Source organism: Thamnophis elegans, chromosome 1 (assembly GCF_009769535.1).
Source record: "Thamnophis elegans isolate rThaEle1 chromosome 1, rThaEle1.pri, whole genome shotgun sequence".
In the NCBI taxonomy this organism is placed as follows: domain Eukaryota; kingdom Metazoa; phylum Chordata; class Lepidosauria; order Squamata; family Colubridae; genus Thamnophis; species Thamnophis elegans.
In genome coordinates this window covers 5171041-5243129 of record NC_045541.1, presented here as the reverse complement: position 1 = coordinate 5243129, position 72089 = coordinate 5171041, and the positions used below count along the sequence as shown (strand labels likewise).

At 43.5% G+C, this 72089-nt stretch overlaps 1 protein-coding gene across 2 annotated transcripts; it reads left to right on the top strand.

Moving 5' to 3' along the window:
- The first annotated feature begins 15404 nt into the window (after window positions 1-15404).
- Window positions 15405-67073, top strand: LOC116503273 (neuropilin-2-like). 2 transcript variants are annotated; one of them, XM_032209571.1, is made up of 2 exons: window positions 15405-15831; window positions 66866-67071. In XM_032209571.1, the coding sequence occupies exons 1-2, from the start codon at window positions 15756-15758 to the stop codon at window positions 67045-67047; spliced, it is 258 nt and encodes an 85-aa protein (XP_032065462.1). In that variant the 5' UTR covers window positions 15405-15755; the 3' UTR covers window positions 67048-67071. The 2 variants fall into 2 exon arrangements, with proteins under 2 accessions (XP_032065462.1, XP_032065472.1); XM_032209581.1 differs by lacking the exon at window positions 15405-15831 and adding an exon at window positions 37230-37351 and having other exon boundaries at window positions 66866-67073.
- The last annotated feature ends 5016 nt before the right edge of the window (window positions 67074-72089 follow it).

Sequence of the window (72089 nt, the reverse complement as noted above, 5' to 3'; positions counted from 1 at the left end):
TGCACCAAATGTGTGCTCTACAATAAGATTCACACTTCTTATGGCACATTTTTGTGCCCCTTCTATGTAAAGAGCCACAAGGGACGTCCTTTTGGGCAGGAGATAACAGTTTTCATCTGACCTTTTGTTTTGATTACAGACCAGTAGGTTGTTTCAGGTTCACCACGATCTACCGTAGTTGTTTCATTTTCACCATGTCAGAACTAAATTTTGCATTAATTGCAATCCAGCATTCTAACTGCAATAGGACTCCATCTCCAAATTATATCTATTAATAGTTAAGCAATAGTACGGTTTTCCAAGTGCTATTTATAAATGCCCAGCTGAAACTTTCTTAATTAAAAGATTGTGCCACCTGGATGTCTATTTTTTTTTAAAAAAAATAGTCCAGGTATTAATTTAAAAATATTCTACCTGAAGGATAGCAAGGTGAAGGCACGCTTCTAACCAAGTGTCAACAAGTGTCACCCAGGAAACACTGGTACTAAGGTCAACACAAATTGATACACATACACTTGAATTTTGTATTGCTCATTAAAGGAATTTAACCACAAGAATTGTCAAGACGTTTCACATACTTGTAATTTACTCTCTGCCCTCATGAATAAGTTTTGTCTTACTAAATAAGCAAGTTGCCCAATAAACCTATTTGGATACATTAAGAAATTGCACAATGACCTTTGTCTAACTCTCTCTCCCAGAAGGCCCAGGATGAGGACAAACGTACGCAAACTGTGGATTAATATGAAATATTCTCCTTCAAAGTCAATATTTTCCCACATTGCCCATATTCAATATCAATTCAATTGGTTTATTATAGACTTTAGCCAGCAAACCAAACTGCCAGTGTAATAGCAATAGTAATAGCAATAGCAGTTAGACTTATGTACCGCTTCATAGGGCTTTCAGCCCTCTCTAAGCAGTTTACAGAGTCAGCATATCACCCCCACAGTCTGGGTCCTCATTTCATGTTGTAATATAGTTCCTTGTGTAGGTGTGGGTCACCCATGGCCCAGTTCATAACAGGGCATGCAGAGCCACGCTGAGCCACACAGGAGAAAACAAACTCCTAAAACGCCATAACATCCTGATAGTTCATAACATAACATCCTGAGATGTGCCCTACCAATGACGCCCAGGATTTGACCATATATAGACAGAACTTCCCTGAGCAGTAGATTAGAAATTGTACTTTTACAGGCTGTTTTTAACCACAGGCTATTGCTCCTCCTGCCTTTGTCCTATCTCAATAAAAGGGGCTCTCAGACCCCCAATCTGGGTCACTCCATCCCGAGAAAGATCGTGTCCTGTCTTTTCTCCACATTGGCCTCATGGACGAACCATGGGAACATTACAATTTCACCCACCTGGGAAGGATGGAAGGCTGAGTCAACCTTGAGCCGGTGAGATTTGAACCGCCGAACTGCAGATAGCAGTCAGCTGAAGTGGCCTGCAGTACTGCACCCTAACCACTGCGCCACCTCGGCTCCTTAAGGCACCCCAGCTGTAAATTAATTGACCCCACATCCATGTACTCTCTCTCTCTCTCTCTTTTATATGTGCCTGACTTCCTCCTTGCATGCAATCCTTGGCATCATCACTGAGTGAGAAAGAATAAAAAAATGAGATCCCATCATCAATGCCAGAAACGTATTTCAACAGCACCTTTTCTTACAATGGAAAGTTTGGGGTTTTTTTTTAGGAGTGGGAGAAAGTAATGCACTTCCACGCTGGGTTGTTGTGCCAGTTGACAATCAGCTCCAGGCCTGTCCACTCTCATATCGTCAGTTGATTCCAAATGGCTGGGTTGATTTATTATTGGCTGTCTACACTAGATTTGAAATTGCAGTCAAGCTGATCTTCTTGCTTGAGATATTTCAGTTCTGCAGAGCTTGTAGGTGGTCCATTTCCCCCCACTGCCAGGAAATCTTGCCTCATCCTTGCTCTTTTCCCTCCCTCCCTCCCTCCCTCCCTCCCTCCCTCCCTCCATGGCATTGTTTTCATAGCTTCAGAAGAGGCCGAAATGAAGGTGACAATGAGTCAACTTCGCACAATCTGAGAAAGCCTGAAAAGTTGAAATATGGAATTCTATCCAAGGTATGTCATACAGAAAAATCGAAGCCTTTTGTGACCTAGGAGCAAGGAGAATATAATAGCTTAGCTGGACTTAAAACATGCGGTATAGTCATTCTTCCAGATCTGGAAGAATTTTCACTGTGTTTACTTGATGTACTTTACAGGCAATCTGAGATGCCACACTGAACTCCATAATGAAATGTATGTATGTATGTATGTGCCTTCAATTCAGTGTTGACTGCCACTCGCCCCTACCTATTTTTTTCAGAAATAGTTTGCCTTTGTCTCACCTAGGACCAGAGGTGGGTTCCTACCAGTTCGCACCTATTCGGTAGAACCGGTTCGTCAAATCTACTGAACAGGTTAGAAGAGGTTCCATCAGTGGACCCAGAAAGCAGCCCACATCTACAGAAGAGGTTCCAAAATGTTTTGAAACCCACCACTGGTCCTTGGATATGATTATTCTACACTATCATGCTCCTATTTATAAAACTCAGGGCCTCTGTGAAAGGTAAGGATGACTACTGCGTTTGTGGTGCAATCAGAACATTGCGTGTGTTGAAGTTGTTTTAACGCAAACCAAAGATGCCTTTTAAAAACAAGTTGACATCCTATTCTTATGCATGCCAGTGCTGTGGGTGAGGTAATTTAAGGTGGTTCTGACAAGTGTCGTCGGCATCTTCATATCCGGTCACATGGGCAGCAAGCCACTCCCATCCAGTCACATGGGCAGCAAGCCACTCCCACAAAGGAGGCCACACCCACAGAGTACGTTCGAACAATTTTTGAAACCCACCACTGCCTAGGACTGAGAGAGAGTGACTGGCCCAAAATCAACCAATTGGCTTCGTGCCTACGACAAGACTTAAACTTACTAATCTCCCTGTTTTCTAGCCTGGTACTTTAACCAATTCTCCAAACTGGCTTTTCTATAACAAAATGTGGGGAAGCAAAGGAAGCAAACACATTACTGAAAGGATTTGTTAAACGTGTAGTGAGTTCTTTCAGCATACGTCTTCCTTACTCATCTTATAAATTCCATTGTTTGCTCTATGTTTCCATTAAACCATTTATCTTTCTCAGGTTTTCCCTTTCCTCTCGCTCAAGGTTTCCAAATTCATGGCTCACAGGCCAGATGTGTCACATGCCGTCCACACCCACACCCAGTTCAGTGAAGGAGGAAAAAAGTCCCAATACATCACATGACACTGCTGTGATGATGCAAGTTTGACACCTCTGCTCTAGCTTCTAATTTGGACATGTAACCAACATAAATTGAGTCCCAGCCATGGATTTCTTTCTATTCTATTCTATTTATTAAATATATAGGCCACCCAATCCCGAAGGACTCCGGGCGGCTTACAGAAATAAAATTTTAAGAGAAGGTTAAAAAGACAAACAGAAGAGAACAGATTAAAAGAAACACATCATGCACCCCGTCTAAGCGGGGCAAGACCTCAATCCAGAGGTCAACAGCCCCCGGCCTGCCGGAATAGCCAGGTTTTAATAGCTTTTCGGAAGGCCATGAGAGTGGGTAGGGTCCGGATCTCTGGGGGTAGTTCATTCCATAAGGCCGTAGCGGCAACAGAGAAGGCCCTCCTCTGAGGCGCCGCCAGCCGACATTGTCTAGCTGATGGCACCTGGAGAAGGCCCACCCTGTGCGATCTTATCGGTCTTAGGGAGGTGTGCAGCAGAAGATGGTCTCGTAGATATATATGTTTCTCAGAAACATATATCCCACTTTAACTATTTGATGAAGCAAATCAAATCAATCCATCCAACAATTCATTGGTAGCCTTTCCCAGCTACGTGCTTTCCAGATACAGAATTGTTGGGCTGCAAAAACCTGTTGGTCCAATTATTTCAAGAAAGGTAGTCCACCAATCTGCAGGACACCAGGTTGTTTCAACCCTTCTACTTAGTGCAGCCCAGAGGTGGGTTCCTACCAGTTCACACCAGTTCGGTAGAACCAGTTCGTCAAATCTACCGAACCAGTTAGAAGAGGTTCCACCAGTGGACCCGGAATGCAGGCCACACCTACAGAAGAGGTTCTGAAATTTTTTGAAAACCAACACACACACACACACACACACTCACACACAGAGAGAAAGAGAAATAAAGGAAGAAATAAATAAATAAAAAAGAAAGAAAAAGTGAGAGAGGGATGAAAGAAAAAAGGAAAAAGGGACAGAGAGACAAAAGGAAGGAAAGAGAGAGAGAGAGAGAGAGAGAGAGAGAGAGAGAACACATGGCCGGCAAGCCACTCCCACAAAGGAGGCCACACCCACAGAGTAGGTTCGAAAAATTTTAGAAACCCACCACTGGTGCAGCCCCACTGCTCAATGAAGAGGAGAGAGACATACAGTTTGCTTTGTGACAGAAACTTACCCAATCTGAGCAACATGGCAATCTGCATAACTAGAACCATAGACTCAACCTCTCCTCTCTTCTTCCCCCGTGCGGAATGGCTCATTCTAACAGAGTTATTGCTTGACTGTTTGAAAAAGTGAAGGAGTTAATAAGCCCTCAGTTATTTTTGTTAGGTATAATTACTGATTGTACAGTTGTAGAGATTAACCTGATTTTGCATTTAATAACCGCAGTTAGACTGTTGGTGGCGCAATATTGGAAGAAGCCTACTATTCAAGAATGGAGGGGGGGAGGGTGGGAGGGGTTGGGGGGAGGGGTGGGAGGGAGCGGAGTTTACTAAGTTGGAGGAGGGATGTTGGACTTTAAGGTATTATGATTGTACATGTATACTGCTATTTTTTTCTTTTTTATGTATATTGAAATGGAATTATAAATACCATCAACACAAAAGGGAGTTTGCCCAGAAGCTGAAGTACACCAAGTGAATTAGAGGAAGAGTGGGAAGCAGAGGAGAGAAGAAAGATAGGAAGAGAGGGACAGGAGAGAGGGTGAGGGAGGAAGATGAGGTGTACAAGGAGGAGTGGTAAGGGGAGAGAGGAGAAGGAGAAAGGAAGGGGAAGTAGAGGAGAAAATGATGGAGGGAAGAAAGGATGTAGAAGAGGGGGAAGCAGAGGAGAGAAGAAAGATAGGAAGAGAGGGACAGGAGAGAGGGTGAGGGGGCAAGATGAGGTGTACAAGGAGGAGTGGTAAGGGGAGAGAGGAGAAGGAGAAAGGAAGGGGAAGTAGAGTAGAAAATGATGGAGGAAGAAAGGATGTAGAAAGGGGGAGGAGAGAGGGGGAAGAAAGTGTCGTATAAGGTATAAATATGGTGTATGGAGAGCAGAAGAGCCAATAATTGGTTTTTTTCCCTTTGGTAGTTGATGGTAAGATGAATTGATGTAATTATTTAATAATACAACATGATATTGACTATGTAATAGTATACATGTGATTATATGCTATGAAAATGGAAAATAAACAAATTTTCTATCTGAAAGAATGGACATTGAAAGTAACAAACCTAGCTGAGATGGCTAAAATATCTGCATATCTTAAGGACCATTCAAACGAGAGATATAAACTGGAATGGAAAAGATGGATTGATTATACTCAAAATAAATACGGGACTAAGAAATTTCAGATAGCTTATGACTAAAGAAACTAGGAATGATATAAATTGTTTAGAGCTAGCCTAGCAAGGAGGAGTTAAAGCCCAAGTGAAAGATGTTATTAACTCTCTTTCTTTTTAAGCTTATTTTAGAATGTTTTTGTTAAAGATTTATACCCTGTATTAGTTCTGGAAAGTCAGGGGGGGGGAAGGTTGGGGGAGGGCAGGGGGTGAGGGCAGGGGGTGGGAAGTAAATATTTGTAAAAGTTTGTTTTTCACAATTTTCATTTTAAAAAAAAAGTGAAGGAGTTGTGTTAGACTTTCACATATATATGACAAGACTGAGAAGCAGGATATAAGCATCATCCACTCTTGTGGCTTGTCCCACCACGGAAGAATGGCGACAGGTTATTAATTCTTAAGACAAATTCTTAATATTCTAGAACAGCGTTTCTCAACCTTGGCAACTTGAAGATGTCCGGACTTCAACTCCCAGAATTCCCCAGCCAGCGAATGCGAATGCTGGCTGGGGAATTCTGGGAGTTGAAGTCCGGACATCTTCAAGTTGCCAAGGTTGAGAAACACTGTTCTAGAAAGAACAAAGAGGTGAGATGAGAAAGAAGAAATCCATCCCACCAGGCAGGAACTGAGAAAGGGGCAAGACAGGTTCCCAAATTGAAGATAACCCTTTTGTGAGAGGAAATTCTTTCCCCTAAAAACTTCAGCCAGCATTTTGTCCGTGACATTCTTCCAGCTAAAATTTATTCCAGATGCTGAAGTAAACAAACTATTAAGAGCAATTAAATTACAGATTGTCCTATTTTCTGTGAGGTTTTATGCAGGATTTTCATACCCTGAAATGGAAAGGTTAGGGGAGGGAGACTATTAGTGATGGTGTGTTAAGAATTAGGCTTTAATTCCAGTGAAAGTTACACGGGCTAGCCTTCCCTGCCCATTTTAAATGAGGAATCTGCTGAAGTCAGTGTAAATGCAGACTCCAGATCCAGGCCAAACTCAGCAGCTCCCACCAATCATCTCTGCAGCTGCTCTGCACCCAATACAGCTCTAGGCACGTAGATTCCCACAAAGCAGAAAACTGATAAAAGAATGTAGTTGTACATAGCCAACATATCTAATGTGCATAAACTTTCCAAATCTAAGCAGGACTGGGAAAGGCCATAACTCTATGGTAGAGTAAATGTTGTGCATGCAGAACAGCTATGGTTCAACTGAGAAAGATACCTCTAAACCTCTGCTAACAGTGAGAGTGTCAGCGTTCCAAGTATCATGTAGAATTAAATCAGAGTCCAAGGCAAAACGATCCTTAAAGTTCCAATTTAATAAAGCAGACATTTTAGCACGTCTGTGTTAATCCCAATTCTGGAAATGACATCAGAATCCCACCCAGTTAAAAGTTCATGATCTTGTCCCCACACCCACAATCCATCACATGGTCCAATCTTCTTCTTCCACACTGGCATCTCCACCCAGCTGCTTCCAATCAGGTGTAAGAGTGCGGAGACAAAAGATGACCTTGGCTTCTAGAAAAGAATGACAACAATACATTCCACAATCCTACTCCTGTCTATTCCCCCCTCACATCAACTATACTAATGGAACAGCATAATGAAATAAGAGAAAGTGTGGCAGGCCAAAATTCTAAAAGGAATATAGCAATATCAATAGCAGTTAGACTTATATACCGCTTCATAGGGCTTTCAGCCCTCTCTAAGCAGTTTACAGAGTCAGCATATCGCCCCCACAGTCTGGGTCCTCATTTCACCCACCTCGGAAGGATGGAAGGCTGAGTCAACCTTTGAGCCGGTGAGATTAGAACCGCTGAACTGCAGATAACCGTGTGATTGTAAGCCGCCCTGAGTCCCCTCAGGGAAAAGGGCGGCCTATAAATCTTAATAAAATATAAAAAATATAAAAATATAGCTGAAGTGGCCTGCAGTACTGCACCCTAACCACTGCGCCACCTCGGCTCCTCAATATAATTGCAGGCCTGACAGAGAGTTGCAAAACATGAGCTCTATAGGGAAGGCTTATTTGATTTAACATAGCTTTAACACAGCAGGGGTTGGACTAGAAGACCTCCAAAGTCCCTTCCAGCTCTATTCTGATTCATTAATTAAGCTTCCTGGGCTCCTATTACTTCCCACAGCCATAATTGCTGCTCTCCTCCCTTCCTCTCACTTTTTCTTTCTCTGTATAGTAGAAGATGGGGGCAATTCTGGAGGCCCAGGCAGGGAGTGTTTTGGAGGTTTCTCCCCTCAAAATCTTAAGCCTACAGGAAATTTCATGCGCATATTTTGACAGCATGTGTGCTTTTTTGTGGTATAGTTTTGGGAAATTCTGGGAATGACAAAATGAGAGTTGGCACTGTATGTTGCCCATTTCCTCTTTGTGATGTGTCCGTCATTCATTGTATAACACCCTAAATACAAACTTTGCACTACTAAATCTGTTATTTCATTTGACAGATATTTATTTTGTCATCCTAGCATATAAGTTTAGGATTATGCCAGTTTTAATTATGACGTTCCTTCACTCTCCTTCTTAATGGTTGCATTTCACCAATCTCAGAAAATACGTTGTTGTTATTACAGATAGAAATTTAGAGGAAGTCGTATATAACGCGCAAAAACTATGTCATAGTTTCTTAGAGCTATTTATAAGTGTATAAACAAACAAATAAGCCATGCATGGCTAGCTTGAAAGGAATCTAGCCATAAGTTAGCCATTAAAATGTCATACTTTCGTGTTGAAAATTCACTCAGTTGTGCTCCCGTTTTCATTAACAAACTATTGACAAACTATTAATGGCAGGTGAGAGAGGGAAAATTGAAATGTCTATGTGTTTAAGAAAAAAAAATCAAGGCAAAATTTACAATTATTTAACAAAAATCTGCTTAGGGATTTCAGTTAGAAGGAAGTGCATGGATGATAGTAAAGTTTCCTAAGTGTCTTCTTTATATGATGGATCACAGCAATATATAGATTTTATTAGTAAGAATCAACTAACACAATTGCAGTTTTTGTTCATCAATCCAAATAAATACCACTGACTTCAAAATGCATTGGTTTCATTTGTGTCTTTTAAAACTTTCTATCATGCAGGGGAAACGGGTTATTAAATCTCATCTCTTCAGGTGTGCCGAGCACGATATGTGCAACCTCTAAGGAACCAGAAGAGTTAAAGTTACATTACCAGCTCTTTCAGGTGTCCTGATCTTAGATTCCTTGCCTTTCGCCCTCAATAATAGGTGTGAACTTTCCAAAAACAACATGCTTGTTAATTAGTTAATGTCTAAATCACACACACATCCAGCCTGTTAAATTATTCTTGGTTCAGAACAAAACTGAACAGTAGATGATATAAAAAAAAAACTCCCCTTAGACATCTGTGACAGAGTTTGCAATGTCTCAAGTGAACAGGTGCAATTGTCATAAAGACAAAAATATAACATTATCAGATGGTTTTAACAGAAGAACTTTTTTATAAGCTGTACTAAAAATGGGCCGCATCAGTTGGGAAGTTCTGTGCGGTGCAAAATTAAACTCCCAAAGAAAAACAGTGAGTCATCCTGGGAATAGCAATAGCAATAACAGTAGACTTATATACCGCTTCATAGGCCTTTCAGGCCTCTCTAAGCGGTTTTACAGAGTCAGCATATTGCCCCCAACAACAATCCGGGTCCTCATTTTACCCACCTCGGAAGGATGGAAGGCTGAGTCAACCCTGAGCCGGTGAGATTTGAACCGCTGAACTGCTGATCTAGCAGTCAGCCTGCAGTGCTGCATTTAACCACTGCGCCACCTTGGCTCATAAATAATCACCACTATTTGCTAGGTTTAAAATGTTGGATAATCCCAGTAATCCTTACAGGTCATCCAATATCCCCCCCCCCCACCTCCGTCCCCACTCCTCCAAAGAAGAGAAATGCCTAAAGTAAGTAGTACAGCTTACGTCCCTCTGATGTAGCTAGAAATTCTACAAATTCGTTGAAGAAAGAGGTTTAATTGTGCAGCATTTTTAACAAAACAACGAAAAGTGTTGTGTAGTATTCGTCAAAAAATAGGTGGAAGGGAAGGGAAGGAGGTGGAACACTGTCAAGGTTGATAAAAGCTGGAGAGAGAAGGCAATAGATATGATGCAATTGTCCAATAATCTTGCTTTTTCCTACAATCACAAAGTGTTTTGCCTAGTTTAGCTTTGTAATGGATTTCCTACTAAATGCTTAATTAATTTAATTTAATTGTTTTTTGCCTAGCTTTCTACCACAAGACATCCAAACTGGCTAATGAAAGTGAGATATACAGTGTGTAAATATGGTAAAAGGTTCAATAATGTAAAACAGAAGGGACAATATTCTCCGTTACAAAGCTAGTAGGGTCTGGAGAAAGACTGGAGATCTTCACCGGGGTGCAATCAGGTGTCAAAACTTTTCAAACTTCAAGGAACAAGAAACTGCACAAGAGGGAAAGGAAGGGGAAGAGCAACCATGTTGCCACCAGTTTAGTTTTAGGAAAAACTTTTGCAGCTCTTCAGAAAACTAATTTGAGAACAAGCAATCCTTACATTTGGCCTAAACTTTCATGTAACCCTTTATTGGTAAATCTTTCTGGATGCTATTGTAGACAAAGCAAGAATCCAATGAAATTAGCATATGGAGATGTGAAAGGATCATTGTGGAGCCTGAATAGTTTTCCCCCAAAACTGGTCCTTTTACTAAACTAGCAATAGCAATAGCAAGTAGACTTATATACCGCTTCACAGGGCTTTCAGCCCTCTCTAAGCGGTTTACAGAGTCAGCATATTGCCCCCACAGTCTGTGTCCTCATTTTACCCACCTCGGAAGGATGGAAGGCTGAGTCAACCCTGAGCCGGTGGGATTTGAACCGCCGAACTGCAGCTAACAGTCAGCTGAAGTGGCTGCAGTACTGCACTCTAACCACTGTGCCAACCTCGGCTCATGGTGATCTCTTTTACTCTCTGCAAATGTTTAGATATTTACATAAATGCTTTTTTTTTTTAAAAAAAAGGGGATACCATTTGGAAAAGGCCTTAGGGATTCTGATAGGATCCCTGAGCAGAGAAGAGGACAAGAGAAGCTGGAAGGGGCCTTGGAGGTCTTCTAGTCCAGCCCCCTGCTCAAGGAGGAGAACCTATACCATCTCAGACAAGTGACTATCCAGTCTCTTCTTAAAAACCTCCAGAGTTGGAGTGCCCACGATTTCTGGAGACAAACTGTTCACTTGTCCTCATGTTAGGAAATTTCTCCTTAATTCAGGTTTCCTTGATTAGTTTCTTACCCATTTGTTGCTTGTCCTGCACTCCGGTGCTTTGAGATATTTGACCCCCCTCTTCTTGGGGTAGTCCCTCAATACTGGAATACCGCTATCATGTCTCCCCTAATTCTTCTTTCTTTAGCCTAGCCAGACCCAAAACTGTAGCCTTACTCAAATGGTTCAGTCTCCAGGCCATACTGTATATTAGAAAATAAGAGAAAGAAGAAATTAAATTTGACTGATAAGCAGTAATATAGGGAAATGTGCTCCTTCCGTTGTAAATGTGCCCAAACCAGGGAAAGAGCTACAGAGTGTTCTGCTGTTTTAACAAATTTAGCAAGTCATCAGACGTAAGAAATAGGTGTACCAGACATAGCTCCCCATCTCTCTTGAGTGTAGCATACATTACAGATTTTGATTGAAAATACTGAAATGCACCCTTGAAATTAAAACAAGAAAATATGGATATTAATGTGTCCTTAGGAGACTCACACCTGTTTAAAAAACACGAGAACTATGACGCATCTTCCCCAAAGGTGTGAGATTTCTCATCAATTTCAGTTACCTTGGCCAAATATTTTAGTCTAGTAAATCTGGAAAGTGTCAGCTTGGGGAAGGATTAATTTAAGCCATCTGTCTTCCAATCCTTTTTAGAATATTTGTAAATATTCTAGGCCAGTGTTTCTCAACCTTGGCAACTTGAAGATGTCCGGACTTCAACTCCCAGAATTCCCCAGCCAGCGAAGACTGAGAAGCAGGATAAGCATCATCCACTGTTGACAAGAAGACAAGACTGAGAAGCAGGATATAAGCATCATCCACTGTTGTGGCTTGTCCCACCACGGAAGAATGGCGACAGGTTATTAATTCTTAAGACAAATTCTTAATATTCTACAACAGTGTTTCTCAACCTTGGCAACTTGAAGATGTCCGGACTTCAACCCAGAATTCCCCAGCCAGCGAATGCGAATGCTGGCTGGGGAATTCTGGGAGTTGAAGTCCGGACATCTTCAAGTGGCCAAGGTTGAGAAACATGTCCTAGGCACACTCTTCCTCAAGACGGGCTCAGCTTCTGGTGACTATCTGGCCTTATCGGCATTGTTTTCTTAGCACCAACAGGGAGATAGTTTGCCATCGCCCTCTTCTGGTGATGTTTTTAGACATCTTCTCAGTCAACTGTGAGATTTCATGGTGAGGTTTTATGGGTAGCCGTGAAGCACTTGAGCTTTTGAGCTCATAGCATCATGGACTTTTTTTTTTCTTAGCTCAGTTGCTAAGACACTGAGGTTGTCAATCAGAAAGGTCGGCGGTCCGGCGGTTCGAACCCCTAGTGCCGCATAACAGAGTGTGCTCCTGTTACTTGTCCCAGCTTCTGCCAACCTAGCAGTTCGAAGCACGTAAAAAATGCAAGTAGAAAAATAGGAACCACTTTTGGTGGGAAGGTAATAGCATTCCGTGCGCCTTTGGCGTTTAGTCATGCAGGCCACATAACATGGAGAGGTCTTCAGACAGTGCTGGCTCTTTGGACTGTGCTCTGCGAGCTGCACTGGCTCCCTATTGGTCTCCGAGCATGATTCAAGGTGCTGGTTATCACCTTTAAAGCCCTACATGGCTAGGACCCGGATATCTCCCATGGCCCTTATCTGCTTTTCTTGCAGTCCCAGTGGAGTCAGGTAGATGCTCTGCGTGTGTGTGTGTGTGTGCGTGTGTGTGTGTGTGTGTGGTGTGTGTGGTGTGCGTGTGTGTGTTGGCACAGCAAGGGGCAGTGTATGATGACAGAGTAAGTAAAATTATTTTTGATTCGGACTTTGGATGAAAAATGCACAATGGCCGTATTATGCCATGACTTATTTCCTCTTATTTCCTCTTGCCAAAGGTAGAGTTTTTGTATAAATGGCAGCCCTGTTTTTTTATCGAAGCAAAAACCAAATCCACCCCCCAAAAAAATATCGGAGTCCATTCTTTTTTTTTTTCCCCCAACCACCACAATTATTTAAACCAACCTCGGTCTGAGGCTGAATCGTTATCATTTTCCCCAGGGATAAATTAATTTACTACGCTGCTGGCAAGATTTATGCAATATACATATACATATACATATCATATACATATACACACACACACACACACACACACACACACACAGATATATATAATATATATATATATATATATATATATATAATATATATATATATATATATATATATAAAAAAAGATTTTACAACCCCTGGTAAGCCCCAATTATGGGAGGAAGCTAACTGCTTCCATTATCTGTCAATCGGCTCGCACAAGAGTCCATCACGACAGAAACCCAATATTTTTACTGTTGCCTTTGTTATATTTGTGGTTTTTTTATTTGTGCTGATAAATAAATAAAGGGAGACTAGTATAGATCTAATTCAAGCTATTTAGCTCCATCAGCTAGCCATACCCTTACTGGGATCAGTAAAAATATTGGGTTTCTGTCATGATGGACTCTTGTGATGAGCCGATTGACAGATGATGGAAGCAGTTAGCTTCCTCCCATAATTGGGGCTTACCAGGGGTTGTGACTCTAAATATATACCTTCTTCCCTGGCTGGCTGATAAGGAGTCGAGCTCTGTGGCTCAATGATTAACACATCTGCCTTAGAGGCAATACAGCACAGGCTCGATTCCCAGTAAGGGTATGGCTAGCTGATGAGAGCTAAATAGCTTGAAATAGATCTATGCTAGTCTCCCTTTATTTATTTATCAGCACAAATAAAAAACACATATATAACAAAGGCACAGTAAAAATATTGGGTTTCTGTCGTGATGGACTCTTGTGACGAGCCGATTGACAGATGATGGAAGCAGTTAGCTTCCTCCCATAATTGGGGCTTACCAGGGGTTGTAAAAATCTAATATCTATCTATTATCTATCTATATCTATCTATCTATCTATCTATCATCTACTACCTACCTACCTACCTACCTACCTACCTACTACCTACCTAACTACCTACCTACCTACCTACCTACCTACTATACATACTACATACATACATACATACATATATATATATATATATATAATTATATATATATATATTCCACTACGTTGTAGCGCATAAGGTATCTCCTGCCAGCCTTTTTAAGTGTTATTTTGTGTCTCTCTCTTTGTGTGGGTGGTTGTGGAGCGCGAGAACTCCGGTTTATAGTTGGAGAAAGCTGTTAAGCATTGTAGCCACCACCTTCCGCCGACAGCCTGCGCGTACAATTTTAAATACCTGTCGCTTTAGGGAGGGATGCAACATGTAGCACGTTCACGCGACCTCCCGAGAGCTGCTGGGGGAGAAGCTTCTCCTCCTCCCCCCCAAAAAAACACCAAGACGCCCAGCGAGAAAGAGGCCTCCGCGCTGGACTTGTTGCTTCTGCCAAGAGAGCCTGGCGTGGCTTGCAGCCGAGCCGGCCCGGTGCAGCAAGAAAGGACGGAGAAGGCGGCTTATTACGCAGCCTTGCCGATCGCTTCCTCCGTTGGATCCCGGCCGAGTTCTGAACGTGGACTGCGCGGCGCTTCGCGGGTTCGATTCCCAACCCCCTTCCTCCCCCCGCTCCCCCCCCTCTCGGGTGTGTTTTGTTGAAATGGGGAACATAGAAGGGGCGGGCCCTGGGCGAGCGTGTAATCGGATAGCTGCCTTTCTGTCTGACATCCACATGCGGGCTCTGCCTGAAAAGGATCTGCGAGGGAAGGAAGCGAGGCGGAGGCAAAGAAAGGAAGAAGAAGAAGCCGCCAAGCCCGCACCGCCGTCCGCACGGCTTTCAGTCCAGGACCCCACGCGTCGGAGGGAGGAGGAGGAATGGCAGGAGGAGGAGGAGGGGGCGGCGGCGGCGGCGGGAGGGAGAGCAGCACTCGAGTCGTTCGCGGAGCGCATCCGGAAAAAAAAAAAAAAAAAAAAAACGCCTCGGGCGCGAAGGCTGCCGCAGACGCCCTCGAGAGCGCCAAATGGCCAGCGTTGTTGGGTGGGAAAGGGGAAGCAGCCGGGCGCCGCGGGCTGGGAAATCACCACCCTCGCCGGGAGCTCCGTTGAGTTCGTCGCTCTAGCTCTTGCGCAGCCAAGGCTCGGGCGAGGGCCTCGAAGGGGGTGCGCGAGGCTGGTTGCGTGCGATGCCAAGGCGGCCCGTTTTTTCCCCGGAGGCTTTGCGAAGAATTCGGCCGCGATGGGTATGAAGGCAGCGGCGCTTAAAGAAGGAGTCCTCTCTCTCTCTCTCTCCCCTTCCCTCCATCTCTCTCTCTCTCTCTCTCTCTCCCCTTCCCTCCATCTCTCTCTCTCTCTCTCTCTTCCCTCCATCTCTCTCTCTCTCTTTCTCACTCTCTCCTCTCTCTCTCTTCCTCCCTCCTCCCCTTTTTCCCTCCATCTCTCTCTCTCTCTCTCCCTCTCTCCTCTCTTTCTCTCTCTCTCTCCCTCCCTCCATCTCTCTCTCTCTCTCTCCCTCTCTTTCTCTTCTCTCTCTCTCTCTTCTCTCTCTCTCTCTCCCTCTCTTTCTCTCTCTCTCTTTCTTCTCTCTCTCTCCCTCCCTCCCTCTCTCTCTCTCGTGCTTCTGGTGTGCGGGGTTCTCCTGCTCCGAGGGTCGCCGGCTGTGCGCGCAGGGCTGCCGGGCGCTTTTTTTGCCCCCCAACCCGCGGAACGTCAGGAGTTCCCTCCAAGCTCGGCGATCTTTTTGGGGGGGAAGTGGGTTTATCGCGGAGCCGAAGCCCCGGCACGGATTGGAAACCTCGGCAAGGAAATTCTGGGACGGAATCCGGAATCGTCTCGGGGACTTGCGAAAGAAACCCGCGCGTCGGGCTTGGAGAGGAATCGCTCTTTTTTCCCATCTCGGTTTTTCTCCAGCCTCCCCGAAAATGGATACAGTTCCTCTGCTCTGGGGATTTCTCCTCCTTCGTTTGGCCGGATCGGGAGTTTTGGGGCAAGCGGCAGGTAAGACTTAAGGGTCACCCCCCCCCCCTTCTACTTTAAAAGCCACGTCTCCAACCTGCCTCTGTCAACCGGTTTTCTTTCAAGGGAGACGGGGCAGCGACCAATCCGGGGTTACTCAGCCAGATTCTGCTTATGTCTACGGCCGTAATTCTGCTCCTTTACTGAAAAAAAAAAAAACCACTTAAATCCCGCTTGGGTTGGTTGCAAAACGGATGGTGACTTTGAACAAACTGAAAAGTCTGTTTTTAGCTGTTGCATGTCACATATGGAATAAATCAAAGATCTAAACATACCACAAAGTCCCCCTTTGCTATGTAATTTTTGCGGAGGCGGAGAGAAAATATAACTTTTTTTCCCCCAAATCTGTCCCTGTCTGACACAACACACAAAGGCATATCACTCCTAAATGTGAGGCGCGTTTCGGATTTGCGTTTCTAAAATAAGACAGTTCTGGCTGGGGTGGTGCTGGAGGGAGATTCCCTTCTAGAAATAAAAAGAGTTTTGGGTTTTCAAAGTGAGTGAGTGGCTTGGATTCGGGAAAGAACAGCCAACCGCACCTTTTTTGCTTAATATCTAAGAAATAGAGTAACCGCGAGGTCCTTTGCATGTGTTCCTCCACGCGCACGCACGCACCACACACAGGTGTAGTTTCTTCCATGGGGAGAAAGAACTTTATACAGTTTGGCTGAAAACCCTTGCAAAACGGTTTAGAAACTTTTCTGGATGAAACTTACCGGCTAAAAAAAAAACGAGGCAACCTATATGGCTCATTTCAGGTGTCTCCCCCCGCCCCCCCCCCGGTCCATTTCAAAGCGCAGTGAATTGTTAAAACCACCTATTGCTTTTTTTTAAAAAACTCCCCCAGCCTTGTTACTGAAAGAAAACGGAAGCTGGAACCGATGTCTGATTCCTGGCGAAGAGGGCGCGCTAAACCCACCCGCCTTAATTACTCCTTTCCATACATCAGGCGCTCCTCTCTCTCCTCTAAATTGATTGCTGAGCGGTCGGTGAAAAGTCTGATAAGGCAGATCAGATCCACAAGCCACAGGATCGGGGAGGGAAGAAGAGCCAGCGACACCAGCTTCATCCAGCCAAGTGGACGCACCTTAAGATAGTTTCGAAATGATAAAAGAGGGGAGGGGGCGTCTCCTGCGCCTCTAGCGCGAAGCGAATACGAATTGTGTATTCCAGTGGAGTGGATTCCAAAGTGGATTCCAAGAGGGGCTGATTCAATTATTCAATTCGAGGTCTGCTTGGGAGCCGCGCAATTCTTGCGCACCGTCCCTGCACTCAAAAAAGTCTCCGGGAGTTACACCAGCATTCAGGGTGGCTCCTAACAAACCAGGTTAGAATCAGGCTATGGTAGGTTTTTTTCCACGCAGATGGCTTCCTTTTACCCCACGAAAGAATCCCGCCACTCGCTAGGCCTTCAGCCGAGCGCCAGGGGGTTTCTTTGGCACCAAAGCTTTCCCCAAGGGGGGGGGCTTGAGCGTAAGCAGAGCCCAGAAAAACACCACCAAGTCCCCCGCATCAAAGCCCGGGGTCTCTAAGTGGGTTTCAAACCCGGCTCTTTGACCTCCGGCAACGGAACGTTTGGAGGGCTGCAGCGGGTGGGCGAGGACCAACTTCGCCCGGGAGGCAAGGCAGGGTGGCAGGCGAGACCTCAAAGTGCCCATCCGTACCAACCCCGCCGGAGAAAGGGTCGCTACCGTGTAAGGGCGGCGAAGTAAGGAGCGTTAAGAGAAGGATGGGCGAAGTAAGGAGCGTTAAGAGAGGATGGGTTGCCTCCTTTTTAACGTTCAGGTCGTTTCGCTCTCTCCCGACCCTCCTCCTCCTCCTCCTCGGTCGCAATAGCAGCAACGCTGCCAGTTTGGCTGTTCAAATCCCACCAGGCTCAAGGTTGACTCAGCCTTCCATCCTTCCGAGGTGGGTAAAATGAGGACCCAGATTGTTGTTGGGGGCAATATGCTGACTCTGTAAACCGCTTAGAGAGGGCTGAAAGCCCTATGAAGCGGTATATAAGCCTAACTATTGCTATTGCTATTGCATTCTCCTGCCTGCTCAACGGGAGGAGGCAGAGCCCGAGATCTTTCGCCAGCCAAAGGTGGCACCGACTGGCTACATTGCCCGGGTCTCGCCGGGGCGGCGCTTCCCGCAGAGTCCAGGCCGTGCCACACGCCGCCACCGCTCTGGCTTTTGGCGACCGCGAGCCTTGCGGCAGCGCCCGCCGCCCCTCCGAGACAGCAGGCAGAAAGAATTGCCGCGAGTCCCACCAGACGAAGCGGGCTTGCTCTGCCGCCCCTCCGCCAGTCTCGCCCACTTTTGCGGACCTTCGGCGCTGCCCCCCCTCCGCCCCGCCCTTCCTATTTAAACAGCCGGCTAGAAACCCCCCTCGGGAGCCCGCGCGGCATCCGTGAGCCCCTCCCGTCCTCCGGCAATCTTCTCCAGCCGAATTCCCCGAGGTCAGTTGGGCCAGGCGGTGCCTTAGCAATAGCAATAGCAGTTAGACTTATATACCGCTTCATGGGGCTTTCAGCCTCTCTAAGCGGTTTACAGAGTCAGCATATCGCCCCCATCTGGGTCCTCATTTCACCCACCTCGGAAGGATGGAAGGCTGAGTTAACCCTGAGCCGGTGAGATTAGAACCGCTGAACTGCAGATAACAGTCAGCTGTAGTGGCCTTTAGTACTGCACCCTAACCACTGCGCCACCTCGGCTCTTCGCTTTGGGCGGCCTGAGGGTTTGCGCCTGAGCTTCCAGGTGAAGCCCGACTTGCCAGGCCGTCCCGTCGCCCGACCTGGCCTGCTATGTTCTCTCGAACGAGTCTCTCCCACCCTGGCTGTGGGGGAAAGAAGCCCCCAAGGGTTCGGGCTAGGCGCATCACAAGACCCACAACTATTAGGCGAGCGGGTGCGGGGCAAAGCCTGGCTGAAGTGCGCTAATGCTGGCCCCAGGTTGCGCTGTCTGGCTCCCCCTTGCTTCCAAAAGGGACCGCCGGGGATACCCACCCTGGAAGCTGCAGCGGATGGAAATAGACTCCCCTTCCCTCCCTCCCTCCCTCCCGCCCCAGCCTGGGAAAATCCGAAGTGGCCCTTGAGGTGCACGGCAAACCCTTTCCGTTCTTCAGTGGTGCTGGTTGTCACCATGATAAAAACAAGAGCCTCAAATGAAGGGACAAGAAAATAGACCCCGAGTAACTGCTAAGTTACGCTTTGCCTAAGAAGAAGAAGAAAAGGCAAGTGGAGCATTCCCATCTGTTGGTTGAGCCCTTAAAGGGTTGGAAGCCCTGGGATGAGGCTGAAAAGAACCCTTTGAGGTCCCTTATCCTTGCAGCCCCTGAGCTGTCTATGGCTATTTCAGCTACAGCGTTGAGGAGTCTCCCCAGAGGAAGTTCTCCCCCCTCACCTCCCCAGCCAACCTAGTGATTTCAGGGAAATCAGTGAACTCAGCAATATGGTCGGAGTAGTGGAGGGAATAAGAGGGGAGAAAGGGTGATGAACGTCTCGTAAATCCTGGCTTGCTTCTGAATTCTTGGCACTGGCGCCTTTGCTGCAGAGATGGTGGCTGCCTTGAAGGCTGCAGTAGCCCTGTGTTTGACAGCAGGCTGGGTTTTTAAAATCTCATCTCCGCCCGAGGTTGAGGGCACAGGAGCTGGGGACTGACAGATGTGCGTGGCTGGCGTAGGTTTGCAGAGAATGCCCCTCTCATCTCAGCCCATCTGTAAGCCCGGGGCATCCATGGAGGCTGAGCAATCAACGCAGAGAGCCTTTTCACTTCCAGGGCTCGGCCCGTTCTGGCAGCCATTCGGGCAGGAAGAAATGAAATTTCACAAAATATATATGAAGAAAATGCCCCAATTAATTTAACAACAAATGACAGATTGTGCTAGTGTGCACATTGTGTGTGTGTGTGTGTTTAATTTGAATCCATATTGCCACACTGAAACAAAATGTCTATCCTAACCATCAGAAGTTTCTCTTTGGGGAACTAAGAAGGATGAATAGGCTTGTTTACTGGCCTTATGGGGGGGGATTATTTCAACAGCCCCCCCCCCATATAGCATTTGCATAGGCAGGGCTGTGGATGGGTTTCGAGTTTCGAGTTTTATTTCATTTGTATGCCGCCCTTTTCCCTAAGGGGACTCAGGGCGGCTCACAACTCAAAGAAGGGAAAGGGGGATACAGACAGTTTAACAACAACACAGAACAATACATAGTTAAAAAATGCAACAATCATACCATTCGAAAGGGGCGACGGATCTTTAGCCCCAGGCCTGTCGGAACAGCCAGGTTTTAAGGGCTTTGCGGAAGGCCTGGAGGGTGGTGAGGGTTCGAATCTCCACGGGGAGTTCGTTCCAGAGGGTCGGAGCAGCCACAGAGAAGGCTCTCCTCCGGGTAGTCGCCAGTCGACATGGCGGGCGGATGGAATTCGGAGGAGGCCTAGTCTGTGAGATCTGATTGGTCTAGTGGAGGTAATTGGCAGCAGGCGGATGGGGAAGGAGTGTGGAGATTTAGCAGGTGGGGGTTGGCAAAAGTAGCTTTTTGGTCCCTCCCAGCTGTTAGGGTTCTGTGAATAAGGAGGCTCTTCCCCTTTTCCTCTTGCAGCTGTTGTCTTCTGAAAGTCCCTGCTGGTGCATTTGCTGGAAGAACTGCAGATGTAGGAATTCTGGTTCTCCTCCCCCCCCCCCCCTGCAATCCGATGATCTAAATTTTCTGGGGACTAGGAGAAGTTGTCCATATTGTTAAATCCCGTCAGAACTTGATGGAACCAAATGGCATTGTTAACAGGTTTAGAAAAGTAAAAGCCTTGGACTTTTGCCAATGGGATTGGTGGAAACAGTCACTGACGCTGCTTTTCAGTGCTGCTTGTGGGATAAAACCTGGCAATTCAGGAGGGAGATGCATTGGAAGATCCTCTTTGCCCTATGGGAATCCTTTTGCAAAGTGGGAGGGGAGAGAAGCAGGCGAGAGACTATCCCTTGTAGGGAGAATCATCTTTTGCCCCTTGGCATTGATTTGCAATTAAGAGACAATCTTCTTACTAATGTTTTTTTTTTTTTTGCAGAGTTTAACATTTTGAGTAAGAGGCATAGTGGGAGGGGGGAGAGACAAGAGGCATTTTGGGTTGCTTGCAAAGCCTTTGGACATTTTTGGGATATTGGAAAACTTTTTCAGATATGATCAAAGTGAAGATTCCTTGCATGTTGTGCTGGCCATCAAACAGTATATCGGTGTAGGAATCTAGACATTGTGGAATCTCGCCTTGAACTGGGGTTGGGTGGCAAATAAATTTGACAAGTCAACAAAACACGTCTTTGAAGCTAGTTTCAGCAGGCTATGGTTAAACAAGCTTCCTATAAAATTTGAACTCCGCAAGGGTCTAGTTTTCAGAGAGTTTAAAAAATTTCCAAAAACTGAGAAAGATGAGGTAGAATGAAGAATGTCTCCTTCATATTTTATTAGCTTCCTGTTTTGTAAATCTTAAAACACTGGGCTTTTTCAAGGACTTGCCTTGCGTTAGCTTTGCTGCTGCTGTAGGAGTAAGGAGTAAGTAAAGTGTGTTTAGCATGTCCAGCTGCAGTTTAGCATTTGCTGTGTTCAAGAAAACGATACACAAGTGGTATTCATTATGGGTAGCCATGGAATGCAAGGTAGCCGTAGCATTTACAATGCATTTATTTCCATTATGGGCTTCTGTGCTGCTAATTTGTAAGCCCACTGATTTAAGGATAAGTGTAAGAAATGCACAGAAATTTCGGTATGTACTCTGTGGAGTGGGTGGGATTGGGGAACGTAGAAGGAGCTCTCTCGTTTGGGCACTTGAGCTGATCTCGGTTCTTGTCACCCTTAGGAGCAATTTAAGTTGCAAATGAACCTCTGCCTGTTGTTGCATTTCCCAACGAGGAGGAAATTGTGGCTAATGCTTCATTTCAGCTGATTGATTTCTCCTTAATACCGACATAAAGTTAATAGAGGAGAGCAGAGCTGTGATTAAGCTATATAGCCCCAATTGCTTGACTCGGTTTGATTGAATCTCTTTTCTTTACAAAATATAATCAAATAAATCCGATGCTTCTTTGGAAGAAGAAAGCTGTTTAATGGTAAAGGGGAGGATGAGGGCAACTTGCAGGCCAAGCTGGTTTTAATTCTACCGACTTTGATACATCCACACCAATGTAGACGATTTAGGAAGTCATCCCCTAAGGGGGCATAGTCAAAACAATTCAAATGGGTGCGAATCATTGCTTAGTACTCTGTAAACACTCCTCAGTATTTCCATGCAGGAAGTGAGGATTCGAAGGTTGATTTCCTAGCAATATGAAACACTAGTTGTGCGAGACCGCCTACTGCCACACTCCTCCCAGCGGCCGGTAAGATCCCACAGGGTTGGCCTCCTTCAGATGCCGTCAGCCAGACAATGTCGGCTGGCGGCTCCCCGGAGGAGAGCCTTCTCTGTGGCTGCCCCGACCCTTTGGAACGAACTACCCCCAGAAATCCGGACCTCACCCACTCTCATGGCCTTCAGAAAAGCTGTCAAGACCTGGCTATTCCGGCAGGCCTGGGGCTGTTGACCTCATTGTTGAGGTCCAGCCCCGACTGAAATGAATGTATTTGTCGTTTTAACTTGTCTTATTTATTTTTACTTTTTTTAAAATTTTCTTTCTCTTCCCTTCTGTAAGCGCCCGGAGTCCTTCGGGATTGGGCGGCCTATAAATAAAACCTTTAAACCTTTACAGAATTGGGTATGAGAGTGGGAATCATGACAGGTTAGCTAACTTTCTCTACAGTTAGTGCAGAAGGAAGGCACAGCAAGAACATGGTGTATATCTGCCTAAGGAAAGTTGAGTACTTAAAATGTTGTATCTTCCTTAGCCAGATGAAACAGGAGGGAGATTTTCAGTCTCCATTCTGTCTCTTAACACAAGTAGCCCACAGCTTCCTTATGCCCCAATTTTAACCCAGATTACTTCTCCGAGAGAGGAGGAGGTGAGTGAATCTTCCTCCAGAGCCATTTAATCCCTGCCCTTGGGATCATTCCTCCAATTAGTTCTTGTAATAGGGAGGACATCTGCTGGTTTAGGGCATCAGGTACAAGCTACGAGAAACTCATACGTTGCACTCAGTAGGGTAACTTTGCTGGCAGAACCTACAGGGTTACAGGTTCATTCTTTCGTTCCTAAAGAACTAAAGAGAGGTTTTTAACTGTATTTGTTAAAAACCTATACCGTTTACGTGCTCTGGGAAGTGGGGGGGGGAAGGGAGGTGGGGGTGTTAGGGGGGAGGGGGGATATATAGTATGTGTTAGATTTTAAAGTAACACGACTGCACTTGTATACTGTTGCTCTTTAATTTACTTTACTTCACTGTAAAAATAGGACAAGCTGAATATATTAATAGATAGTAGAAATACACTGAAGGGAGGAGTAGAGGGATAGAAGAAAGAGGGGTAGAGAGGGTGGGAGAGAGGACGGGAGGGGGGGAGAAGGAAGGGAGGGAGTGTACTGGGAGAGAGGAGTGGTAGAGGGGGAGGGGAAGTAGGATAGAGGGGAATGGTGGTGGGAAGATGGAAAGTTGGAGGGGGGCGAAAGAAAGAGGTGTATGGAGGGTCGAAGAGGTACATTGGGTTTCTATTTTGGGGGGTATTGTTGACAAGAGGAATGGCTGTGTTTATTGTTTATTGTTATATGGCCCCGGTTATGCACAGTATATATGTGACTGTACGAAATGAAAATGGAAAATAAAAACACATTTACAAGAGAATATCAAAAAAAAAAGAACTAAAGAGATGTGGGGGGAGCTTCTGAAGATCAAAACGCCACATAACTAAAAATACTGGATGGGGGAGGGGTGTTTGCTTTTATTTACTTAGGCAATGAATTTTTAAAATGCCTTTCAAAGCCGTTACGGGTAGGACTCTGCTATCAGGAAAACAAGCCCTTAAATCAATTTTAGACAAAGAATGAACCGAGCCTTAATCAAATGCAATAGAAAAAAAAACACCATGCCAAGTCCAAAACATTATTAATCAACCCAATTACTAAAGATGATTAAAAAAAATGATGATGGAAACTCAAACAATAGAAATGAGAAGGAAACAGGGCTGCTGCAGGAAATATTCAGGTTCTGCCTTGGTCTGATTCTAATACAGCTTCCTTTGTCCGAATATATCCCTTTATTTGATTTTGTTTGATTATTTGCTTTTCTGAACAACTGCCCTATAGCCATATTGGCCCAAAATCCACAGTAAGGCAGCTAACCTTGAAAAAGTCTGAATAGGATTGGGGCTGGTTGATAATATTTGGATGGGATATTACTAGGAAATTTCTACTAAAACTGCGTTTTTATATACTAAATGTCTCCAAAGGAAAGTATAGACAAATCACTCTTGTATGGTTACCAAGTAAGTGTTTATGAAATCTCTAGGTTGAGTTTCAGCGAGAAAATCTTTATCTTCCCCTAAGGAGGTTCAGGCTTGGGAGTTTCCAAGCCAGCGTAGTTAACAATCCAGCTGTAAGGGAGACCCAGGTGATAAGACCCCCCCCTATTTTCTCTTAGAAGGAAAATGTCGTGGCTGACGTTTTGATTTGTAACAGCTTAGAGTTTTAAGTGCACTTATGAAGATTCCCAGACTTGTGTACAATTGTAGGGACAGGAGAAGATCATTATACCAGGGACTCTTCCAAAGTTTGTTAGGAAGAAAAAATAAATAATCGGCCTTTGTCATTATGGAAATGTAAAATGTTTAGCCATTAAAGTAAACTGGTGTGCACACTTGAGCTCTATGCATCCTTTGGTTGGAAAATAGTAAAAGCATAATTGACTAGATGTGTGTGTGTGTGTGTATATATATATGTGTGGTGGTGGTGTGTGTGTGTGTGCGTGTGCTGATAAATAAATAAAGGGAGACTAGTATAGATCTATTTCAAGCTATAGTATAGATCTATACTAGTCTCCCTTTATTATTTATCAGCACAAATAAATAGATGATAGAGAGATAGTAGATAGATAGATAGATGATATAGATAGATATAGATAGATATAGATATAGATATAGATAGATAGATAGATAGAGATAGATAGAGATATAGATATAGATATAGATATAGATATAGATATAGATAGATAGATAGATAGATAGATAGATAGATGAGATAGAAGATAGATAGATAGATATAGATATAGATATAGATATAGATATAGATATAGAATAGATATAGATCTATATATATATAATGACAAAAGGCAACAGTAAGAATATTGGGTTTCTGTTGTGATGGACTCTTGTGACGAGCCGATTGACAGATAATGGAAGCAGTTAGCTTCCTCCATAATTGGGGCATACCAGGGGTTGTGACACTATATATATATATATATATATATATATATATATATATATATATATATATATATATATATATATATATACACCAGGGGTTGTGACAGTGTATATATATATATATATTATATATATATATCTATATATATAATATATATATACACACACACCAGGGGTTGTGACAGTATATATATGATATATATATATATATATATATATATATATTATATATATATATATATATATATATATATATATATATATATATATATAAATCCCAGTAAGGGTATGGCTAGCTGATGAGAGCTAAATAGCTTGAATAGATCTATACTAGTCTCCCTTTATTTATTATCAGCACAAATACAACAAAATGTAACAAAAGGCAACAGTAAAAATTTTGGGTTTCTGCCTGGATGGTCTCTTATGACAGAGAGTGAAAGTAGTGATCTTCCTCCCATATTTGGGCATACCGGGGTTTTTAAAAATCTAATATATATATGTAAAAATCTACTATGAATAGTTTCACTAAGTAAAAAAGGTCAGTCAAGGCCAGTTTTGCTAGGATTATCTAATAGTGGGAGATGATGCCATTTGTGAAAATGCAAAGCATTAAAGATACAACCCCCTTCTTCTGCGTGGGCTTTTCTGTTAATTGATTATGTTCAGTATTTATTAGTCACATTGAAGCACAAGAGCAGTCATGTTGATCCACAAGGGAGAAAAAAAAAGAAAAAAAAAAAATCCATACAAGACCCTCTTCGCTAGAACAATGGAAGGTTTATACCATCTTTCCTAGGGAAGGTTTCTTGGAAATTTGAAAGCTTGCAACTTTCTGTCAATCATCCGCCTGACCTAATGAAGACATTATCTCAAAATGAGTTAAGGAACAGTGTCTGCAGATAGCTGACCAGGAAAGCAAATTGGCTTCGTGATTTAAATCACTAAGAAGAGACGAGGTGGCGCAGTGGGTAGAGTGCAGTACTGCAGGCCACTTCAGCTGACTGCTAGTTCAGCAGTTCAGCGGTTCAAATCTCACCGGCTCAGGGTTGACTCAGCCTTCCATCCTTCCGAGGTGGGTAAAATGAGGCTGAGTCAACCTTGAATCAGTCAGAATCGAACTCCTGGCAGTGGAATGCAATTAGCCTGCAGTACTGCATTCTCACCATCGTGGCTCTGATAACATGCATTATCTTCTAGAACCCACCCTCACCTACATGAAGTTCCTTGGAGGCAAGAGAGTTATGAAAGTTATGAAAGGTGGCTTGTTGTTGTTGTTGTTGTTGTTGTTAAAGAAAGTTCAGAGAGGATACTGCACAGTCATTTTTCAACCAGGCACAGCCTAAGTCCACAGGCATGTTGCTTCAATAGTGCTTCATAGTGGCCTAGGCCCTGGGTACCCTGCGAGACCGTCTTCTGGCCACAATACCTCTTGTGCAGGGATGTTCCCAAAAGAGCCATTACGGTAATGATACTGGGGAATCTGGAGGCTTGATTAGTCTTGCTGTTGACTGATGAGATTGACTGTTCCTACCAGCCCTTTCTCAGCAACTTGAGCTGGTCATTGGTCTCTGGGGGGAAGGAGGAAGGAAGGAAACCCATATGAGTACCAGATTCCTGTGAATCACTACGGAATCAAGAATGATTTTGCTGTAAACTAATGCTAAGAAAGAGAACTTGTGCTTAAAATAGGGGGATACATGACAGTTGTGGTTAATATCTCCATGAGATTGAGAAAATTTCCCAGCCTCTTCCAGCATAGGCACTAAGTACCTGATAATATAATGTGGCCCTTGGATGATTTTCTTTTTATTTATTGTCCCCATTCCCTTCTTCATTCGCCAGCTGTTTTCCACTGCCCCTCCCTCCTCCCTCCTAGTTGGAATTACCTACCTGAAAAGGTTTTGAGCTATATAAAACAAGCTTCAACTAAAAAAGGATCTGCTGTGGTGTTAGTTAAGATTTAATGGATGAACTTTATATAACCCTTGGAAGTTTTAAAAAAAAATCTAATGGAATTGATCTATTTGCTTTTAAATTGCAATATGTTCAACTGTCCTTTGCTCTCCTGCATCACATGGAATGGGCTGAATGTTTGTTTTCTTTTGTCAATACAACTGGCTTGGAATACCAGGACACCATGACACAAATATGTAGACATGGGTGCTCTCCAGTGGTAGGATTCAGCCGGTTCGCACCTATTCGGGAGAACCGGTTGGTAACTTTCTAAGAAGTTCAGAGAACCGGTTGTTGGAAGAAATCTCCTTTTGCTTTTCCCCCACTTTACATGGCTATCCTGTAAGGAAGGCAGGAAGGAAACATTCTGGTGTTGTTTTCTAGCCTCATCTTTATTGCCCTGCTTACAGAAACTGCCTCTCCAGTTAACCCTTATTACCATTGTAACAACTAAGGCGAAGCGCCCATCGACCTGAGTGACGTTGAGTTGGCCACGCCCACCCAGTCACATGACCACCGAGCCCCACCTACCGAGCTGGTCATTAGGGCAGAGAACTGGTTGTTAAATTATTTCAATCCCACCACTGGTGCTCTCTGATCTGATTTTATCCAGAAGACTTGTAGACATATGGAGGATTTATTTGGAATTATTTAATTTATTACCTATTATATTTTAATCTGGGTCTTCTACCGCGCCATCCCCTCCCCCCCCCAATCGCCTTTTGTCACTGTCCACTTTTCCCCCTGTTATTTCAAAAGTAAATGAGGGCCCTTATTATATTTCTAAGTTCTTAAACAATTGTATTAATTTTAGATCTATAAGTTGATCCATCTGAATTGGGGCTATAGATGTATATCAGTTTAGCCGAGTGGTTAAGGCAGCAGGCTAGAAACTGGGAGAAACTGTGACTTGGGACAGCCACTCACCTCAGCCCAATTCATGAGCCGAGGTGGCGCAGTGGTTCAAGGCAGCACTGCAGGCTACTTCAGCTGACTGCAGTTCTGCAGTTCGGCTGTTCAAATCTCACCGGCTCAAGGTTGACTCAGCCTTCCATCCTTCCGAGGTGGGTAAAATGAGGACCCGATTGTTGTTTGGGGGGCAAAATGCTGACTCTGTAAACCGCTTAGAGAGGGCTGAAAGCCCTAGGAAGCGGTATATAAGTCTAACTGCTATTGCTACTGCTATCTCATAGGATTGTTGTTCTGGGGGAAAACAGGAGGAAGAAGGAGCATTAGATGCGTTTGCTGCCTTAAGTTGTTTACAAAAAAAAATAAGGTGGGATATAAATAAATAAAATAAATAATGGAATGTAAGATAGGATTCTTATAATTTCTCTCAGTTCATTGCCTCCATTATATGTAAAATGTGTTCAGGGCCATATTTTTTTTGGGGGGGGGGGGGAAGGATCTACCAGCAATTGTACCTGCAAGCTCTTATTAATAGAGCCGAGGTGGCGCAGTGGTTAGAGTGTAGCACTGCAGGCCACTTCAGCTAGGCTGCTATCTGCAGTTGAGCGGTTTCTAATCTCACCGGCCTCAGGGTTGACTCAGCCTTCCATCCTTCCGAGGTGAGTAAAATGAGGACCCAGACTGTGGGGGCGATATGCTGACTCTGTAAACCGCTTAGAGAGGGCTGAAAGCCCTATGAAGTGGTATATAGTCTAACTGCTGTTGCTATTGCTATTATTACTTGCCAAAATAATTCATTTTATGCCAAGTGCATTCTCCGTGTTATACATATTTCTCTTGAGATAACAATCTGCATTTCTTAGCTATTTTGTGGCTTTATCTCCCGAGAAACCCAAAGTTAAAAATAGATTGTGATGATAGCATTTTGCAAAAAAAAAGGACACCGCCACAACTTCCCTATAAGGCTATGAACTCCTTTTGCCATAGCAGATGGCACTACCAAGTTGGCTGGGCTTCATCGGAAAAAAATGAAGCAGGGTCAGACTTGATTATCCCAGACTTGGATAGGTATCTACCAAGAAATCCCCAGACTGTAGATTAGCCTAAAGTAAAAAATAATAATAATCCAAAGTAGAGAATGACAAACTATTATTATTGCCAAAAAATCTGCACAGCAGCATTCATATGGTTCCACCACAAAACCGCGTTCGACTAAAGGGCGCTTGACGAAACCGCGTAGCTGACGTCATCACAGCGCGACAACAGCTCGGAGAAAAAAAGCACGCTGTAAACGCTAAACCTAAAATTAACCCCTAAACCTAAACCTAACCCCCTAAACCTAATCCTAAACCTAACCCTGAACCTAACCCTAACCTAACCCTAAACCTAACCCTAAACCTAACCCTTAACCTAACGCTAAACCTAACCCTAACCCTTAACCTAACCCTAAACCTAACCCCAACCCTTAACCTAACCCCAACCCTTAACCTAACCCTAACCTAACCCTAAACCTAACCCTAACCCTAACCTTAACCTAACCTAAACCCAACCCTAACCCTTAACCTAAACCTAACCCTAACCCTAACCCTTAACCTACCCTAAGCTAACCCTAACCCTAAACCTAACCCTTAACCTAACCCTAAACCCAACCCTAACCCTTAACCTAAACCTAACCCTAACCCTTAACCTAACCCTAAAGCTAACCCTAACCCTAAACCTAACCCTTACCTTAACTTAAATCGGCTTGCTTTCAAAGCGCTATTTAAAGCGCCCTTCTTTCTCCGCGCTCGCTGTTGTCGCCCTGTTGATGATGTCAGCGACGCGGTTTAATCGGGCGCGCTTTAGTCGAGCGCGGTTTTGTCGTGCCACACATTCATATAGTCACTAGAGGTGAGCATATCTCTAGATTAAAAGACAAAATGTGCTTAGGGAACACGTAACCCCCTGCCTCCAGTTACTTAAAGCAACTGTGTCCTGATTTAAGGAGTTTCAGAGACATGGGGGCCTATGCTTGCAACAAAAGCACTTTTTGACTTTGAATCCAAAGTCCTTTCACTGCTTCCAGCAGTCATCAAGTTTAACTGGAAAGAAGCTTTGCCTTTTACCTCCGGAGTTAAAGGTAGATGTTTCAGCAAAGTTTGTTTTCCTGGTCCCAATAATGCAGAAATAATCATGATAGCTTCCCCCCCCCCCCCCCCCATAGATAACAAACGGGTCTTTCAGTTGAAGAGATTGAGAAGATGTTGAAGAAAGAAAGGGCAAAGTGAGAAGCTGTTAATAAACAAACCTGAAAGATCGAATAATGTGTATACAAAAGTAAACTTTCTACTGGCTTACTCAGCTGGAGTCTCTTTTCTCTTCCAATCTGATGTGTTGCAGTTAAGCAACACTTATTATAAGCATAACACTTTATTGCATGAAAGGCTCAATATATTTTACAGGAGCAAACGTAAGCATTCCCAACAAATCTATTTTAAGTTGCTTTCTTTGCCAAGCACCACTCCCTCATAGGGACATTTAAATAAATAGGAAACCAAAAGGAAAGAGTTCTTGTTTCCTTTACTGTCAACACATTTCTTGTAACAGGAAGTTGGAAGAGTGATTTATTTATTAGAAGTACCGTTGAAACAAAAGGCTGGGTTTCAGTATGGTACAAAGCCTTGGTTGGTGGTTGGTTGGGTTGGTTGGTTGGTTGGTTGGTTGGTTGGTTGGTTGTTGTTGTTGTTGTTGTTGTTGTTGTTGTTATTATTATTATTGTTATACAATTGTATCACAGCGACCAGTTGTTTCGCGGGATTTGGCATTGGTTACTAGTCGGGCCCCACCCAGGGGCCTAGGACGTCGTAACATATTTTCGTAATATGCGTGCAGATCCAAGCAGTGCGGCTTTTTGCATTTGACTGATGGTGATTTTGTCATTTTTAACTGTTTTAATGTAATTCCAGTGCTTTTGGAATAGCACCCCAGTGTGCCAATTACCACTGGAATTACCACTGCTGGTTTGTGCCATAATAGTTGAATTTCGATTTTTAAATCCTGGTATTTTGTTATTTTTTTCATGTTCCTTCTCGGCGACCCTGCTATCACCTGGTATTGCGATGTCTATGATTGTGACCTTGTTTTTCTCAACCAGTGTGATGTCTGGTGTATTATGCGCCAGTATTTTGTCCGTTTGTATGCGAAAATCCCACAAGATCTTGACCATCTGATTTTTGGTGACCTTTCAGGCTGATGTTCCCACAGTTTGTTGCTGTTTTAATATTATAATTTTTGCACAAATTCCAATGGATCATTTGTGCTACTGAATTGTGCCGCAATTTATAATCAGTCTGCATGATTTTTTTACAGCAGCTGAGTATGTGAGCAACAGTTTCATCAGCTTCTTTGCAAAGTCTGCATTTGGCATCATCATCATCATCATCATTATTATTATTAAATTATTATTGCCCCCGCTTTATATCTGAGAAATTGCTCAATGTCCATATTGATCTCCCAGCCCCAGATTTTATCCTTGCAACATCTCTGAAATCGGTTGAGAAACCGATTGATCTCAAGTCAGAGATTCCCCAGTTCTAGTCCAGCATTTTGATCACTGTATTATCGTACTTACTCTGAATTGAAAAAGCCAGAGTGGTAGAATTGCCAAATAACACTAAGCCATAAACCACACGGCTTGGGTTCAAAGACTTTTTCTAAACCAAAGTAGAAGAGCTACATTATGACATGCTGTGTGTGATTGTACTGTATTTTGTGACCTCTTTCTAAAAAAGTATTTTGATGAAGATACCATGGCAGTTTCACAGCAGAATCCAAGTACTGTTACTGAGAAGTTCAATTGAGCTCACTCTAGTAACTCTTTTAATATAACTGAGGTCCAAATGGTATGATGCAGTGGTGGGATTCAAATAATTTAACAACCGGTTCTCTGCCCTAATGGCCATCTGGGTAGGTGGGGCTCGTTGGTCATGTGACTGGGTGGGCATGGCCAACTCAACATCACTCACATTAAGGGCGCTTCGCCTTAGCTGTTACAATGTAATAAGGGTTAACCAGAGAGGCAGTTTCTGTAAGCAGGGCCATAAAGATTAGGCTAGAAACACCACCAGAATGTTTCCTTCCTGCCTTCCTTACAGGATTAGCCCTGCAAAATGGAAAAAAGCAAAAGGAGATTTCTTCCAACAACCGGTTCTCCGAACTATTGTTATTCGGGAGTCTTTAGTACCTCGTAGGATCCCTGCTCCGGAGCTTGTAGGTGTGAGTCCCTACTGGTGAAGCTGGACCTCAGGGTCAAGTGGGCCTGCTGCTAACATACCTGCCCTCCCAACAGCGTCTGCAGCAGCCCTCCCCTCGCTCCTCGAGTCGGTAGCCGAGCTGGCAATTGAGTTCCCCAGGCTTATGGTCCTGGGGGATTTCAATTTGCCTACGCTCGGTGAACACTCTGATGGGGCGCAGGAGTTCATGGCTTCCATGACAGCCATGGGCTTGACCCAGATAATTCGGGGCCCAACTCACTCTGCGGGTCACACGGCTCGACCTCGTATTTCTTTCGGAGCAGTGGATTTGTGATCTTGGTCTGAGGGGTAATGAGATCATACCCCTGTCATGGTCAGACCACTGCCTACTGAGGCTTGACTTCCGAAGACCAAACCCCCACTGTAGGGAGGAGGAACCGACCAAGTGGTTCCGCCCCAGGCAACTTATGGACCCTTTGAGGTTCCAGACGGAGCTTGGGGTTATTCCTGATACTCTCGCCCACAGTCCAGTAGAGACTCTGGTTGCTGCCTGGCATTCGGCAGCATCGGAGACCCTCGACCGGATTGCGCCACTACGGCCCCTCCGAGGCGGCGGATCCCGGAGGCCTCCTTGGTTCACCGAGGAGCTCCGGGAGAGGAAGCGCCGGAGGAGACGCCTAAAGCACCTGTGGAGGTCCGATAAATCCGAATTGAACCGAGCACTCTTAACAACCTGCACCAAGGATTAATCAGGGCACTTAGGGCAGCAAAGAGATCTTATCTTGCCACCTTGGTTGCGTCCGCCGAGTCCGTCCAGCCGCCCTGTTTAGGATAACCCGTTCCCTCTTAAATAAGAGGGATACGGGGGACCCCTTGCAGGGTAGGGCTGAAGACTATGCCCAGTTCTTGGCGGACAAAGTTGCTCGGTTTCGGTCGGATTTGGACTCCACCTTTGCAGAGCCGCCGAGAACACGAGAGGACGATTTGGTAGACCATCGCTGGGTTGAGTTTCAGGATGTTACCCCCGGGGACGTGGACAAGGCCATGAGGGCTGTGAGTGCCTCCCACCTGTGTACTGGACCCCGTGTCCCTCCTGGCTGGTGCTAACAGCAGGGAGGTGACACGGGGCTGGATCCAAGCGGTTATTACCGCCTCGCTTCGGGAGGGGCACTTCCCCGCCGCACTTAAAATGGCGGTGGTGAGACCCCTCCTGAAGAAACCATCTTTGGATCCAGCCGTACTTAACAACTATCGTCCAGTCTCCAACCTCCCCTTTATTGGGAAGGTTGTTGAGAAGGTGGTGGCCTACCAGCTCCATCGGTCCTTGGAGGAAGCCGACTACCTGGACCCCTTCCAGTCCGGCTTCAGACCTGGTTACAGCACAGAAAACCGCTTTGGTCGCATTGACCGATGATCTCTGGAGAGGCCAGGGATGGAGGCCACGCCTCCATCTTGGTTCTCCTTGACCTCTCGGCGGCTTTCGATACCATCAACCATGGTATCCTTCTGCGACGACTGCGGGAGGTGGGGGTGGGAGGCACTGTTTTGCAGTGGTTCTCCTCCTACCTCTCGGACAGGTCGCAGTCGGTGTTGGTCAGGGGACAGAGATCGACCATGAGGCCCCTAACATATGGGGTGCCGCAGGGGTCGGTCCTGTCCCCCGTACTATTTAACATCTACATGAAACCGCTGGGCGAGATCATTCGGAGGCACGGGATAAGATACCACCAATATGCGGACGATACGAAACTGTATCTGGTCTGCCCCGTGCCAACTCAATGAAGCGGTGGACGTGATGAACCAGGGACTTGCAGCTGTTAGGGACTGGATGAGGGCTAACAAGCTTGTACTCAACCCAGAAAAGACCGAGTGGCTGTTGTGTTTCCCTCCCAAAAATTTGGTTGGTGTTTCCATCGCTCAGGCTGGGGGGCCAAATTTTACACCCCTCAGAAAGGGTTCGCAACTGGGGAGTCCTCCTGGATCCACAGCTGACCTTTGATTACCACCTGTCGGCTGTGACCAGGGGGGCATTTTCCCAGGTTCGCCTGGTGCGCCAGTTGCGACCCTACCTGAATCGGGAGGCTCTCACAACAGTCACTCGCGCCCTCGTGACCTCTAGGCTGGAATACTGCAACGTGCTCTACATGGGGCTGCCCTTGAAGAGCATCGGCGGCTTCAGCTAGTCCAGAATGCGGCCGCGCGAGTGATTGTGGGTGCACCTCGGTTCGCCCACATAACACCTATCCCTCCGCGAGCTGCACTGGCTACCTGTTGATCTCCGTGTGACGCTTCAAGGTGCTTCTTACTACCTATAAAGCCCTTCATGGTAGTGGATCTGCGTACTTGGGAGACCGCCTCCTGCCAATCACCTCCTCTCGACCCATAAGATCTCACAGATTAGGCCTCCTCCGAGTGCAATCTGCCAGCCAGTGCCGGCTGGCAACTACGCGGAGGAGAGCCTTTTCAGTAGCAGCTCCGACCCTCTGGAACGATCTCCCCATGGAGATTCGTACCCTCACCACCCTTCAGACCTTCCGCACAGCCCTCAAGATCTGGCTATCCTGCCAGGCCTGGGGGTAAAGACCATAGTCCGCCCCCACCCGAATGTGTATGAATGTTGGTTGGTTTTAATTATACATTGTGTTTTATGTTATTGTATGTCTTCCCCTCCCATACAAGTTGTTAGCCGCCCTGAGTCCCCTCAGGGAAAAGGGCGGCCTATAAATAAACTCACTACAACTACAACTACTACAACTACTTAGAAAGTTACCAACCGGTTCTCCCCGAATAGGTGCGAACTGGCTGACTCCCACCACTGGTATGATGTGAAAAGAAATTGTGTTGCCATGATGTACAGATTCTGTTGAGAGCTTAGATGCTAAAGCTGAAAAGTATCTTATTGTTGCTTCTGTAGTCCAATCAATGTATTTCAATAAAGTAGGCTTAGGTTGGAATAATCGTCATTCTGATACTGGGTGTAACCTGTGTGCACAGCCTCCCCAGAGTTCCTCTAAGGGTGAAGTTAACCCAGGTTATGGCTGTCATAGCATGTATCTCTCTAAGGGTGAAGTTAAGCCAGGTTATGGCTGTCATAGCATGTATCTCTCTAAGGGTGAAGTTAAGCCAGGTTATGGCTGTGATAGTAAAGCATGTATCCTCCTGACTATTTGTGTTATTATTCAAGAACCAAAGTGTTTCTGACCCTTCCAGTAACACTTTTATGTCCAGTCTTAATTTTCTCCCCAGTTGTGTAAGACATTCTAGACAATAATGCAGTGTTCTCAACCTTGTCAACTTGAAGATGTCTGGACTTCAACTCCCAGAATTCCCCAGCCAGCATTCGCTGGCTGGGGAATTCTGGGAGTTGAAGTCCAGACATCTTCAAGTTGACAAGGTTGAGAAACACTGCAATAATGCCTGTAGGTTTTCGTCACCGTTGTGTCATGCTTTCTGAAGAATGACTGTTTTGTTCTGTTCCTGCGTTATGTTGAATGACATATTTGAATCAACGCTATCTGTTTGGTTCTGCATATCCAGGGAATTGAGTTCATCTTTCCCCATTGGAAAGATTCAGTTCTATAAGAGAGAGTAGCAACCGCCTTCAAAATGTGCCAATGTTCTGTGTTCAGCTTATGTGGGGTCTGCTTTGAACATCTATGGAGGCAGGGTGGCATAGTTGACTGTGTGAAAAAGCAAAGATTACGAGGCTCATAGATTTTCACCAGCTAGCCTGTTTCTTATACAAGGAAAGGAAACTCGCTAGGTGACGGGTGACGCTTTGCAAGACAATAATAAAGCAGTCGGAAGAGATAAAAGGAGTTGGGGGAAAAACTCTGACTCGCTTGTTGCTCTCTTCTTACAAATATTTATCAGGATAAACAATTCAAATCTTTAGCTGTGAGACATTCAGCGTTGAATAATCTATGATCCCTGGTATGTGCAAATGGCTCGTTGTCTTTCTTCCCAAATAGGCCACGTTAAGTCCATGTCAATCACCTCTTGTTTGACAAAGATACAGACTTAAGAGTGGATTTGGTTAATTCACCTGTAATTTTATTTGTATTGGTCCGGCTCTGTCTTCGGAGAAATGAGTGTGATACCTGAGATCCAATAATGTGACTTCAGTACCTAATCTAGCGAAGGGATAAAGATAAATTGTGACAAGGAAGAAGCCCTGACTTCCCCACAGATGGCTTTGGTAATTAACCAAGCAGGGTAAAAACACATGTTAGATGTAGATAAATTTATGCCCGGAACTGGTGTGTTCATCCATAATGAAAGCCTGTTTCAGTTCCCCAAAGGGATGTCAAATGTGAAAGGGAAGAGTTTTAAATAGAAAATAGTCTGGTGCTCTACATGGAGTGAAAAAGCCTCCTGTAGTTCAGATACATTTCCTAAAACTGGAAGGGGGGGAACAATAGCAATAGCAATAGCAGTTAGACTTATATACCGCTTCATAGGGCTTTCAGCCCGCTCTACAGCGGTTTACAGAGTCAGCATATTGCTCCCAAACAACAATCCGGGTCCCTCATTTTACCCACCTCGGAAGGATGGAAGGCTGAGTCAACCCTGAGCCGGTGAGATTTGAACAGCTGAACTGCAGAACTGCAATCAGCTGAAGTAGCCTGCAGTGCTGCATTTAACCACTGCGCCACCTCGGCTCTGCAGCATGTATGTAGCCATGCGGTTTTGAGGAGATGGTTTAGGGCGGGTGAATAGGAGACCAAGGATAAATCAGATGCTTGGGCTACCAGCTATTTCAATCTCCCTTTGACTAGATATGAAGAGAGCCAAAACAAACAAAATCCAGTTTGGATGGATATGCGCATAGCAATTCAAATATTGTTTGTGCAACTTGGAGCAATATGTGCTCATACAGACCTTGAATGCTTTGCTAAAAGCTAACATTTGTAGAAATGACTTCAATAAATCTAGCAAAATATATATAATATATTGCAATGGGGAAACGGCAAGCCTGCAGCAAATATTTGGTAGCTGTTAACTGGTTTCTTTGGCGGAATTAAAGTTTTTCTTGGAAATGAGGGTTCTGAAAAGGAACTGGATGATTGTCAAAAGCCTCTTTGAAAAATGTAAGCTTGCCTTTAATTAAGAATGCTATTTTGCCTTATTTGGTCATTGATACAATTCACTGGTAACTTTTAAAGCCCAGAGCCTTGAGATTGGCTATAGCAGGTATATATTGCTTCCTAAGAGAAATTATCTAGGGCAGTGGTTCCCAAACTTGGCAACTTTAAGACTTGTGGACTTCAACTCCCAGAATTCTCCAGCCAGCAGAGCTCTGCTGGCTGGAGAATTCTGGGAGTTGAAGTCCACAAGTCTTAAAGTTGCCAAGTTTAGGAACCACTGATCTAGGGCATGTTTTGAAAAGGCTTAGTTCTGTTTTATATTTGGGATTTTGTGTCCTCCTTACTTTAAGAAGCTGGACTTGAACAGCTCTGAAGGATGGGCTGAATTGGAGTAGCTCCATTTAACGCTAATTGGAATGTTGCCTTTCACAAGATTCCCTGTCTTATTCCTATAATAAGATGCAAAAACATTCGTAAAACTCGTTGATTTCAGCAAGAGAGTTCACTACAGTATTTAAACTGCTCCAATTGAAACCAGTGAATTAAATAGGCCTGGCTTTACATAAGTGAAGGTTGTGGGGGAAGAAGTGTATCTACATGTTTCTAAGGAAGTTATCATATTTTCTGACCTTTTTCATACTCGCAAATGGGTGACTTAAAAATAAAGAGAGATTGGATATCAGGCGCTTCCTTTGTTAAGTAGATCGTTGGTTCCTTGAGTATTTTGATGAAGAGTATTTCCTTGAGTATTGCGCTCTACATGGGGCTGCCCTTGAAGAGTGTTCGAAGACTTCAACTAGTCCAGAATGCAGCCACGCGAGCGATTGTGGGTGCACCTCGGTACACCCACGTACACCTATCCTCCGCAAGCTGCACTGGCTGCCCATTGGTCTCCGGACACGCTCAAGGTGCTAGGTCGGTTACTTTTAAAGCCCTACATGGTATCGGACCTGGTTACCTGAGAGACCGCCTCCTGTCAGTCACCTCCAAAGACCTATTAGATCCCACAGACTAGGCCTCCTCCGGATTCCATCTGCCGGCCAATGTCGGCTGGTGACTCTCTGGGGGAGAGCCTTCTCTGTGGCTGCTCCAGCCCTATGAACCGATCTCCCCGTTGAGATCCAGATCCTTACTACCCTTTCCGGCCTTCTGCAAGCAACTAAGACCTGGCTGTTCCGGCAAGCCTGGGGCTGTTGAATTAATCCAGCCCATCAGATGTTACGGACTGTTGTTGAATTTTAAATTGTTGTTTTTTTATTTTTGTACCCCCTTCCCTTTTTATTGTTAGCCGCCCTGAGTCTTCCGGGAATAGGGCGGCATACAAGCCAAATCAATCAATCAATCAAATCAAGATTTGAAATGGAGGAAATATTTAGAAATATTGCTCTAAAACAGTATGTAAGACTTTAGAAGAACTCTCAACTGGCAAACTCCATTGGGGAAACCTCTGTTTTTTAGATAAATATATGTAAGGAAAAAGAAACAGTTCCCAAACTATCAGTAATTGTGTGGTAGACAATATAAAACAGTTATTGTCTCATATTTCATTTGTCTTTTTCCATTGGTAAGTACTGGCTATAAATTTGCAGGCAGAATTCAAAGCTTCGTATCACACTTCCCAGTGGCCTCTTTGTCAATATGGACTCAGTTTTTTACAAACTCTAGTCTGCAAAAGATAGACTAAGTCTTTTGGTGTGGTGAGAGGTGGATTGAACTGAAATAGAAGACATGAAAGATAAATGATAATTTTGACCAAAATATGGACATGCTCCTATAGAAGAATGTAGTAGAACATTTTAAAAAGGAATATAACATTTCAGAACAAAGCAGAATGGTTTAATTTATTAATGACTAAAGTTTAAATTGACCTTAGAAAAAGGATATTCAGATGTTGTGATGGGTTTATAGCTACAAAGATTGGAATCATGCAAGCTATGGTATTCCCTGTGATACTCTATGGAGTGAAAGATCTTGTTTGAAGAACAAGATAGAAGAGTGTTAAGCTTTTGAATTTTTGGTGTTGGAGACGGCTTCTGAGAAGTGCCATGGACAGCCATGAAAACAAATTGCTGGATCATAAGGAAGGAAAGGAGAGGAGGAAGGAAGTAGTAGAGAAGGGTGGGACGAAGGAAGGGGAAAGGAGTGGAAGGTGGAATGGAGAGAAAGAGAAGGAGAGATAGTAGGAAAGGAAGAGGAAGAGTGGAGGAGAGGTAGGGGAAGAAGAAAGAGGTAAGGAGAGGGTGGGCGGAAGGGAGAGAAAGAGAAGGCGAGGAGGGAGGAGAGAGAGAAAGAGAAGGAGGAGAGGGTAGGAAGGAGAAGAAAGAGGGTAGAGTAGGGAGAGTAGGAAGGAAGAAGGGTAAGTTAGAGGAGGAGGAGAAGTAGAGAAGGAAGGGAGGAGAAAAGAAAAGAAAGAGAAATAGGTGTGATAGAGCAGGTGCTAGGGATGGTAAACAAAGCAACAACGCCTTGGAGCAGTGGGGAGGAACAAGGAGTGTGATCCTGACGTCGTGCATTGAGCAGTGGGGAGGAGTCAAGGGAGTTGGTCCTGGATGCCTGGCAATGGAGGGCTAATAGGTGTAAAGAACAGTTACGCAGTTACAGGAGATAATTGCACTCAGCTGGTGGTAATTAGCTCCTCTCAAGACTATAAAAGGAATGATTGTGCACATGCCCTTTGCAGGAGTCAACATATTTACTAGAGCTGGAGAAGCTGTTGTGGCTATCTTGGCAGGCTGGATTGCTGCCAAGGTCAGTCTGTGCTGGATTGCTGCCAAGGTCTGGTCTGTTGTTAATAAATCCTTGAAGTATCTTTGTCTTGGCATGCTTTGGTGTATGAAGAGGAAGGTCAGAACAGAGGAATATACATGTTGTAGTCAAACAAACTTACAACAGTTTGTTTAGTGACTGTTTGAGTTACAACGGCACTGAAAAAAAAGTGAATTATCACCATTGTTCACACTTATGACCATTGCAGCATCCCCATGGTCATGTGATTATATTTGGATGCTTGTCAACTGACTCACATTTATGACTGTTGCAGTGTTCCGGAGTCACGGGATCCTCTTCTCCAACCTTCTGATCAACAAAGTCAATGCAGAAACCAGATTCACTTAACCAACCATGTTACCCACTTAAACGGCAGCAGCGATTCACTTAACAACTGTGGCAAGAAAAGTTGTAAAATGCGGCAAAACTCACTTAACAAATTTCTCAGCAACATAAATTTGGGGCTCAATTGTGGTCACAAGCTGAGGACCTTCTGTATCTTACCATCATTTAATTGAAGTACAATTTAGTACTGCCAAAGATCAGTGGGCTATACTAAATCTCCAAAGCCTTTGGATTAAAAAAATAATAATACTACACTGTTGTGACTCAGCAGTTGTCTGCTGTGAGTCTTTTCGGGATACAAGATTCATTATGCAGCTGGGGCTTGTTAGAGGCAGGTTTGGAGATAAAAGGACGGATGCTGCCACGCCCTAGTTGCAGGAGTCAACGTTCCTTCATGCGTTCCTTGACCCTTGATCGTGGTTTCTTTGATGTACACTTGGAAAAGTGATTTGACTTCTGCAACCCTGATTCGTAGAGACATCGGATAAGTGCTCTGTGTTTCCTGTAACCCTGATTCAAGGCTACACTTGGAGAAGTGCTTGGATTTCTGTAACCCTGATTCTTAGAGACTTCGGAAGGAATGTTTTGCTTTCGTTTTGGTTGCGTAAGAAAGATTTGTTTTTCAGTTTGTTATCTTCTGGCAGAGACTTTAATTAATTTATTTTGGCTCGCAGCCACTTTGAACCGAGAACTGATAAAGAGAAGTCCCTCTCATTTTGTTTGCCTGTCTTTTGTTAAGAGCCGTGAAGGGGGGACAGGAACACTACACCAACTGAATTTGGCAACTGTATTCAGTACAGTATGAATTATACTGTGAAAACATCCTAAGCAACTCACTCAGGCTAACACGGTGGAAAATAACTTGGACTATATATTGTCAGACGTTTGTATTGACTTTTGCAAAGAGAACTGTTCTTTTCACTGTATTTTGGACTTTTCTTTTATTAGCCCCACTGTTACCCAAATATTAGCTATATAAAGGTCTTGGATTTGTGTTTTCTTGACTTATGAGGATGAATAATTTCTGATCCTGGAGCCCTTTTAATTATGGGCCCCAAAAGAAAGCACAATAATTATTCTCTGCATATGTTTGTACTTCTCTCTCTTCCTTCCTACTCTCTTCCTCTCTTCAGGAGCCGAGGTGGCGCAGTGGTTAAATGCAGCACTGCAGGCTACTTCAGCTGACTGCATTTCTGCAGTTCGGCTGTTCAAATCTCACCGGCTCAGGGTTGACTCAGCCTTCCATCCTTCCGAGGTGGGTAAAATGAGGACCCGGATTGTTGTTGGGGGCAATATGCTGACTCTGTAAACTGCTTAGAGAGGGCTGAAAGCCCTATGAAGCAGTATATAGTCTAACTGCTATTGCTATTGCTATTGACTTTTCTTTCAATATGTTAGTGAGTCTGCGTTGATGGCTCTTACCTTGGGTTTTGCTTACCTAAATTTTTTTTTTTAATCTCTCAAGGTGTGAAAACACCAGTCTCTTCTATCTTGAACTTCAAAGACAGGATGCTAGTTAAAGACAAATCCAGGTGTTCTTCCATGATGTCCTTGAATAGATGCGTAGGATTCCTGGTTTTTAATCCCCACTTCTCTATAACAGAGCAACTCCTCAACCCTTGGGCAAAGAATGCAAACAAAAATAAAATAAGGAGGAACACGGCTTTAGCAGGCTTCCAGCATGGTTGCATTCCAGGATACAGTGGCCTTGTACCATCAAATAGCCTTAGAGGAGAACATTAGAAGCTGTCGGTTTAGATAAGGCTGAGATCCCCTCCTGTGGGACCCTCAGTTGTATTAATAAGGAAAAATTAATTTTAACCTCTGGGATGTCTGCCAAATCCTACGCCTTCTGGCAGTCCAGCTGTGCTGGAAAAAACAAATTGTAGGTATGTAAGAACAAAGGGGAGGGAATCCCGCCACAAATTAAAGTACAGAATTTATTTAGGATGGAGGAGGAGGGAGGAGTACAGTTTTGTACTGCCAAAAATAAAAATAATCCTCTTTTTTGATACTGCCCTCCACTTAGCACTGGACGTTGTAGATACAAGAATTGTGTTTCCCATGAGGTCCTAGATTACCCTTGTCTAATCCAGAACGTGAGACAAGTGACAGCCACGTCGTACCCAAAGGAATGAGAAAGTGTGAACAATTCCAGTTTTACCTTCATCCTAACAGGAGCCTTTTGACACTTCTAATTAATACGTATGCAAGAAAAAGGAGAATTAGTTCCTTGGCAAAAGCAAACGCCACCCTTCTCTCCAGCTACCAAAATTCCTACTAGAATTGAATCCTGTATTGTAAACCACGGCTGCTCCTGACACAGTTTAACAGTGGCACTTAACAGAAGCAGAGTTCCAGCCGTCGTGTTGTAAATGAACAGGGTAAGCCTCTTTGAAGTCAACGTCAAATCAACCCTCAAAGGATAGTCTCTGATGTCCTTGTATTTCTTTCCTTGTAATTACAGGAAAAGAAAAATCCCTCGGTTGCCTAAGGTGGAAGTTTGCCTTAATAAAGCCTTCAGGAATTTGCCGTCTGCTGGTTCAGTGTGTACTTTCCAATATTTGGTTCCAGTCCTCTTTCTGTTTGTTCTCACAGAATATTGCACCGAGGATGACATTTTCCTTTGAATTATGAATTCTCACGATCATGTTATTTCCTGATTTAGAAATCTGACACTTGAAAGGTCAATTAAGAAGCGTTTCTCTCCATCTGTGGAAAAACGGGGAGGACTGTTCCCAACTGCAAAGAAATTCCTGTAATAAGTCACTGGGCTTATTACAAGTCCCGGCTTAGGTGTTGGTTACTTTAGAAGAGCAAAGTTATCAGGTCTGTAGTTATTTACAACACCCCTTACTACAAACAGAATCTGCAAAGAGTACATGTTTGAGAGGCCTTATCCTTCCCCCCCAGTGTGAAGAGCAGTGGGATGGGACTCGGGAGAAATGCATTCTCTCTCCGAGCATCCTTTCTCCAGAAGAGGCTACCGCCAGAAATAGCAAGTTCTGTGCTTTCATTCATGACTTAGGAATCTGGGAGACCTGGCTCTTGGGGAAAGCTTTTGGGAACGAAGTTTAGTTTTTAGTTCATCACACCTTGTACAACGAAATTAAATGCCATCTTCAGTGTACATTGGTTAGGGTGCAGTACTGCAGGCCACTTCAGCTGACTGTTATCTGCAGTTCAGCGGTTCAAATCTCACGGCTCAAGGTTGACTCAGCCTTCCATCCTTCTGAGGTGGGTGAAATGAGGACCCAGACTGTGGGGGCGATATGCTGACTCTGTAACCGCTTAGAGAGGGCTGAAAGCCCTATGAAACGGTATATAAGTCTAACTGCTATTGCTATTGCTATCCTTCACATTCTATCTATACAATTGAATTGAAAACCCGATATTGCATTAGTATTGTACTACGCAGTAGAATTCAATATAATTACTGCCCTGGGAGAGAAGCTGTTTTTCAGTCTATTTGTCCTTGTTTTTATTATCCTGTACCGTCTGCCAGATGGTAAAAGTTCAAAAAAAAACCGGGTGCCCAGGATGAGGTGGATCTTTAAGAATGTTTTGAACTTTCTTAAGGTAGCGGGAGCCATAAAGAGGGGAAAGGGCAACCCATGATCCTCTGGGCAATGACGTGAACCCTCTGGAATGCTGTCCTATCTGCCTCTGTGCAATTGGCAAACCCACACAGGTGCAGTAAGTTAAATACCTCTCTATGGTGCAGCGGTAGAAGGTCAACAGCAGTTTTTCCTTCGGTTGTTGTTTCCTGAGAAGTCTCAGGTTGTATGATCTCTGCTGGGCCCTTTTGACCAGGGCTGCAAGGCAGTGGTGGGTTTCCACTTTTTTACCAATGGTTTGCTTGTGCATGCGCACGTGTGCTCATGACACTTCTGCATGCGCAGAAGCATCCAGGCAGGTGGGCGGAGCCACCGCCGCCAACCGCCCACTACTCGATCTGGGTCGAACTGGAAGCAACCCACCTCTGCTGTAAGGGAGTGCCGCCAGAATAAGGTCCTCTTTTTACCCGAGCCGAGGTGGCGCAGTGGGTTAAATGCAGCACTGCAGGCTACTTCAGCTGACTGCAGTTCTGCAGTTCGGCTGTTCAAATCTCACCGGCTCAGGGTTGACTCAGCCTTCCATCCTCCGAGGTGGGTAAAATGAGGACCCGGATTGTTGGGGGCAATATGCTGACTCTGTAAACCGCTTAGAGAGGGCTGAAAGCCCTATGAAGCGGTATATAAGTCTAACTGCTATTGCTGCTACCCAGAAACTTAAAACTGGCCACTTGTTCTCCACTGATAAGCAAGGGCTGGCTGTCCGATCTATTTCTTCTATAGTCGACTATAAGCTCCTGGTTCACCAACAAATGTGCGATAGACATATGCGCGCCGACAAAACCGCAACGTCAAAATCGCTAATTGATTTTCGACAGTAGCACGCCAACAAATGTGCGATGACAAAATCGCGCATACGTACGTTATAACCCTAGCCCTAATTTTTTTCTATTTTATTGTCATTGCGCTTTTGTCGGTGCGATTTTGACATCGTGAATTTGTGGGCGCGATTTTGACGTCACGGTTTTGTTGTGGTTTTGTCGGCGCGCATCTGTCTATCGCGCGTTTGTCGAGTGACGTAAGCTCCTTGGTCTTATTGGTGTTAAGGACCAAATTATTGCCTCCATACTATGAAAGAAATGCTCCACCTTATCTTGATAGGCAGACTCATCCCCCCCTGGAGATTAGTCTCACCACTATTGTATCATCTGCAAATTTAATAAAATATTACTAGTGTGAGTGGGAATGCAGTCGTGCACATATAGAGCTGTGATGGCCAAACATGTTTTTTTTAAGTTGATATATTTTCTCAAATCTGGCCACTAATTATTATTCAATGCAGGGCATTCAGACCTCTCAAAAAACCAACTATTGTTTGGTTAATGTTTCAGCCAACCAGTTTTCAAGAAATACCACTCATTCCAATTCGAGATGCATATTAATTTTCCACGCTTTACAATAACAAACTAGGAACTAATACTATACCATGGTTATATTCCTAGTAAACCTGGTCAATGAACCCACAGCAAAAATTGTTATGAAAATATATAAAATGCTATTTCACTATGTCGTCGTAATTTTATACTATAAGGACTCCATAATAATTGGGCGCTGCAATCGAAGACGGAGATAATTTGCTTACAATTTTGCTACCCCTGGATTAAACATGAAGCAAAGTAAGGCCATGCTTAGGACACCGAGGGAAATGGGGGGTACCACAGAGTTTTCTCCCCAGCTATCATGCCCTCAGTTGTTCCGCTGTGATAATTTAGTCATTTTTTAAAAATTGTTTTTACCTGTCATGTTTAATCATCGTTGTTAAAAAAAAAATGTTTTCTTTTTTTTAATTAAATTTTTTATTTTATCAATTTCATATATACATTCACAATTATATGATATCATAACTGTTATTAATAATATGTATTTATAACAATTTTTTCCCTACAGTTGACAATATACTTGAAGATTGCTTTCTTACCATCCCATAGATCCATCTTATCTTACAACGGTCCTACTTCTTCTTCCCTCCCTCCCTCTTTCCTTCCCTCGTTTCTCTCTCCTACTCTCCTTCCTTCCCTCCTTCCTTCCCTCCTCCTTCCCCCTTCCCTCCTTCTCTCCTTACCTCTTTCCTTCCCTCCTTCCTTCCTTCCCTCCTTTCTTCTCCTCCTTCTCTTCTTCCTTTCCCCATTCCTTTCCTCCTTCCTTCCCCCCTTCCTTCTCTCATACAATGTTTCTTGAGCATGGTGTGTGACTAAAGTTTGAAAAGTCTGCTTGGAAGATGTCAGATAGCACATTTGATTCCATCTTATGGTCATGAGTATTACTTCTGTGGAGGGACAACATGTCTGCATCAGTTGGCCTAAATCTGGCCTTGAATTCTGCCAATCTGGTCTGAAAATGTTACAATTTATATCTGCAATTTATAGCCAAGTGCCTAAGTTGCTTGTGGGTTATCAGTTCCTGATGATTTGCTAAAATGAATTTTCAAGAAAGGGGGGGGGGCACAGAGTTCCAGTGGGATTAATCAAGTTCAGATCTTCAGTCATTCCCCTGGAGTTTTTTAAAAGACTTTCAAGAAAATCCTACCATGCTTAATACAAAAGTCTTATATAACATTAATGAGATTCTCCTGCTATAAGAAGATATTCTTCAAATGTTAATGGTATCAATTGATGAGATTTACATATTTTATGAAAAAAATGATTGAAGTTAAGTCATTTGAAACCAAGATGGTACTTGTAATTATTCTTCTTGCAAATTTATTCATGGTTTCCATCAATAGCTGAGTCCGGTCCTGTAAAATCCTTTATCTTCCGGCTCCATGTATTGAACAAATTGATATCATGATTAAAAAGAGCATGACCAAAGTAATGGAGAAGAGAAGAAAGGTTGGGGACCTTTTCTAAATGTATGTAGTACCTTTTAAATAGGCGTTTAACCACTCAGCCCTGCTGAGCAGTGGTTAGAATGCAGTGTTGCAAGCGAACTCTGCCCACAGCCTGGAGTTCTGGGAAGTCGGGAGGAGGGGGGAAGGTTGGGGGGGGGGTTGGGTGGGAAGGGTGGGGGGAGGGAAGTAAATATTTGTAAAAGTTTTTTTTTCAAAATTCTCAATTAAAAAAAAAAAACAATTCTAGCAAGTATATCTCAGCCCCATATATAAACTGGTGTCTTAATTTAGAAAGAAAAGGAAAGTGAGGAGATCTGAACTCTATTCAAATATCACCGCATGAGCCTGGGAATAATGCACCATGTTGATAGAAGAATGGAGGGAGAGGGAGAGAGTTTTAAGCTGATTTCCTCCCCACCCCCAACCTAAATTAAGATGACTCCTTAAAAGGCTGAGGTTTGCAACCTGTGGCACTACAGGTGCAGCCCTGAGAAGACATATATAGGATTATGGACAGAAGGCCAACTCCAGAAAAATAAGGAAGGCATGCTGGAATATGCTGCCCCTTTTTTTGCTTCTTCCTTGTGTCCCCCCCGAATTTGGTTTGTGGGATGCAGTTAGCTTAGAGTGCTTCATAGAATCCACAGGGGTCTCCATAGGAACCTCAACTGTAGCTCAACAGAGTGGTTCAATGGGGAGGAATAGGATGGGGAGGATAACTGCAGGGAAGTTCTCTCGATTCCTCCAAGGGCATATTAGGGCTGAAAATTTGTCTGGAATCGTATAAGTGCCCTGCTGGAGCATGGGGTTGGACAAGAAATCCTTCAAGGTCCCTTCCAGCTCCACCTCCTCCTCCTCCTCTTCTCTTTCTTCTCTTCTTCCTGTTAGTCTATCCTTACTCTAACACTTGCGTACTGAATTTAGCTTCTGAGTCTTGCATGTTTATTGGCATTGTTTCTCATTTTTGTATTCTATTTTTATTACAAAATATATACAGGTAGGCCTCCAGTTATTAAGCCCAAAATACCTGTTGTAAAGTGAGAAATTTGTTAAGTGAGTTTGCCCCCTTTTGCAACCTTTCTTGCCTCGGTTGCTAAGTGAATCACCGCCGTTGCTGAGTTAGTAATCTGATCGTTAAGTGAGTCTGGTTTCCCCATTGACTTTGCTTGTTGCGAAAAGGGATCATATCACCCTGGGACACGGTTCATAAATATGAACCAGTAGTAGCCAAGCATCTGAATTTTGATCACACGATCATGATCATCAAGGTCATAACTGTGAAAAACGGCCATAAGTCACTTTTTCCCAGTGCCGTTGTAACTTTGAATGATCATTAATGCACTGTTATAAGTTGAGGACTACCTGTATTCTTCTTCAGTCCAGCTGGACCCTTAAGTGATTGGCCGCATAACAGTATATAATATAATGTAATCAGGGTGATTCAATAATATAAAACAGAAATAGCAGTAGACTTATATACCGCTTCATAGGGCTTTCAGCCCTCTCTAAGCGGTTTACAGAGTCAGCATATCGCCCCCAACAATCTGGGTCCTCATTTTACCCACCTCGGAAGGATGGAAGGCTGAGTCAACCCTGAGCCGGTGAGATTTGAACCGCTGACCTGCTGATCTAGCAGTAGCCTGCAGTGCTGCATTTAACCACTGCGCCACCTTGGCTCTTATAACAATATATCACCGTAGTAAAATGAAAGCTTCCATTGATGTCTCCAGAATCGGTCTTAAAACACTCTCCAGAAAAGCCAAATCTTTACAACTTTCCAAAATCTGAAAGGTTGACAATCTTCCTTGCCTCAGAGCTCAAATTGACTCATAAGAAGATAGCACACTTCTCAGATTTTCTGCTTATTTGTTTGCTACCAAAACATGTACTAAGTCTACAAGATTCAAGAACCTCCTTTTTACTGCCTAAAACTCCTCAGACTCAAAATACTCTTCCCAATCCTGTGGCATGATGATGTCATCAATCACATACAATTTCCAGCCTCTTCAAGTAAAAATGAAAATGAAATGTAGCCCCTACTTATGGGGCTGATTCAGGCTTTACAGTATTTTCGAAATATGTGAACATGTCAGCAAGTAAAGTGTGATTGGTATATCAGACAGAAATGTGACGTAATGTAAAATTTGACATTCTTTATATATATATTCGGTAGAACCGGTTCGTCAAATCTACCGAATCGGTTAAAAGAGGTTTCACCAGTGGACCCGGAAAGCAGGCCACACCTACAGAAGAGGGAAGAGGTTCCAAAATGTTTTGAAACCCACCATATATATATATATATACATACATACACACACACACACACACAGACACAGACACAGATACAGAGATAGATAGATAGATAGATAGATAGATAGATAGATAGATAGATAGATAGATATAGATAGAAAGATAGATAGATAGATAGATAGATAGATAGATGATAGATAGATAGATAGATAGATAGATAGATAGATAGATAGATAGATAGATATAGATAGATCAGTGATGGGTTTCAAAAAAATTTCGAACCTACTCTGTGGGTGTGGCCTCCTTTGTGGGAGTGGCTTGCCCGCCATGTGACCTGGTGGGAGTGGCTTGCCGGCCATGTGTTCTCTCTCTCTCTCTCTCTCTCTCTCTCTCTCTCTCTCTCTCTTTTCTTCCTTTTGTCTCTCTGTCCTTTTTTCCTTTTTTTCTTTCATCTCTCTCTCACTTTTTCCTTCTTCTTTCTTTTTTCTTTTTTTCTTTATTTATTTCTTCCTTCCTTCCTTCCTCTCTCTCTCTCTCTCTCTCTCTCTCTCTCTCTCTCTCTCTCTCTCTCTGTGTTTGTGTGTGTGTGTGTGTGTGTCAGTGGTGGGTTTCAAAAAATTTTGGAACCTCTTCTGTAGGTGTGGCCTGCTTTCTGGTGGAACCTCTTCTAACTGGTTCGGTAGATTTGACGAACCGGTTCTACCAAACTGGTGCGAACTGGTAGGAACCCAACTCTGATATATATATATATATATATATATATATATATATATATATATATATATATATATATATATATATATATATATATATATATATATATCAGAGAGAGAGAGAGAGAGAGGGAGGGAGGGAGGGAGGGAGGGAGGGAGAGAGAGAGAGAGAGAGAGAGAGAGATGAGTACAACATGGTCCACTTTATCCTGATTCACAACAAAGTCTCTGTCCTATGCTTGCAAACTCCGATTAGGTAGAAACCTAAAACATATGTCTCAATTTCCTATGTTACAAGCTGAACAAAATAGACGGTTTGGAAGAATTCTCACTTTTCTTGCACTAAAGATACATTATTGACCCCCATTGTTGACATTACTTGTCCAAATGTTATGATTGTGGCCAGAAAAAGCAAGCAAACATTGACGTGACATTCTTTTCAGTGAGAAATCCCAGAAATCCAGGTCTTTGCTATGAATCACTCTTATGAACTATAAAAAGTGCTATTAATTGTCTGACACCATAAACTATGGGGAATGTCCCTTATCATCCAGTTGAAGTGTCCACTCTATTTTCTGCTTAATTCTGGAGAATGCACAACTGCATTTTAAAAGTAGGTAGCAGTTTTACAGGAATGTTTCGCACCATATTCCCTTTAGAGTATTGAATTGTTCCACATGTGTTGGCTTACAGATATTTTTCAGAGCAACGTGAGTAAAAAAATGCAACATTTGAAATGCAAGAAAACCCCTGTGTTCTGAATGCAAATGTAATTTGTATTTATATTACTATAGTATATTTTCTCAGAAATTAGTCTAAGTAAATATTAAATATTGTTTAATAGGGCTTATTGTTCCAACCTCAAATTTAGAGATATTACTGATAATGAATAGCAATAGCAATAGCAGTTAGACTTATATACCGCTTCATAGGGCTTTCAGCCCTCTCTAAGCGGTTTACAGAGTCAGCATATCGCCCCCAACAACAATCCGGGTCCTCATAGCCTTGATGCTGATCACTAAGGAACCCATCTCCACATGGAAGGAAGATATAATGATTAACATGTTGCTACGATATCTGGTACGTTTTAATAAAACCTTTTGGAAACAATATTAAAAAAATATTTTCTGTCTTAAAACTATCCATTTTTACTGCATGCTTTTAAGATGACGCTACCTTTCCACATAAGGCTGGACAGAACAGAGTTTGCATGGGGCAGCCCCACATGGGTTCTTCTAAGAGATGATGGCATGATGGAAGGCACCAGAGAGGCGGTGTATTAGAGAGACTCAATGATTGATGATGATGATGTTAGGAACTGTAATTCCAGAACTATCATCAAGGGCCCCGGAACTGCATTTGCAGGAATACATGGACAATAATGGACATAAATATCAATTAACAAAGTTAAATCATCTGCTCTATTGGAATTACATTTGTTGATGATCTAAGATGTCAGATAATGATATTAAGTGTAGGTGGTATTATGGCTAAGCAGGATGTAAAATATCATCAGCTGTGTTTGTTAAAAAGGAAAATGTGAATATTAAAAGATAAATTGTGAGTTACCCCAAGGCCTTCTGTAAATAGCTTCCCTCCATTGTCTTCCTCATTGGCAGTTAAAAGATAAACTCCATTAGGTACACATATGGTTTATAATAGACGGCTTTGGAAGAGAAATTTTTTTAGAGCAGAAATATTTAGCTGAGGTACCTCTCCATCACTTTCAATGCCATCTTCCGCACTAATCGCTGAGGCCTCTTTATTAAATAAATTTGCACACAATTTGGAATCGAATATCTATATCAATGTTGAACTTGCTGAAACCCACTTTTTCTAGACATTCTGCTTGAAGAGTTTGTAGCCAAAATTAAAATTTGAAAGTGCTAAGAAAGTTCTATTTCCACTTTTGCATGAAGCCAGCTGGGTTGGTCCAGTCCCTTTCTCTCATCCCTAAGAAACAGGCAATGGCAAACCATTTTCAAAACCCTTGCCAAGAAAACTGCAGAGACTAGTCCAGGCAGTTTCCAAGGATCGAAAACTAACTTGAAGCCCCCCCCCCAAATATTCATTTATACTTGTTTGAATTATAAGTTCTAAGCATACTAATGGGTTGACAGAGGATGGTTCCTATGCATAACTGTTGTGGCCCAGCAGGAGCCACCAGACTCCGACAGCGAGCGGCCCTATGAGTCGGCTCTGGAGGATGTGGAGGACCCTGGATAGGGTTCCGACTCCTAGCAGGGTTCAGAGAGGCTGGTTGGCCACCAGGAGGCGCCTGAGCCTTGGACCAGTGGGGAGGAGACAAGGGAGTGTGATCTGGACGCCAACAGTGAGTTGTTCCTGGATGCCCGGCACCGAAGAGCTAATAGGCATCAGGAACAGTTGTGCAAGTACAGGAGGTAATTGCACTCAGCTGGTGGTCATTAGGCTCCTCTCCAGACTATAAAAGCACTGCTTGTGCACACGCCCCTTTTGCAGAAGTCAACACAGGAACAAATGTTGGAGAACATTATGGTGAGCTTGGCAGGCTGGATTGCTGCCACGGCTTATCTGTGCTGGATTGCTGCCAAGGACCTGTCTGTCTGTTAATTAAATGCCGTAACTTACCTTTGGCTTGGAGTGTGTTGGTGTGGGACGAGGGGGGTCAGAACACATAACCTTGTAGATGTAACCCTGAAGACAACGGTGGGATCCTGCTCGCTTAACAACCGCTTTGGTGATCTCATGTTTCACCTGTGTGTGCAGTTTTACCAAAACTTACCTTCCACGTAACGTCTTGGGAAGTAACACAGCTGAGGCATGGCAACTCGCTCTGCTGCGCTAATCAGCTGAGAGGCAATAGGTAAGTAAAGCGTAAGGGTGGTGGGCCCACCTGATCGTCGGAGCGAACCAGTTCACTCTCAGCTGATCGTCAGAGCTACCGGTATGCCCAAACCAGTCCGAACCGCCTGAATCCCACCCCTGCCTGAAGATAAAATGAAGAGTTTTAGCTATAGGAGAAAATTGCCTGAGCATTTTTATGGCTTACTCTGTTTTGTAAACAATGGATTTTTTTCTGAATGTCCCTGTAGGCCAGTGGTAGTCAACCTGGTCCCTACCGCCCACTAGTGGGCGTTCCTCCTTTTATGGTGGGCGGTAGGGGTTTGCTGTAACTCTGCTTTATAAATTTTATAAAGTAATTTCCCTACTTTATAAATCACCATTACTGTGGAACGGGTGGGCGGTTAGAAAATTTTACTACTAACAGAGATACAAGAGTGGGCAGTAGGTATAAAAAGGTTGACTACCCCTGCTGTAGGCAGTCCCAAATAAACTATAAAATACTTTCAGGGTTATTCCTTTGGGCAATGTCTTCTAATGATGTGGTAAACCAGTGGTGGGTTTCAAAATTTTTTTGAACCTACTCTGTGGGTGTGGCCTCCTTTGTGGGAGTGGCTTGCTGGCCATGTGTTCTCTCTCTCTCTCTCTCTCTCTCTCTCTCTCTCTTTCCTTCCTTTTGTCTCTCTGTCCCTTTTTTCTTTTTTTCTTTCATCTCTCTCTCACTTTTTCTTTCTTTTTTCCTTTCTTCCTTTCTTTCTCTTTCTCTCTCTGTGTGAGTCTGTCTGTCTGTCTGTGTGGCTCTTTGCCTCTCCCTCCCTTCCTCCCTCCCTCCCTCCCTCCCTCCCTCCATGTCTCTATGTGATTCTCTCTGTGTGTCTGTGTGTCTGTCTGTCTGTCTGTCTGTCTGTCTGTCTGTCTGTCTCTCTCTCTCTCTCTCTCTCTCTCTCTCTCTCTCTCTCTCTCTCTCTCTCTCTCTCTCTCTCTCTGTATCTCTCTCCTCCAGTGGTGGGTTTCAAAAAGTTTTGGAACTTCTTCTGTAGGTGTGGCCCGCTTTCCGGGTCCACTGGTGGAACCTCTTCTAACCGGTTCGGTAGATTTGACGAACCGGTTCTACCGAATAGGTGCGAACTGGTAGGAACCCACCTCTGTGGTAAACCATGAACAAGCTATGAACTTGCAGTTTCCAAGTTGCAAGCTTGGAACTGAAGCAGTTGTGTACATAATGTGCTCATGTGCAAGCGCAATTGATTGAAGAGTTCTATCGTTGTATTTCTTAAAAGATACTAGGACTGAAAGAGACGCTTGCAGTAGTGCTCTTAATATTTGCCTGTTTGATTTCCCCTCCCTCCCAAGATACTTGTTGTAACAGGACAAGAACTGCTAGAATGCCTTGTGTCACGAACCAGCTGTAGTGTACAAATTCAAATTGTGCAAATGGTTTTTCACATTGTCTGCGAAGGTCACAAGTGATGAAGGCCAGTCTTTTTTACTTAGCTTGTGACAAAAACAAAGGGTGATGATGATAAGGTAGAGAGGAGATAGCATTTCTATCACCCTGAGGTTCTTGGATGTAGGTTAGGACATCCGTGTAATAAATTAATCCTTCCAAACACGGTGGAGGAAAACATCCATCAAATCTTTGCAAGACTGAGGCCTGAAATACATCAGAATGGGAATGTTTTAAAATAATCCTCCTTTTTAATCTTTGTTTAAGAAAGAGAGATTGAATCTTATTTCTTTCTCATGAATGTTCACAGGAAAAATACAGCCATATGCTGAGATTTCAAGACTTCATTACTCACAGCTGTCTTGCAGTGTAAAGTGGATATATTATAGCCCATCCTTCTTGGCCTTAGGAAGTGGTCGAATGACCACATTCTTGGGCTGATGGATAGTTCTTCTCCTTTGCTTAAGCCCAGATGTGGCATTTATGAGGTGGTCTCATGACAAGAGGAAGTTGTTCTGAATAAAAGCAGAATCCTAGTCCAGACTGCAGAGAAAGAAAACTATCGTGAGTGTGACTGCATCCCGAGCATGAAATTTAGTTAAACATCTGTCTGGGGGGAATACTGAAGGCTTTATTAGCAATGTGGGTATGATTTCCAGTTGGTCATGAAAAGTTGAATTCTTAGATGTATCTACTTGCATTGTGATTTGCTTGCAGAAATCATGTGGCCTACACATGTAGCACTTTTACAAATGTTTGTGATGTTGTTGTTGATTTGATTTGGAATCCCTTATAATCTACTCTGCATGGAAATTAAACCAGCAAGATGCATCTCTTAGATATAACCTTTGCCATCAAGCCGAAAGGTCATTTTTTTCTACCCAATTAGTGGATTCTGTCTCAGATGTCATTCTTTGATAGATTACTTTCATAAGCACTGTTGTTAAATCAGAAGATGTCAAATTTACATTATTCAATCCTTGCTCATGCCTCTAGGCTACAATTCTCTAGTGGGATTTTGTCTTCTGATCTTTAGACTATTTCTGGCCCTGATATTTCTAAAGGACAGTGTAGAAGCATAGATCATCAGTTCCCAAATCATGTCATGGTGCGAGCTTCCTTAGGAACAAGATAAATGTTTGGTTATGTTGTAGTTAGAATCAGGAAGAAATTCAATCGCCACGAGGTTTCTACAGCATGAGCAAGTTGCTGGTTGTTGAAATGAACTGCTTTCAAAATTCATCTTTGTTTATTTGATACATTCATATTTTGGGTTTTTTCCCCACCATGGACCTCAAAAACAGCAGAACAGAGTAGTTTCAGCTAAGATGTTTCATATGTGACCAGTGGTGGGATTCAACCGGTTCGCACCTATTCGGGAGAACCAGCTGGTAACTTTCTAAACAGTTCAGAGAACCGATTGTTGGAAGAAATCTCCTTTTGTTTTTTTCCACTTTACAGGGCTAATCCTGTAAGGAAGGCAGGAAGGAAACATTCTGGTGTTGTTTCTAGCCTAATCTTTATTGCCCTGCTTACAGAAACTGCCTCTCCCGTTAACCCTTATTACATTGCAACAGCTGAGGCGAAGCGCCCATCGACCTGAGTGACCTTGAGTTGGCCACGCCCACCCAGTCACATGACCACCGAGCCCCACCTACCCAGATGGTCATTAGGGCAGAGAACCAGTTGTTAAATTATTGGAATCCCACCACTGTATGTGACCCAATGAAGCATCTTAAGCATAATCCTTATGATATGTGTTTTTGTAGAATACAGTTTGCTTCTATATTAAGCTTTGTGTAACACTCTAGAGGGGCTATTATTCATATTAAACATATGAAATAAATATACCGTATATACTCGAGTATAGGCCGACCCGAATATAAGCCGAGGCAGCTAATTTTACCACAAAAACTGGAAAAGTTATTGACTCGAGTATAAGCCTAGGGTGGGAAATGCAGCAGCTACCGGTAAATTTCAAAAATAAAAATAGATACCAATAATGTTTTTGAATATTTATTTCAAAGAAAAACAGTAAACTAGCGGTGTATTCAATGAAATACTTCACTCATCTCATGATGCTGATGTCCCGCTGTGATGATGATGTCCCGTGCAGCCGCGGGAGCGATGTCCCGCCTCCTATGACACACGGCACAGTGATTCCTATCATTGGATCACTGTACCAGAGGAGGTGGGACATCGCTATGTGGCTGCTTGCCATACCAAGGAGGAGGTGGGACATCGTTGCAGAGCGGCAGGAGGGGGAGGAAGGGGAATCGTAAGACAGCCCTGCATTACATTAGAACGTGAGGAGGGGGGATGGTGCGGTGCGCGCTACGCGGCAAACTGACACAGAGGGAGGGGAAACTCACAGGGGCACTGGGCCATTCATGAGTGTCACCCAGCGGCATGGCCGCGCCCCTTTTTCTCCTCCATTTTGGGCACATTTTTCACTGACTCGAGTATAAGCCGAGGCGGCTTTTTTCAGCCCAAAAAGTGGGCTGAAAAACTAGGCTTATACTCGAGTATATACAGTATACCCAGAATGTTTAACTAAGCATGACTTCAGCGCACTTTCATTGATCGTTACAATGGATTTTTGCCTATAAATACTATCCAGATATGCCAACGATTGTGGTCGGATGTCTGTTTGTTAAAACATGCAAAGGGCAAATGGACACCTCTGTGCTCGGCAGAAGAGCGCTTAGAACCTTGCAGGTTTTAGATGGATCAGAGCAGAGATGGGTTCCTACCAGTTCGCACCTATTCGGTAGAACCGGTTCGTCAAATCTACTGAACCGGTTAGAAGAGGTTCCACCAGTGGACCCGGAAAGCAGGCCACACATACAGAAGAGGTTCCAAAATTTTTTTAAACCCACCACTGGTCCTTGGATATGATTATTCTACACTATCATGCTCCTATTTATAAAACTCGGTGCCTCTGTGAAAGGTAAGGATGACTACTGCGTTTGTGGTGCAATCAGAACATTGCGTGTGTTGAAGTTGTTTTAACGCAAACCAAAGATGCCTTTTGAAAAACACGTTGACATCATATTCTTATGCAGGCCAGTGCTGTGTGTGAGATAATTTAAGGTGGTTCTGACAAGTGTCGTCGGCATCTTCATATCCGGTCACATGGGTGGCAAGCCACTCCCATCTGGTCACATGGGCAGCAAGCCACTCCCACAAAGGAGGCCACACCCACAGAGTAGGTTCGAACAATTTTTGAAACCCACCACTGGATCAGAGGAAAGCTAGAGTTCACTTTTATGCATGCAAGGCTTTGGGGCTTTTTCTAAGGGCATTTATGATTCATGGAGAGGGAGTGGAGGAGCACCTTAATGGGATGCGGCTGATTATTTTTCAGCTTCACTGAGAATTGAGATTGTTCAGCCCTTTTGCAAAAGGTGCTCAACCTTCCCTGAATGGAGTCCTTAGTATACTTTAAATGGACACATGCGATGAGGTGGAAAGCTGCCTTCGGGAAATCTTCCCCTACTTACTGAATTGTGATGAGCAGAAAATCTTTTTTTCTTCAAAGACGGGCAGGAGATGAGTGTGAACCTGAATGTTCGTGGCATTTGGGGGAAAAATAAATAAGGCATTCCGCTTACAGGATTGAACCTCTGGCAGCTCAGGGAGACAGCTGTCTGGGTTTTCTCTCTTTTGAAACCCAGCGTTGAGTTTATTGTTGAAGTACCATGATCTCCTCAGATAATTTCTCGAAAGAGAGGGAGACTTGGGGAGAGGCACACGTTCTGGTAACTCTGCTCCTTTTGGGGAACTGTGGGTGATCTGGGCAATTTTACGGGGCTGAGCAAGGAAGCACCTGTGGTTTTCAGCTCCAGGATTACCCAACATCAGTCTTCAATGGTAACAGTGTTAGACCCACTGAACCTTAAATCCCACTTGGCGTTGTTTTTTTTCCGTACAGTCTGTCTTATTTTGCAATAATAACAATACCGCTTTAATCGAGTAGCTTTACATCTCCAATTACTATTTAAAGTAAAGCTGCAAGACCCAGGAGAGAATTCTGTTTGAATATTTAATATTGGATTCTGTGCAGAAATATTTTGCTTATGATGTACATTAGCAGCGGTATTTTCACCGGTGTGGGTCTGTTCTCTCTTCACCCCCCACCCCGGGCCCCAGCTCATACGTTTAATTAAGAAATATACTAAGGATGTGTAAGATCTCCTGTGATGTTAATATGAACTGGAGTTTGTTTATGTAATTTTAAAGGCTTATTGCTGTAACAGTAGTGTTATAACTTTGGAGATTGCTATGCCTGGAGGAAATTTTTTAGATATTTCTTTCAGAACGGTAATAAGTGTGTGCTTGTGTGTGTGTGTGTGTGCGTGTTATGATGTCCAAAATAGTTTTCATTTGTCTGAAGTTTTGTTGGAGTTTATGAATATTGACCAGAGTTTATACAAATCTGTTTTATATATATACAACCCGTGGGGATATGCATGTTGCTTCGAAAACATACAAAACATTCAGATACTTCTGTTCTGCATGCATAAGTTGTATGGAAGATATGCAGATTTTCATCTTCGTGAACAAATGACATGTTTATGAAGCTTGGTGAACAGGCAGAATATGGGGTGATTATGCCAGCTATTGAGAATACTGCTCCTTGTTCCACCATTTCCTCTTTTGTCCCTTATTTAGACCTTGATAAATGCAATATTTTAGCTTTTTCCTGATAAATGCAATACTTCAATTTTTTTCTCTCTCTTCCCTCCCACACTTTTGCTTTTAATGTGCATTATTATCCTAGATAGAGGCTTTTTGAACAAAATTCTTCTAAGAGTGCTTTGTGTTTGTAAATATGACTATTATACAGACAAATTTTCTAAGATCCGGGTTTCATGCAGTTTCCTCCTAATTTTTGGCAACCTCCATTTATTTTTTATTAGTACATAGTTTGACAAATGACGATAAGATTCCTTTTCTTTTCATATTCTGTCAAATAAAGTGCCTTGACATTTCAAGATAAAATGCAAAGGACATGTGGGCAACTATAAAACCGCACATGAATTTCTGTTACTTTTCCATTTTTTAAAATTGTTTAACAGCATGTGGGAATTTTGAACACAATGCTTGAATGTGAAGAGTTGATGAGATATGGAAGTTATAAAAGTTTTCGTTGCTTACTTTGTCCGTGTTCCAGGCAAAATAAAATGTGTCCCTTGAATGCTTTTGTTGGAAGAGTTGGGCTTGTGCAAATGATATATGGCTGTTTTTATGAGGAGGGTGTAAAAGTGTGCAGAGGACCGCACGGAAAAAAAAATCTGTAGACATGTGCATCTATCAAGTTAACTGAAAAAATAACTCTGTAGTTTGCATGCATAAAATCTACACGGCATACATACATGTTCCTGGATTCCCAGAAAAGGGAAGAGATTTTAGAAAGAGCTGAGGGTTTATATAAATGTTTTTGTGTTGACAAAATTCTCTCCGTGGAACAAAACCAGATGTTTTTATATATCCTTAACTTCTTAAATTCTTTCTTGTGATTTTTTTTTTCCTGGATACCGTTTTTCCCTGCAAAGTGGAAAGTCACATAGAATTATTTGGATGAGGTTTGTAGAAGGAAACGTATTGAAACAATCAGCATGTTTCAGAACAAAGCAGTTCACATATGTGGGTGTATGTGAGCATGTGCAGGAATACACACATGCCAAGAATGTTCTGCCAATTTGTTAACCAGGGCTTTGCTTGCAAAATATTGTTATACAGGGTTCTGTATAAAGTCGTTCCTCCTCCTCCTCCTCCTCCACCACCACCACCACCAAAAGTAGGGTATGTCACCTCACAAAATAAGGGTATGTAAAATTAGAAAATAGGCAACATTTTGAAATACGAACAGTGTGTTTTAGTTGAACTTGTATTCTCTGATGTAAAAAATGAGTTAAAAAAAATATTACGCAAGGAAGATTTTCAAGAAAGTGAAAACTAAAAAACTAAAAAAGTATCTTCCTATGCTAGAAGATGCTGTTCACAGCTAGGATTTGGATGCAACCTATGAAAAGGCGAAAGACCTGCGGCTCCAAAGTGTGATTACCTAGCAAATTAAAACTTAAAACCCGCAGAGCTACCGCATATAGCTAACTGCCAGCTCAGCATAGCATTTGTTCTGATAAAATACATTCTATGGTTCCAGAGGACTTTAAGAGAGCCTGCCAGGGGTGAGTAAGACTCTTGTCTTCACAGAAGATTTGCTATCTAAGAGTGAGGAAAAAAAGTGGTGGGGGGACTTTGATGACAAATTTTGAGAACGTTGGTTCTGGCTCTTGACAGATGATTAAAAGGTTTATATTAAAATGTTATATATTTAGCTCAGATAATACAAGAAATTTGATGTTGTGAGTCTCCTCCAGCACCCTTAGAGGGAAGGTCGATTTTGTGAAAGAGGGAAAATGGTCCTTTGTGGAACAGGAGGTGGCAGGTTGCTTGTATAGGAGATAGAGAGACCCTGCAGTCATTTCCTGTTGCCACTAGCCCTCCTCCTGTTTTACTAGTCCTATCCTTGGGAAGGGACAAAGCTAGAGGTGGGTTCCTACCAGTTTGCACCTATTCGGTAGAACCGTTTCGTCAAATCTACTGAACTGGTTAGAAGAGGTCCCACCAATGGACCCGGAAAGCAGGCCACACCTACAGAAGAGGCTCCAAAATTTTTTTGAAACCCACCTCTGACACACACACACACACACACACACACACACACACACAGACAGACAGACAGACTGACTGACTGACTGACTGACTCACACAGAGAGAGAAAGAAAGGAAGAAAGAAATAAAAAAAGAAAAAAAGAAAGAAAAAGTGAGAGATGAAAGGAAAAAGGAAAAAGGGACAGAGAGACAAAAGGAAGGAAAGAGAGAGAGAGAGAGAGAAAGAAAGAAAGAAAGAAAGAAAGAAGAAAGAAAGGAAAGAAAACACATGGCCGGCAAGCCACTCCCACCAGGTCACATGGCCGGCAAGCCACTCCCACAAAGGAGGCCACACCCACAGAGTAGGTCCAAATTTTTTTTGAAACCCACCATTGGACAAACCATTCTTGCAGAGAATAGCTTTACAGGAGAAGGTTTTTTTTAAAAAAAAATGAGATCAAGTGGAGGAGTTTGGTGCCCATGTTTGCCTTCTTTCAATGTCCCTCGGTGCTCTGGATGCCACCAACAGGGTTGGAGGAGCTAAACTGGAGGAAACTGGAGAAGGGAAGCCAGGATTCCTCCCACCTTTTGCAAAAAAAAGTGACCTCCTTGTTATACTCACTGGACAGTGTGGAGTGGTAACAGAAAATGCAACTTGCTTATTTGGAACCCTGGGAAGATTGGATAACTCTTGGGCAGAAATGGGATTATTTGTGAGAAGCTCATTATCTCTGCTAATACAACCAGCATGGTAGAAATGGTGTTATTGTTTATCCCTGCTGGAGAGCACCAGACACCTCCTGTGTATTGGCACCAAATGTAGGATTGAGCACACCCATTACAGACCGTGGCCTGATTTCCTTAGGTGATTTAATGCAGCTTCGGTTATCACGTTCTGAACTCTTAACTCGATTCGGAGGCTTGACAAATTGAAAAAGGCAAGCATACAAAACAGTTTCTGGCGAGCAAGTCCTTTGCGTGGCCTCCTGTGTGTTGGACCTTCAGTGGCAATCATTCAACCAGAGTGGGAGAGAGGAGGAAATGCATGCCTCTTGGGAAGAAGGCCCCTGTCCTTAAAACCCAGAGTTAGTTGCTGAGAAGTAATATATAATTCACAAGGCCGTGCTGTTTCATGCAGATGGTGACATTCAAGCATGACTGACAGTGAAGAAGCAAAATCTCTGAAACCCATTTTACTCTCTTCCCTCTGTTCTTTTTTCCTGTGGTCTCCTGAAATGCTAAACATTGACATTTTCCACCAATGGAAAACTACACAGGCACGGTATAATTTTATATAGTGTTTGTAGTAGTTTCTAATTTCAGCCTTTTGCTTATGTGTCTATGCAGCTGAGGCAACATTTCCCCTGTCTTTTTCTTCCCCAATTTATCTGAAGGACCATGAGGTCATCCAGTGCCTTTCAGTAATCAGAAGTCTGTATAAGCAAGAGTTATTATTTTGACTGGGTAACATTCACGGGGTGGAGTGTGGGGAATACAGCAGTAGCTTTTTTTTTTTTTTTTTGGGTGTTCCTCGATTTAAAAGAGTTTTCTTACTCCTCTGTGTCATGTGTCTGTAGAATAAAAGCATCCCCGGAGGCTAGAAGAAGGGGGAGACGGGGGACAGAGCTGCGTTCGGGAGCTTTCTTTATAATGAAAGGCCTCCTGTTTGCCTCGAGGTTTTTTCCAGTACCAAAGACCTCCTTTTAATATTGTTTGTGTGCCCCTCCTCATGCCATTTAGGCTGAATACCCCTAGAGTCCCACTCCCAAAATGAAGGAGCGTGGTAAATCAGGCAATAGCAATAGTTAGACTTATATACCGCTTCATAGGGCTTTCAGCCCTCTCTAAGCGGTTTACAGAGAGTCAACATATTGCCCCCTAACAATCCGGGTCCTCATTTTACCCACCTCGGAAGGATGGAAGGCAGAATTATCCAGGTAGTCTTTGACTATCCCAATTAAATTAGCAGCTGTTAGCAATGCATCGGTAGAAACCCTCTTGCCAAATGCCGGCTGCTATTAACTTGAGTGCAGAGAACTCGCGCGGCTTTGGATCCTGATCACTAAAGTTTTGTTCTGTAAAGCAAGTTAGAAAAATAGGTAGACTAGATTGGTTCACCGACAAATGCGCGCACGACAAAAGCGCGCCGACAAAACCACGGCGAGAAAACCGCGAGGTCGAAATCGCGCCGACGAATGCGTGAAGAAGCGCGCCGACAACAGCGCACCGACAAAAGCGCGCCTTTAACAAACAACTAATAACAACCTAATAACCCTAACCCTAACCCTAACCCTAATCCTAATCCTAACCCTAACCCTAACCCTAACCCTGAACCTAACCCTAACCCTAACCCTGAACCTAACCCTAACCCTAACCCTAACCCTAACCCTAACCCTAACCCTAACCCTAACCCTAACCCTAACCCTAACCCTAACCCTAACCCTAACCCTAACCCTAACCCTAACCCTAACCCTAACCCTAACCCTAACCCTAACCCTAACCCTTACCTTAACTTAAATTGCGCTTTTGTGGGTGCGGTTTTGTCGGCACGTTGTTGTGAGCGCTTTTATGACATTGCGGTTTTCTCACCGCAGTTTTCTTGCCGCGGTTTTGTCGTGCGCGCATTTGTCGGGTCACGGACTAGATTGGATGCAGAAGGAAAAACTAAAGCTGCTTGCATGGCTTGGCTAATCCTGATTGCGGGGCAAGGGACATATTGTTTAGAAATTCTCAAGACATGGCCATCCTGTCCAGGATATTTTCCTCACATTAAAATGTTCTACAGTCATTGGATATTTCCAAATACACGTGTGTAGGTGCTAGAAACAATACGTGTACAATCACACCGCTCAAAAGTATTTGTTTTGTTACCTGTTTCCAGCTGTGGCCATCGCTGAACCAAAGCTGTAATTCAAAGAGAGAGCTATTTCATTTAATTCCTGGGTGTCTGCACTTCTTTCCTTCTTTCATTATTTCTTCGTTCCTTCTGGGAAATTGCTTGAGGCGTGCAGAGAGGGACAGTCCCCTTAGGCTGCCCTGAGGGGACATCATCTGGCGGTAGCAATGAACCGCTGTGCGGTTTTGTCCCTTTTGATGGACACAGTAAAAATAAAAACAGTGTGCTGTACATCCATATTAGAATGGCATTGTGGAGATTCTTTTAGTATGCATTTAGTTGTGTGTATGATGCAGATTTCTCCCCCCATAGCCCGTAATGAAATAATAAATCAGATTTGTGGCCTTTGTAAGATGAAATGTTTTCTTGAAGATTAAATCACCCTCCTGGGTCCATCGTTATGTAACTAAGGGTTGAAAGTGCTTCCTCGCTCAAGATATATAATTGTTACCAGGCTATTTGTGGGCCTGCACCACAAAAACCACCACTGCTGATTATTGCAGTCTTTAATTCCAACGGCTTAGCTTGCCATGAAATCTTGAAGGAGACAGGGAGGAGATGAAGGCAGAGCCAGGGAAGAAAGACACGCAGAAGGGACACGAAGTGGGGTGTGGACGTTCAGTTTTGCGGTTGGAATGGAAAGAAGAAATGCTAAGATGTAATCTGAAAGCTATTCCTTGCTATGTCAGAGACTATATGTGTGGGCCTAACGTGTGACACACAGACCTTTCTGGATGCCAGGCATTGTTGTTGGACAGGGTGCATACCAGGGGTGGGATTCAAATAATTTACCAACCGGTTCTCTGCCCTAATGACCATCTGGGTACGCGGCACTCAGTGGTCATGTGATCATGTGGGCGTGGCCAAGTCAAAGTCACTCAGGTCGATGGGCGCTTCGCCTTAGTTGTTACAATGGTAATAAGGGTTAACCGGAGAGGCAGTTTCTGTAAGCAGGGCAATAAAGATTAGGCTAGAAACAACAGCAGAATGTTTCCTTCCTGCCTTCCTTACAGGATTAGCCCTGTAAAGTGGGAAAAAACAAAAGGAGATTTCTTCCAACAACCGGTTCTCTGAACCGCTTAGAAAGTTAACAACTGGTTCTCCTGGATAGGTGCGAACCAGCTGAATCCCACCACTGGTGAATACTTTTCTAGGGTACTATCTTGTAAAAGAGCATGCTCAGGATACCCTACGGCTATCTAACTACCTTGTTACAATGGTAATAAGGGTTAACCGGAGAGGCAGTTTCTGTAAGCAGTGCAATAAAGATTAGGCTAGAAACAACAGCAGAATGTTTCCTTCCTGCCTTCCTTACAGGATTAGCCCTGTAAAGTGGGGAAAAACAAAAGGCCTTGTAAAAGGCCAAAGATGGCTTAATAAAAGGTAAAATATGGCTTAGTAATTTTTTGCTTTTCCCTCACTTTAGGTTGGAGAGTCAACACTTAGGCAGATCATTTACTTTTAGACTACAGGTGATTTATTGCTAAGAAAGGGCCTTGGTGCTTCTGCTGCTCCTAGATTGAAAAAAAAAACCCTTCAGATGAGAGTTGGTGGCCATAGTCTACTTGCCTTAAAGTGCTACTGTTACATGAAAATGTTAAAGTAGACTGGAGAAGATTGGTTGGAATTTCTTCTTGACAGAATCCCCCTGTTGTATGATTTTGAGCCAGATTTTATCTCTTTTTGGTTTCAACTATATTAAGAATAGTTGAAAGAGACCATGAAAAATTTCCTGGACAGGAAAGGTGGGGTCAAACATGTCGTAAATAAAATAAATACCATTGCTTTAAAAAAGACTCCCAAAAGGAATAACTATTTTCTATTGGGTGAATTTCAAGACAGGTTTTAAACTCTGAGCACATTCAAAAGCCAAGGTGTGTGATCTTGTTGAATCTTGCCAGGTATCCCCTGAAATGCCTTTCCTCACTCCTATTTGACATGATAATTACGAAGGGAGGGAGATACATTGGCTGTTCTCTGCTAAGAACCATTCTATGTCTACGAAGACTTTCTCAAGATGAATGACAGCCAAGCAGTGAAGCATAGTAATCACTATTGTGTGAGGTTTATCCCGTTGTGTTGAATTGCATAACTCATAAATAGAGGAACTATTGCTGAGAAAAAGGTATTTACAAGGGAGAAGGAAGGAAAAGACGATCACAGTTAATTTTTGCATTGTACATTGAAAGTATGATAATCTATAGTCATCCCAGTTTCAAATTATGTATTTTCCTCCCCCACCCAAAAGCAGGATTATTAAATTGGAATCTAATAATCCCTGGGACTCCTGTTAGACTAACTATGGAAGAAAGGAAGGAATTGGAAGCACTTTACTTTATTTCCAGATAATCTGATTTCTGCATTAAATGTTCGGGGGAGGGAAGAAATTTTGTAGATTTTGGACCCATTTATAGCTGCTCTGTTTTCCTGGACTGTTTAAGATGTGAATGTATTGCTATTTGAGGTTGGTACAGTGGTGGGTTTCAAAAATTGTTCGAACCTACTCTGTGGGTGTGGCCTCCTTTGTGGGAGTGGCTTGCCGCCCATGTGACCAGATGGGAGTGGCTGGCTGCCCATGTGACCGGATATGAAGATGCCGACGACACTTGTCAGAACCACCTTAAATGACCTCACACACAGCACTGGCATGCATAAGAATAGGATGTAAACTTGTTTTTTAAAAGGCATCTTTGGTTTGAGTTAAAACAACTTCAACACACGCAATGTTCTGACTGCACCACAAACGCAGTAGTCATCCTTACCTTTCACAGAGGCACTGAGTTTTATAAATATGAGCATGATAGTGTAGAACAATCATATCCAAGGACCAGTGGTGGGTTTCAAAAAATTTTGGAACCTCTTCTGTAGGTGTGGCCTGCTTTCCGGGTCCACTGGTGGAACCTCTTCTAACCGGTTCGGTAGATTTGACGAACCGGTTCTACCGAATAGGTGCGAACTGGTAGGAACCCACCCCTGGGTTGGTATTATTATGCACACTAAGTCTAAATATCCACACTTATCCGGCTTTAGTAAAACAAATGGAAAGCACAAAACCATAACAACATAATTCAATCATCATTTACCAGATAAATATATCAAAGTGTTTTGAGATTATTACCAATGTCGCTTGCTGCCTTTATTTTAGATCTTGAATATTTTTGTCTGTTTGTTTGTAGCTCAGCCATGCGGGGGCCGCTTGAACTCCAAAGATGCTGGCTACATCACTTCACCCGGGTATCCACAAGACTACCCTTCCCATCAGAACTGTGAGTGGATCATTTACGCCCCAGAACCCAACCAGAAGATCACGCTCAACTTTAACCCTCACTTTGAAATTGAGAAACACGATTGCAAGTAAGTGGTTTCTTCTTTTTTTTGGTCTCCTACTGCCCCTGTCCTTGACTTTAGGGAAAGAAACCCAGTCTGTTCCTCCTGATTTTTGGCCTCTCTTTACTCCCACTGTAGGATTAGTGTAGTATCTTTATAAAAAACGGATACTGTGATTGGAGGAATTTAGATAGTGTGGATGAATGGGAGGTTGAAACTCTGAAGTTGAAATGGATGGTGCCATTCTGCAAAGTTGCAAGTAATATATCACACTTGGAATGTAGCTATTAAGCAAAAATTTCTGATAAGCCATTAGGATATCTTACTCTGCACGCATGAACACATATTAGAGCTCTTCTTTCTATTCTCTGCTACATTGCAAATAAGCACAGAATCAGGGAGATGGGGGAATGTGTGAATCATATTCTGGGGTCTGACATGGCCATGGGTCTCAAGGTTTTTTTTTTCTGTCTTACTGAGCATTTAGTAACTGCCTAAACAGATATACAATGCTAGTATTTTCAGGTTCCTTATATTTGGTCATCCATCAGAGGTAGAAAAGAAAAAGCTACTCTTTTTCAGAAAGATGCAGGAATAAGAGTTCCAGCAGAATCAGCTTCGTGGTTTGGTTGGGAGGCTGTGTGTTTTTTTTTACATAGGAGCAAATCTATTGGTGACATATTTAGAATCATACTAGACCAGTGTTTCTCAACCTTGGCGACTTTAAGTCCTATGGACTTCAACCCCCAGAATTCCCCAGCCAGCATAGCTCTGTGCTCTGTGCACACCAGTGGTGGGTTTCTGCCAGTTCGCACCGGCTCAGGAGAACCGGTTGGTGAAATTTACTGATCCGGTGAGAGGTTTGACCGGTGGACCCGGAAGTAACTAAAGAATTCAGTGACATCGTCTTGGCCACTCCCACCCAGTCACATGACTGGCAAGCCACTCCCACCCGGTCACATGGCCGGCAAGCCACTCCCACCCGCTCACATGGCCGGCAAGCCACTCCCACGAAAGCAGGCCACACCCACAGAGTAGGTTCCAAAAAAATTTGAAACCCACCACTGGTGCACACCATGATGGCAACGGCAGAAGACATCGGAGAACCGGTTCTGGGTGTGTGTCAGACATGGGTCTCTGCCAGTTCTGCCACCCAGGCTTGAATTCCACTACTAGTTCGGCCAAACTAAGCCAAACTGGCAACAACCCACCTCTGATCCCAGGTGGGCAAAAAGCACTGGGAGCAGAGGTGACTTCTGAATTCCTGCCAGCTTCCCCAGTGACTTTGTTTGTGGGAAACTAGCAGGGAGTATCACAAATCACTCTTCCTTCTCTTCAGCTGACCCATGGAACTGCCTGCCATTTTGCTGGGGGGAGTGGAAACTAAGAGAGCCACGGACTCCAAAGAAAGGCAATTTGGAGATTGGTTTTGAAAATTGCAAGGTGTTCTGACATTCAATCCATAAGACAATAAAGCACAGAAATTGAAGCTTGGAAAATGTAGCTTTTAACAGGATTTAACATAATTGGTTCTGCCATGAGCAAGTCCTGTAATTTACATGTTTGATAGGATTTAGCATAATTGGTTCTGTTGTTCCAGTACAGGGAGTCCTCGATTTATGACCACAATCAAGCCCAACATTTCTGTTGCTAAGTGAGACATTTGTGAAGAGAGTTTTGCTGACCTATCTTGTAACAGTTGTTAAGTGAATCACTGCAGTTGTTAAATTAATGTCTTGGTTATTAAGCGAATCTGGCTTCCCCATTGACTTTGCTTGTCAAAAGGTGGCAAAAGGTGATCACATGACCTGGGGCACTGCAACCGTCATAAGCGTGAGTCAGTTGCCAAGCATCTGAAATTTGTCCACATGATGCTGCCATAAATGTGGAAAATTGCCCAAAGTTACTTTTTTTCAATGCCATTATAACTTTGAATAGTCGCTAAATGAACTTCAGAGCCGAGGTGGCGCAGTGGTTAAATGCAGCACTGCAGGCTACTTCAGCTGACTGCAGTTCTGCAGTTCGGCGGTTCTAATCTCATCGGCTCAGGGTTGACTCAGCCTTCCATCCTTCCAAGGTGGGTAAAATGAGAACCCGGATTGTTGGGGGCAATATGCTGACTCTGTAAACCGCTTAGAGCGGGCTGAAAGCCCTTTGAAGCGGTATATAAGTCTAACTGCTATTGCTATTGCTATTCTTTAAGTTGAGGACCATCTGTATAGCCAATTCCCATTGGTGGATACTTAGGCGATAAAAAGACTAAAGAAAAAAAGGGATTATTTTTCGTAGCATGACATAGCATGTTGTTTTTTTTACTCAACAAGGTTACAATTGGATTTCCAGTAATTGGCTAGGAGAAATCTTAAAAAAAAATATTGATGGCAAGTACCACTTTTCTTGCAGTGGACAAAAAAAGCAGCTTTCTCAACATTTCCTCTCCCATCTGGTTAGCAAAAGGAAATGTGGACTTTTTTGGCAGCTTGTCACACCCGTTTGGTTATTCGTGTGCTCTACATTCTTTGTGAGTAGAGAAGTGTTTGCTCCCTGCCTTCAAAAATCAGACAGATTCTACAGCACTTGGTGCATTGCAAAGCCAGGGAGCTCAATGTCCAAGAAAAACAATTAGCAGCTAGTAAGAAATAATTAACCGCTTCAGTGAGCACCATTAAAAGCATGAATTAATGAGGTAGCCCCTTGGGTTTTATAGCTCTGTTTGAATCTCTGTGGCCTAGAGGCTGTCTTAAAATATTTTGCTTTTCTTGAACGTCTAGATCTGATCCTGCAGTCTTTTCATGTGGTTTTAAGTCCTCCTTATTTCGGAGGGGTGGATAAATTGAGTTGACGAGCTGGTTGAGGATACAGCAGTTTGATTTTTTCCAAAATAATAAATAATTCCCTCTGCGGGTGGGGAGAAATGCTGGGTTCATGTTTTAATGTAAACCTAGTTAATTGATGCTTCTGTGCTATTTTAATTGTGTTAAAACGTAATTATTCTTTGACATTCATATATCTTTAATGAAAATGTACTCAACTGTGCACCAAATGCTTTCTGGTTAAGGGAATTTCTTGTGGAACACACATAGTAGGGGAAATGTGCCTAATCTTTGTTAAGTTTCACATTTAAAAGAAGAAACTGGAAAAATAAGAACAGAGAAATTGAATTTATCCCTAAGAAAAAAAATAGTGTAAATTCATATAACTGACATAGCTTGAAATTGCTTGCGTAGATCCTTGTTGATAGACGTTTAAACTGTTCAGTTCATTTTGGAATGAAATTATTTTTAATGTCTTGGTGGCTATCCAAGATTGGTTTCGTTGGCCCTCTCAATGCCTTTTAATATATATTTTTTAATATTGATAGTTTTTATAGTCCTTGTTTTTTCTAGCACTTGGAGCAGCTTACAAGGATAGCTGTCACCACCTTGAATGAAAACAGCTAGGGATCACACTGATTGAAAGAAATAACAAGCTTAATTCAGACATTATATTTCATCATGGCTTGTTCTAAGTATAGCTGCAAAGATTTAGAACTGTGTTGTCTTTTTGCTGTCTACCTGGTTAGGTCTATTTTGCTAGTTTGGAGCAAAACCATCTCTATCCCACATTGCAGCTTATTGTGAATTAGAAAATAGTGTTTCTCCTTCGAGTATTTTTTTTTAAGTTGGAAGAAGTGGGGGAGAAGTGTTGCTATATCCACACTCCTTGGGGATAAGATCATCATGCCTGTTTTCTGAACTCCCCCCCCCCCCCGCCTCCAAGTCTCTTGGTGGACTAGTTAGTTACTTTTATTTTTCCCAGAAAGGAAAGTATGACTGAGACCTTTGCAAATTGTCAACTATGTGAAGGCCAGATGTGGAGCAGTATACAGTGGGAGCAACTGTATGTGGCAGTTAGCAATAGCAATAGCAGTTAGACTTATATACCGCTTCATAGGGCTTTCAGCCCTCTCTAAGCGGTTTACAGAGTCAGCATATCGCCCCCACAGTCTGGGTCCTCATTTCACCCACCTCGGAAGGATGGAAAGCTGAGTCAACTTTGAGCCGGTGAGATTAGAACCGCTGAACTGCAGAACTCAGCTTAAGTGGCCTGCAGTACTGCACTCTAACCACTGCGCCACCTCAGCTCCTCTCAGTTCTGTGTTAGAGGCTTCTGGAGGCAGAGTAATGGCTTGTTATTACCTTTCTAATTGATATAGCTCATTAAATGACAGTTCAATCGGACAAACAAACTCATGTTTACCTGCAGCTACATCTTCTGGTTTATTGGCTCATCTCAAATTATCGTTGTCTTCTATTCTCAGCTGAATGTGTCAGCCCTGGAAGACATCTTTACCATTGGAGCTTTGGGGCTGCCACATTTAGTGTCTTGGAAAATCGGAGGTGGGATTGCACAGAGTGGAGGAGGATTAGCCATAACAACGTTCCTTTCTCTGGAAGTCAAGCAGTGGTGGGTTGCCAATATTTTTACTACTAGTTTAGGTGCGCTTGTGCGCATGCTTGCGAGTTCGTGTGACACTTTTGTACATGCGCAGAAGCATCCGGGCAGGTGGGTGGAGCCTCCCACCACTGCTACTACCGGTTTGCCTGATCCGGGTCGAACTGGGAGCGACCCATCTCTGGAGTCAAGGGCATTCAGTCTGCACCTGGATGGGAGAGACTGGAGGTTGTCTTCCGTTGGAATTGATTGGACCTCGTGATGAAATTATGGGTGTAGGAGATGAATCTTTGATTTTCTTTTGGGTGGGGAAAACCCAGAATGCTCAGATTCTGGTTTTCCCAGGTGTGTCAATATGATATCTCTAGGTGCTGATTTACATTTAGGGTGTGCGTTTCCTTTTTCCAATGCTGGACTACGCCTCTCCCATGATTAATTATTTTAAAATGGCTAATGGGTTATTGCCTTGGGTTATTGCCCACGATCGCTCGCGCGGCTGCATTCTGGACTAATTGGAGTCTTCGAACACTCTTCAAGGGCAGCCCCATGTAGAGCGCATTGGTCCTGGTCAAATTAATATGACTATCCCTCCCATTCAATCCTCCAGCTGAGATAAGATGTTGGCGAGTTAAAGCAACA

Coding starts and splice junctions, on each gene's coding strand:
- LOC116503273 (XM_032209571.1), top strand. CDS start 15,756: ATGGATACAGTTCCTCTGCTCTGGGGATTTCTCCTCCTTCGTTTGGCC. Junction 15,832..66,865: donor AGTTTTGGGGCAAGCGGCAG/GTAAGACTTAAG, acceptor GTTTGTTTGTAG/CTCAGCCATGCGGGGGCCGC.